The sequence below is a fragment of the Heterodontus francisci genome, chromosome 29 (assembly GCF_036365525.1).
Source record: "Heterodontus francisci isolate sHetFra1 chromosome 29, sHetFra1.hap1, whole genome shotgun sequence".
In the NCBI taxonomy this organism is placed as follows: domain Eukaryota; kingdom Metazoa; phylum Chordata; class Chondrichthyes; order Heterodontiformes; family Heterodontidae; genus Heterodontus; species Heterodontus francisci.
In genome coordinates, this window is record NC_090399.1 from 10,356,668 (window position 1) to 10,428,756 (window position 72,089).

General features: G+C 43.8%; 1 protein-coding gene across 4 annotated transcripts; it reads right to left on the minus strand.

The window, feature by feature from the left end:
* Nucleotides 1–638: 638 nt before the first annotated feature.
* LOC137346111 (V-type proton ATPase subunit G 2-like) lies at nt 639–31,309 on the minus strand. Of its 4 annotated transcripts, XM_068009417.1 has the most exons (7): nt 31,004–31,309; nt 22,184–22,373; nt 18,229–18,491; nt 15,335–15,517; nt 13,634–13,853; nt 4,558–4,658; nt 639–3,235 (listed from the first exon to the last, which is right to left on the minus strand). In XM_068009417.1, exons 1-7 carry the CDS (start codon nt 31,154–31,156, stop codon nt 3,062–3,064), a joined length of 1,284 nt encoding a protein of 427 aa, XP_067865518.1. In that variant the 5' UTR covers nt 31,157–31,309; the 3' UTR covers nt 639–3,061. The 4 variants fall into 4 exon arrangements, with proteins under 4 accessions (XP_067865518.1, XP_067865520.1, XP_067865521.1 ...); XM_068009419.1 differs by lacking the exon at nt 31,004–31,309 and having other exon boundaries at nt 22,164–22,250; XM_068009418.1 differs by lacking the exons at nt 639–3,235; nt 4,558–4,658 and adding an exon at nt 10,669–12,573 and having other exon boundaries at nt 31,004–31,307.
* Nucleotides 31,310–72,089: the final 40,780 nt, after the last annotated feature.

Here is a 72,089-nt window from a genome sequence, read left to right on the forward strand (position 1 = left end):
ACTTTCCAACTGAATTGCCCATTGAGCGCAGGACCCCAGTTTGCATGTTTAAGGAGCCCAACACCTGTTTCATGTGGGGACCTTAGACTACCAAAAGTCAGCCAAGTCAATACTGTCTCTGGCACATATCAGATCCAGATTGGGCAGAACACGAAATGTGGAGGCTTTTTGCTCAATTTACTGGCCAAAACAGGCAAAGCCAATTCATTGAATTTCTCCCCCGAGGCCTCATTTTATGAAAAGACCTGTTGAATGTTTAGTTGAATAATGGAGATGCTATGCAATAAGTGCAGAGCTATAATTGGTGTAGTTTCAGGTATTAATATAAGAACATGAGAAACTCCCTTTCTGCTCACTATACCTGCTCTGCCTCAGACATCAGTATGACTATTCATGAACATACCTTCAGCTGTACTTGTTGATCCTCCAGTTTAGAGAACCTTTTGAAATAATCAACTGCTTACCTGGTACCCAGCTGTGGTATGGAGGTGTGTGATAGCTCTCAGCAAATGCCACCGTGGGGCAGAACAGTGCAGGGAGGTTGCTTCCTAAATTAAAAGGCAAGTAGAAACATAAACTAAAATCACTTTACGTAATGCATTCCAAAGCAGCTATGCATTCAGGAACCACTCGAATAATTGGCATCCACTTATGTTTATTCACAGTAATTGTCATATCAACACTCACAGATTGGTTGAAGAATTACTAAATACAATATTCTCCATATTTAAACACTGTACACCAAAATGACCGCAACAGCATCTACACTATGTGGTAACCAGTGAAAGAAATGTTAAAAGAACATCTCATATGTAAAATTGTTGTAACATTGTAAGTTTCACAAAGTAACACTGTAACTCCAAAACATGTGCCCTTTCAAGAAACACAGTGAAAGAGAACTTTATTATTTTCATTGGGCTAGCAAAACTAATCTGTACTTTCGTTTTTAAACGATTGTTCTTCCTGCCACAGTGTCTTAAGCCACACCACAAAAATCAAGATCTAAAACTGCAGCAGTTGATAGTGGCAAAGGAGATTAATAATGGCATCGATGATGTCGCCAAAAGTGAATGTTTATTGGTGGAAAGCAATGGAAAACTAAATCATATCGGAATAAAACATGGCCCACATGCTCCCTTGGGAATTTAAACAAGATCTAGTTTGTACTTGTAGTTTGTGATATTGTCAACCTTGTTACCACCTTGAATATGTGACAATCATTTGCCATTCTCTGTGTCACTAATGGAAGTACTGACTAAATATGTAATCATCAAGTTTTACTGTTCATTTATCATTCCTTTCAAACACTTTATGCACAAAGTATTTTGTTCTCTAGTATTTTTCCAAAAGTGTAATACTTGTTCTTGCATAAGCCATATGCTGATAATCTTTCTTTTAATATTGTGTTTCTCTGCAGCAACCTCTGCATATGGCCCGTTGACTGTTGCTCATTACTGACATCCTCGGCAGCCAACTCAAACTAAATATCAAGGCCCAAGCTAATGGGAAAAAGTATCTTGTAAGTATATTAAATATGAATGTAAGGAATGGATTATAACAAGTGTGGGGATTCCTTGTTCGGTTGGGCCTGTAGGTGTATATAATAAGTTTTTGAAATTCAATCTTGGGATGTAAGTGTCGCTGGCAAAGGCAGTATTTATTGCCCATCCTAATTGCCCTTGAGAAAGTGGTGGTGAGCCGCCTTCTTGAACCGCTGCAGTCCATAGAACATAGAACAGTACAGCACAGTACAGGCCCTTCGGCCCACGATGTTGTGCCGAACCTTTAACCTACTCCATCTGGTATAGGTGCACCCAAAGTGCTTTTAGAGAGAAAGTTTCGGGATTTTGACCCAGTGATAGTGAAGGGACGGCAATATAGTTCCAAGTCAGCATGGTGAGTGACTTTGAGGGGAACTTGAAAATGGTGGTGGTGTTTCCATGAACCTGCTGCCCGTCCTTCTAGGTAGTAGAGGTTGCGGGTTTGGAAGGTGCTGTCGAAGGGGTCTTGGTGAGTTGCTGCAGTGCATCTTGTATATAGTACACACTGCGGCCACTGTGCGGTCGTGGTGGAGGGAGTGAATGCTTAAAGTGGTGGATGGGGTGTCGATGGATTAGATTTTGTGCTAAGGCAGAAATGAATGACCCTGACCACCTGCAGTTACATTGTTATTTAAGGAGTTCAATGTGAAATAGTATTCATGATTTAAAACCGTCAAATACCTTTCATTTTAATAAACCAGGTTACTAGAACAGGTTTGTACTGCAGATGATAGGGTGGCTGGCTTGAACTCCAGCGTATTGCACGACAGAATGCGACTGCATCTACGATCACTTCAAATGCTATCTTCAGCTGTGCCACGGGGGAGAAGGGAAAGTCAGAAGGGAGACTTTTGGCCATCTATCAAAGAGGAAAGTTACAATGTAAACCAGGAGATGGGGAGGAAGGAAATGTGCCACTGTGAACTGGGACAGGGCAGAATGGTACCAGCAGGAAATGGGTATGGATTCGATGGGCCGAATGGCCACCTTCTGTGTGTAATGACTCATGACTAAGAGTGACAAGTGAAAGAATGAAGAATGGTTCTGTGAATTGAGAAGCAGATGATTCATAAGCAATTTTAAAATAACGCAACAATGTGATTTCGCCCTGGAGAATCTGTATCTGCAATTTCTTTGCAAGAAATGAAGGAAAAATTCTGCAATTTAGCCACAATCTTTCATAATTCTTGAGAGTTCTTCGACATAAGGAACTGAATGAACTCCCACTTTTGAATGTTGATCTAAAAGTCGTGACATATGTGGTTTTGCTATCAATGCTGACTCTCTACATGCAGCACATTTTACACAACTTCCTGCATTCTGAATTGTTACCATGGACCAACTGAAATGGACACAATAATTTATAACGTACAATAGGTACAGGACAAATGGCGGAAGTAATGCTCCAGTTGATCACAACTTAGTCCATAAGGAGTCTGATTTCTCTGATGAGCGGAAAGCCTGTTAATGTTGAGGACCCTGTGATGGTGCAGTTGTGGATCATCGCATTTGATGCAGGCCTACATATTAATGCGATAATTGTGGTGAATTTCAGGCTTGATGTCGCACACCAGCATCAGCAGTTGGCGAAGGACCTTCTCCTTGTTGCGGTGGTGATTGGCCTGCATTGCCTGGATCTTCTGACGCGTCTGTTGCTCGACCTCAGCTGCCAGGTTACCCTGGGACCCCATAACCTTTGTCAAAAAGAGAAAAGGCAAAGGGACAATTAGGAGCAGACCAGGATTTGTAAAAGAGAGTTGAAGCTGAAATCATCCAAAGTTAATTCTGCTGTTATTTTCCTTGATGCTTTTCAAACACTCAAACTTCAAACTTGCCTTCTCACAAAAATAATTCATGCCAATTTTCTCCCTTTCTTACTTGAGTGGCCTTCCTGCCTTGTACACTTCCAAGGGTACCATTTGCCCTCAGATACATCATTCAAGAGACCATTACTCGTGCATGAGTCTTGTGACTGAATAGGGCTGGCTATTTGACTGGAGAGGCATCACAATCAAACTCAGTTCTCTCCTCGGAGCAATCAGCATATGAGGAAAGAAGAAGCAAGTTAACGATTCAGTACGACCCTTTGTCAGAACTGAGAAAAATGTTGTTTCCTTTCAGAGTTACATCTGGTGTGTTAACTTGTCTATTCTCTCCACAGATGCAAAATGGCCTGGTGTTTGTTTCCAGCATTTGTGTTTTTTTCTTGCTTTTTATCAAACCTTTTTGTCACTTGACATTTACGAGTGCAGTTCCAGCAGCAAGTTCTGGACTATGATCAATGAGGAGGAACACTCAAGTACCTTGTAGTATCTTTGTTGCAGTCCTAGCTCAGAGCTGCTAACTTAGCACAAGCTGGGGATGAAGTCAGTGCGTAAGACACTTACTCAATGAACTCATTGAGCTCCTGGGCTGCTTGAAACATTTCTCTTATAGAAACCACTAAAAATTAGTGGTCAAAATGGAGTGCATTCATGCTTCAATATGCTATGTGGTAGTGGAAGGTGTGTCTTTCTTTTGAACATTCTGGAGATGTAGGCATCACAAGCAAGCTTGCATTTATTACCCATCTCTATTTGCCCTGAGAAGGTGGTGGGCCTCCTTCTTGAACCACTGTGTATAGCTGTTTGATACAGCTGAGTGGCTTACTTAAGCACTTCAGAGGGCAGTTAGGCAGTGAACCATGTCAGTGTGGGACTGGACTCACAGATAGGCCAGACCTTCCAGGAACAACATGCTTCCTTCCCTAAAGGATATTCATGGACTGGATGGGTTTTTGCAATAATCCAAAAGCATCGTGTTCGCTTTTACCAATACCGGCATTTTAGTTTCAAACTTTCTTAAAACTGAAGTCAAATTTTCATTCTGCCAGGGTGGGTTTTGCGTACACATTCTCTGGATTCTGAGTTTAGGCCTCTTTTCGGCTCATTATTCTCCACAAGCAGGTGCTTCCCCATAAAGAAAGAGGGAAAATTCACTAAAGAGTCAACCCAAGCCATTCTCGCACAACGCTCACCGCTTCTTGCTTATGTCGGAAGTCCTTCTCCCTCTCCAGACGGTACTGTTCAATCTCACCCTGTGCTTCCTCCTTCGCTTGCCTCAGCCGCCGAGCCTTCCCTAAAACAAGAACAGTGGCTGCTCACTGGTTTAAATCTCACTAACCTTTCATTTACATAAATCTGAAGTCCAGTGACCTTTCATTCACATACATTTAAAGTGTGCAAGCTATCATTTAACTGATATTCAGTGGCAGTAACCTCTCATTTACAATGGGTTGAGTATAGTAAACTTGCATTTACTTTATTCTCCATACAGTAACTTAGGAAATTATCTAATTCTTAGAAATAGTAATTTCTCATTTATTGGATTCTGGACAACAGTAAATCCCATGGGGTCCTTTTTCTGGAATGCAGTTAAACTTCTCACTTGCCTAATTCTAATTCCACTTCTCTGCTCTTTCCCTGTATCCTATAATACTTTCCTTCTTATATATCATGATTAACTTAATGATAGGAGCCATTTACAATTCACAGAATTACATAATATATTCGTTATTTGAATAACCCATTGCTTAAAAAACCTCCCCCTTTATGCCTCTAGTACAAAAACTTAGTTCTTATACTTCTTTTACTAATACATTGACCAGTGGAAACTGTTCACCCTCAAAAATTAGAAAAAATCTTTGAGTTTCCCCACTGCGACTGTACTCCAGTGAATACAGTCTCAGTTTTTTAAAATTTCTCAGCCTTTCCACAAAGGTTTGTCAGAACTGTTTTTTTACAAGGTCTGCCGGCTGTACAGAGCATCATTGGTGGTAAGCCTGTAAATATCAGACTGAACACACCCATTTTTGGGGGGAGGGGTGTGCAAAAGAACAGTGCTTTAGCAATGTTGACAAACACATTAGGCACGAACCATGTGTGGTGAATTGGGAATCCTAATGGGGTGAACTGGGAATCTAGAGGTGCAGAATAGCCTTTCTGATTACTTCATATCAAAAATGAGTAATAGAAACCTTGCCACGAATAACAGATGCCCCTCTACATTGCTTTCATAGATCTCACCAAAGCCTTTGACCTCATCAGCAGATGTGGTCTCTTCAGACTACTAGAAAGATCGGATATCCACCAAAGCTACTAAGTATCATCACCTTATTCCATGACAATATGCAAGGCACAACTCAGCATAACGGTGCCTCATCAGACCTCTTTCCTATCCTGAGTGGCGTGAAACAGGGCTGTGTTCTCGCACCTACACTGTTTGGGATCTTCTTCTCACTGCTGCTCTCACATGCGTTCAAGTCTTCAGAAGAAGGAATTTTCCTTCACACAAGATCTGATGGCAGGTTGTTCAACTTTGTCCGTCTTAGAGCGAAGACCAAAGTACAGAAGGTCCTCATCAGGGAACTCCTCTTTGCTGATGATGCTGCATTAACATCCCACACAGAAGAGTGTCTGTCGAGACTCATCGACAGGATTGCGGCTGCCTGCAACAAATTTGGCCTAACCGTCAGCCTCAAGAAAATGAACGTCATGGGACAGGACGTCAGAAATGCTCCATCCATCAATATCAGCGACCCCACTCTGGAAGTGGTTCAAGAGTTCAACCTAGGCTCAACTATCACCAGTAACCTGTCTCTCGATGCAGAAATCAACAAGTGCACGGGAAAGGCGTCCGCTGCTATGTCCAGACTGGCCAAGAGGGTGTGGGAAAATGGCGCACTGACACGGAACACAAAGGTCCGAGTGGTTCAAGCATGTGTCCTCAGTACCTTGCTCTACTGCAGCGAGGCCTGGACCACGTATGTCAGCCATGAGCGACGTTTCAACTCATTCCATCTTCGCTGCCTCCGGAGAATCCTTGGCATTAGGTGGCAGGACCATATCTCAAATGCAGAAGTCCTCGAGGCGGCCAACATCCCCAGCATATACACCCTACTGAGCCAGTGGCGCTTGAGATGGCTTGGCCATGTGAGCCACATGGAAGATGGCAGGATCCCCAAGGACGCATTTTACAGTGAGCTCGTCACTGGTATCAGACCCACCGGCTGTCCATGTCTCTGCTTTAAAGACTTCTGCAAACGTGACATGAAGTCCTGTGACATTGACTACAAATCGTGGGAGTCAGTTGCCAGTGATCGCCAGAGCTGGCGGACAGCCATAAAGGCGGGGCTAAAGAGTGGCGAGTCGAAGAGACATAGCAGTTGGCAGGAAAAAAGACAGAAGCGCAAGAAGAGAGCCAACTGTGTAACAGCCCCGACAACCAATTTTATCAGCAGTGTCTGCCACTCTAGAATTGGCTTTTATAGCTTCTCCAGGCGCTGCTTCACAAACCACTGACCACCTCTAGGTGCTTACCCATTGTCTCTCAAGACAAGGAGGCCAAAGAAGAATGAAAAGGAAGACTTGCATTTATATAGCACTTTTCATGACCACTGGACATCTCAAAGCGCTTTACAGCTAATGAAGTACTTTTGAAGTGCCGTCGCAGTTGTAATGTAGAAAACGTGGCAGCCAGTTTGCGTACTGCAAGTACCCACGAACAACAATGTGATAATGGCCAGATAATCTATTTTTATGATGTTGATTCATGGATAAATATTGCCCAGGACACCGGGGATAACTCCCCTGCTCTTCTTTGAATAATAGCGTTAAAAGAAATAGAGGCTTGCATTTATATAGCACCTTTCATGGCTTCAAGACATCCCACAGTGCTTTACAGTAAATGAAATACTTTTGAAGTGTAGTCACTGTTGTAATGTGGGAATGTTGTGATGACAGACCGAAGGTCACAAATTCAAGAATGATGACAAGGACTGAGACAGTTTTTTCTCAGAAGGGACTCAGAATGATGCTCTTGCATACTCTCTGCTGGCTAATTACAGAGCAATACAGGCCGAGAGGTTTGCCTGAATGCCACTTAGGTCTTCAAATAGTATACATGTAGGGTTGAGGGAATCTTAAAAACAATGGGGAAGAAAATAACAAATTAAACATATATATGGGTAAATAGATAATTTATTTAAAAAAGAAAACAAGGTAAGTTCCATATCTTAACCCTGATGTTATCTGGACAGTATGTCAGTTCACAGTTCTGGCAGATCTCCAGAACAGCACAAATCTTTTAATCCTTGTATTTCCTGGACGGAAGGTTGACACTGAAAGATATCATTAAGGGAACAGATTGCACAATTTTATAGCATTCATCCTTAAAAGATACTTAATAAACCCAAGCGTATATGCTAATGTTTCAATCAGAGGATGCTGTATCTGAGAAATCTAAGCCAGTCAGCTTTAATACAATATTATTTTATATATAAAATGGTTATTTTTAAATTCAGTTTAATTTTTAATCTTGTTCAAATTATTAATCTGCCCTATTCCAAATGCAAAAAACCCTCCAGATATTAGTCTTTCAGGTTGTGATAACGTAGGAGCAGACATTCATAGATAAGACATAAAGAAGCCATTAGGAAAACACAGAAAACAGGTGCCATTTTAAAACTGTATTATACCTCAAAGACTAGACAGAATAATTACAAAGATCTTACGTTTCCTGGCCTCAGCAACCTTCTCTGCAGCTCGTTTCTCAGCATGGAGAAGCTGCTGTATTCCCTGTGACTGGCTGGCCATTTTATTTTCTCTCTGTGTTTCTGCCTCTCCTCCTCGATCAGGTACCAGATGAGGTTGAAAGATTCCTCTGGGTCCTAGTGCTTGCTCAATTCAGACTGGCTGCCGCAGATTGCAAAGGCAGACCATATGTTTTTTCCCCCAGGGAAATGCTTGTTGGACACTAAAGGCTTTTGTACTGTAGTACACAAATAAATGCCAACATTGTCACCAATATGATCAAGCTGACAATGTAGTTGCATATTCCTTTGAATCTAGACTGTCAAGAACTCATTTAGTTGTTGAAGATGATTAAAGGATTTAATAAGGTAACTACAGAGAAACTATTTCTTCTGGTAGGAAGGTTGGGGTCGGGGAGGGTTGTGGGAGAGTCCCGAGCAAGGCGAGAAATCTTATAAAGCAAGGCAGTTCATGCGTGATGTCAGGAAGCACTTCTTCGCACAAAGGGTAGTGGAAATCAGGAACCACCCCCCCAAAACCTGTTGATGTTGGGCATCAAATGAAAATTTCAACACTGAGTTTGATAGGCGAGGATGTTAAGGATTATGGAACCAAGGTGGGTAAATGGGGTTAAGGTACAGATTGGCCATGATCTAATTGGATGGTGGACCAAGCTTAAGGATCTGAAAAGCCTACTGCTGTGTTGTTTTGGAAGACATTTCTGACCTGTGTAGTGTTCTGACTCTCTCCACGTCTTCAAAAGGGAGGAAGAGGAAGAGATCGCATCTTAATGATTTAACAGTTAACGCAGGCATGATCAATACAATTTCCTGGACTGCTTTCTATTGCTTGAGGTGGTGGAGAGGAATTTTCCAGATTTTGTTTTCCCTTCCTGGCCCTGGGTTTCTTTTTCCTGTTTTTTGCTTGCCTGTCGTAGCATTGTCCAGGAGACACCAAGACCCCATGATTGGCTGGGTCTCCCAGTGACAGGCCCTATAGGCCCATATGTTAATCCATCATTCCCTAAATATCCATATATATGTCTATTGCATTCCCTTCATCTTTTTTTAATCCTTTCATGGGACCTGAGCATCACTGGTAAGGACAGCATTTATTTCCCATTCCTAATTGCCACCTTCTTGAATAGCTGCAGTCCATGTGGTGTAGGTACACCCACTGTGCTGATAGGAGGGGGCGTTCTAGGATTTTACCCAGCGACAGTGAAGAAACGGCATTTTACGTCTTACTCAGGATGGTGTGGGGCTTGGAGGGGAACTTGCAGGTGTTCCCATGCATCTATTGCCCTTGACCTTCTAGGTGGTAGAGGTTTGGAAGGTGCTGTCGAAGGAGGCTTGTTGAGTTGCTGCAGTGCATCTTGTACATGGTGCACACTGCTGCCACTGTGTGCCCTCATTTTCTTAAGACTTTAGTCAGGCACACCCAGCCCTTTAGAAATATATGCTGAAGGTTCCTAGCTAGTCTATGTGTTTTAAGTATTCATTAATTTCATTCCTTATTGTAGAAGTTCTGGACGTTTAACCACAATGAAGAATAGGCCTGTAAATTTACTGCCTTGTCCTTTTACCCTTTCTCAAACAGGGATGTTATATTAGATCCCAGTTCTTTGTTATAATTATATAAAATACTCTAGAAAGAAATAAACTACACATTATACTGTGGCAATTTACTGTTCATTCATGTATTTCATTTTGTGGTGGCAGACAATTAGATGAGTTTCAATGTTTCAGTAAGCATGGGTGGTTTACTGAGGTACAGACTGGATCATAGCTGCAATATGGCAGTGTACACTATAACTTCCGCAGCCTTGTGCAACTCTCACTTTGTGGCTGTAGTTATCTCTTACTTATCACGTGGGCTCAGTTTTATCTTAACATTTTAGTAACTCATTGTGCAGAGTTGGGGGTCTCCAGCAAGGCCAGTATTTACTGCCCATCCCCAGTTGTGCTTGGTCCAAAAGGTAGGTTTTAACAACAACTTGGCACTTGTGTAACTCCTTCAATGTAGTAAATATCTCAAGGCACTTCAACAGAAATGGGAAATGGTGCCACATAAAGAGATATTAGAAGAGATTATAATAATGTCACTAGACTAGTAATCCAGAGGTCCAGACTAATGACCGGGGAACATGAGTTCACATCCCACCATGGCAGCTGGTGGAATTTAAATTCAGTTCATTAATAAACTCATGAATTAATTAAATCTGGAATTGAAGGGTCGTCTCAGTAATGGTGCCATGAAACTATTGTCGACTGTTCACGAATGTCCTGCTCTGGCCTACATGTGACTCCAGACCCACAACAATGTGGTCAACTCTTAAACTGCCCTTTGAAATGGTCTAGCAAGCCACTCCCTTGGCAAGGGCAATTAGGGACAGGCAACAAATGCTGTCCTTACCAGCAATGGCCACATCCCATGAAAAATTAAAAAACATGGCTCGGTCAAAGAGGTACAGCTGGACCCTTTGTTGTGCTTAGCAACATTAGTAAAATGAAAAACTGCTAGAGAGAGAGAGCATGCTACAAGCAAGAAAGGACACGTTTTAGGAAAGTTATGAAAATTTATTTTACAAATAATTGGATTGCTTGGAAAACAGTAAAAATCCAAAAGCACTCATTTGCATTTGCTGTAGTCAGTCTTGAGCTTCAGCTCTTTATTCAAAAGGTTTCAACATAGTGCAATATTCTTCAGAGATAATCTAGAGCACTTGCTGGCTACAGTAAATAGAATGTAGTAAAATGTGTACTAAAACTCATTTATACTTGTATCATTGAACAGAGGGGATCTGAGCCTAGATATTGGGCAGGGTCCTCAATCTTTTAAGTAGACCCATTCTCTGTTCCCACTATCAATATTAATTTAAGGATGCTATTCCTATGCTGGAGAGAAAAACATCTTATGCTCTGGAACAATAATATAAATCTTTTCAGTGGACATACTAAAAAATATTGTCCTCTGATTAAATATAAAAATCAACTACCTAGTCAAGTAAAACTCGTCATTTTTCTCTTGTAGGTTACAGTTTTATTTTTCCCCCTCTTGCTCTCAGTTAAAGAACTGACTTTTCCTGAATGCACTGATAACTGGAGGTACAGTTCCATGGGCACTGGCAACATCCTGGTACCAAAATGGGCACTCATCACATGCAGGCCTAGACAGCAACATTAGCAGGCTATTTAAAATGGCATATGTTGCATCCAAGACTCACCCTACTATCATTCGACATCCAGACCTGTACACATTTGGGCAAGAACTATTGACTGATGAGAACTACTGGCTTGCAGTCAGGAGCAGAAACCATGGCTGATTGTTTGTATCTCTCACAGCAGCCAATTTTAGAGCATTTCCTCCATCACCCTTTGCCAAATGCCCCTAACCCCTCATGGAGCTGAGAGGACAATCACAAGTCAGTGTGTCTCAGATTTAAAATATACACAACTTTATTCCGAAGATTCAGTCTGCTCAGCAGATGTCACTCGAGGAGCCCAGCCTCACGTCCATAGACCACAGGGAAATGAGAAAGGCCACCTGACCCATCTAACTCAACTGGCAATGCAGCAGCTTCGAGCACTTTGATCTTTCTCCTACAGGAATTGAAAGGCCATGTGGTCCAAATGGGGTATTCTTGTCGTCTTTCTAAAAGGTTTCTCCTACTGGGCCACATCTTTCGCTGATGCTTGACTTGGGCCCAACGTCAATAGTAAGGACCTAGGACCAAGTAGGGAACCTCATTCTCATCAAGCCAGAAACCCAATGCTGCAGTCACATTTTTTGACATACTGACAAATTCACCCAACTAACCACAATTTTATTAATAAAGTATTTAAAAAGTGCAGATTTAGCAGCAGTTTCAATACAGCCCTGATGATCAAGTAGAAAAAAAAAAGGAAGGTTCTCAAATCAGTTAAAGGATGGGGTTGGCCACAGGTACAAACATTTCATGTTGCACATCCATTGCAGTCAGGTGACAAGTCCAGATCTGTTGCTCATCATTAAGTTAAGGAGGAATAAATATGTTCTGCACAGAGAGAGAATAATAAAGAAGTTTGGAGTTTTACTACATTGATTTCCACTGAAAGTATAGAAAACCCATTTTAACCAAAGTAATGGAAAGCTAGAAATTTGTGTGTTGGTGTTGCAAGAGATTCTCCTTCCCAATGTGGTTCATTAAGACTCAGTCAGATCACAAATCCATTGCTCATGGAGGTTCCCAGGTGAAAAGACGAGGCACCAAAGCTCTTAATCAATACGAATCTTCACGAATGAAATAGATTCTGTTATGTCTATGAGGCCCTTCTCATAAACCAAGTAGATGTATTGCTCATTGCTTGCGTTGTTGGAGGTAGTCATAGCAGAATAGCCGCTTGGGCCATGCCAGATTATCATTTTTTCCTTTACCCATGACTTTCCATTATCATAACTCCATCTAAGGGTCAGATTTACACCTAGGAATTAAAAGAGCAGGAAAAATATAAAATGAATTGAAAAGTGCGCATACTGTAATTAAAACAGATGGACAATATTGGAGCTATGTCCCAGATCTTGCTTGAGCAGCATGCTTCAGTTAATCATTACCCCCTCACCCTTCACTCGAAATATATTTTCCCTCTAAGTTGCTGAAGTGTGAGCAGATAAAGGTGCAGTGACGGCAATGTGCATCTTAGTGAACAATGGGACCAAGATATTATCTCCTTAAAAATCAGATTTAAGGATTGAAGAAACAGAGAAGGAAATTTGTTGAATTAGAATCAAATTAGGTGCAGGAAGAAATGCAAGGAAAGAATAATTGTTCTGAGAGAGTGAGAGACAGAAAAGGTGAAGAAAAAAATAAAATACTTTAAATTTAAAAAATCTCTTAATTTACTACTTATGGGAATGATATTCCACCATTTAAATTGTTCCCCCTCAACCAGCATCACTAAAAATAGATTAAATGGTCCTTTTCTCACTGTTTGAGGGAGCTTGCTGTTCACAAATTGGCTGCCGTGTGTCCTACATTACAGCAATGACTCCACCTCAAAAGTGCTTCGTTGGCTGTAAAGTGCTTTGGGATGTCCTGAGATCATGACAAGCACTAAGAAATGTGAGTTCTTTCTTTTGCACTGATGTAGGGAAGCACAGAGTGCTCATTATTTCATATTGTTGCATGATGACAAGTTGTACTGATTGAATTAAGTAAATCTGATTACTATTGTGGCTCTATACATTCACTTGCTGTGAAATGGAGCAGCTCAATGATTTGCATGTGGCTTCACTTTGACAAATCTTTCCTCGATCCACTTTCAAAAGATTGGGGAGGTGCAAAGGGCACAAGCAAGAAACATGTAGATCACAAGAGGGAAGATCATTTGATTTAACTTCACAGTCATCAGACACAGGATCCTTTGCCCGGACTGTATTCTGTATGCTTTGCATGGATGCTAGGCTGTACCCAACCCCAGAGAAGATACAAATGGGATGGCATTCACAACGTCAACAACTGCCTACCAGAAGTATGGAACTCACGTTTGGATGGGTTTGCAGGATTACTGAAGAAAACAATGTTGTTGTTGACTAAAGCTCCAGCGGCTACAGCTGGGTCTATCAGAGTTTCGTCAAAGGTCACGCTTTCTATTGGCAAGGACTCGCACGCATCATAGCTCGTCACTATTATCCGGCAGTGACAGTGGTAAAAATTCTGATTCCTTGCGTTAATCACCACAGAACCATCCGGTAATTCATAGGGCTTTAAAAAGAACACAAACATGATATTTGATGGAAGTAAAAAAAAAAAAATCAACCTAATGATCACTGCTGAAAGAGGAACTGTGCCCAATTAACCCTGCATTGAGGAACTGAGCAATTGTTGATCATAAGAGCATAAGAAATAGGAGCAGGAGTAGACCATATGGCCCCTCGGGCCTGCTCCGCCATTCAATAAGATCATAGCTGCTCTGACCTTGGTCTCAATTCCACTTTCCTGCCTGTTCATAACCCTGGACTCCCCGATAGTTCAAAAGAATTTCTCCATCTCATCCTTGAATCTATTCAATGACCCAACCCCCACTGCTCTCTGGGGTAGAGAATTCCAAAGATTCATGACCCTCAGAAGAAATTCCTCCTCATCTCCATCTTAAATGGGCAACCCTTATTCTGAAACTGTGTCCCCTAGTTCTAGATTCCCCCAAGAGGGGCAACATCCTCTCAGTATCTACCCTGTCAAATCCCCTCAGAATCTTATATGTTTCAATAAGATCACCTCTCATCCTTCAAAACTCCAATGGGTATAGGCCCAACCTGCTCAACCTTTCCTTATAAGACAACCCCTTCATTCCAGGAATCAGCCTAGTGTGAACCTTCTCTGAACTGCTTCCAATGCAAGCATATCCCTCCTTAAATAAGGAGACCAAAATTGTACACAGTCTCACCAATGCCCTGTTTTAGAAAGACTTCCCTACTCACATCTGTTAGATTCACATAAAGAATAATTTCTCTATACCAATATCAGCACTCTTACCTTGGAGTTAGAAAGGCATGCATTTAAGACCCACTCCAGAGAGACTTGAGCAAATAATCCAGGCTGACATCCCAGTATTGCACCGTCAGAGATACTGTCTTTCAGATGAGATATTAAACTGAGGCTCCCCCCACCATTTGGGTGTAAAAGGTCACACCGCACTACTTTGAAGAGCATGGGAGTTCTCCCCGGTATTCTGGCCAACATTTATCTCTCAACCATCACTGTAAAACAGATTTTCTGGACACTATTGCATTGCTGTTTGGAGACTTTACTGTGTGCAAATTGGCTGCACATTTCCTACAACTACAACACTGACAACACTTCAAATGTATTTCTTTGGCTGTAAGGCACTTTGGAAAATTCAAGATTTTGAAAGGTGCTATACAAATGCAAATCTTTCTTTCTTCTAGCACTGGGAGGGGGTGTATTCAGACTTTGCTGAGATCATCCTATAGTGCAGCACCTTTGGCCACATAAGACTGCATTGCTGACTGCTGTACTTGTCAATGTAGGCTGGACTGCCCTCCTTGGGTTCCCCGATCATCTCGCTGAGCCTGCCAAAGATTCTGAGCCTCAACATTTTAAAGTTGAATTTTCCAGCACATGCATAGACTTCTTCCCTCACCCCCAAAGTATTGGCCACTTCACCTGTTCTTTTATCAGAAATTCTTACATGACACATAGGTCAACTGAAAGGAGGTCGTTACCTGGTTCTCATCTGGGTTGAAGTCACTGAATTTCTTTGGCTGATTATATGGAATTCCCTTCAGACTCCCTCCATTCCTCCAGGTTTTGCCATGATCATCGCTGAAAAGACAGAATATTCCATCTTCCTCAATCGTTCCATGCCCACAGGCGATCAAACGGCCTTTCTTTGGATTGTACTTTTTCTAGGGAAAGGAATTTCTGTATTGTGAGAAAATGACCGGAACTCTAGGGATGTGCAAGCACGGCTTACTGGGATTGAAATGAGTTTTGTGTTAATGCCAGAAAGGGCGGCGTGGCATGGCATTAGCCACTTGTTATACGTCCCGCACAATGTTAAATTCCATTATCTGCAATGGGACCAACTATTGGGTCAGTTGTATAACCGGCAGTCAATGCCATACTGCCTGACTACCCCCCTCAAGATTATTTCCTACCCTACAAATTTTAAGAACACAGCCAAGCAATTACTGCTGGCAATATTAGTAAACGAACATGACGCTTTTATACATATCTTTGTCCACTATTGTAACTAAGGCATTTTATTATTCTTACATTATAGTTGCATCTGAACTTGTCTTCCAGTTGAACACTCAATCAGGCCCATATACTGTCCACAAGGAGCATTGCAGCAGTTTTGAGAATTTATTTTAATGATTGATTTTTTTGTGCCCTTTAGTTGAGGGATGTCAGTTGTGTGCAAAGGAGCACTTTTTAAAATCTGCCACACATTAGGAGCTGAAACAACTCTTTCTGCTCATCCCCAATCTTTCTTACCCATTGTTCACACCAATGGGCAGCTAAATGAAAGTTTCCATTCCCAGTACTATACCTCTTACTAATGTTGGAGCGCAAGTTGCACAAAAGTGTGCCTAATAAGAGTTAGGTTCACATTGCCTCGAAATTATTTTAGGATCTTTACAGTTAGCATTCAGCGTCAGATTCGAATACAGTTAAGGTTAAAGGACAGTCAGGTCAAGTTTCCACTCATCTCTGCTAGTTATAGCAGACCAATCAGGACAGGATCGACCGAACCAGCGCAAAAGCTCAGGGAATTTTTTTTTTTTTTAAAACTTTTAAGCGAGTTACACCCAAAACCACTTGCACTCATGTTTTCCACAATCTTTTACATTGTTCAAGATTCAATTTCCCTGGATCAGGCCATGCCAACAAAACTGGCCACCAAGTCGAAATGGTACAATTCTGCCGACTGGTTCAAGAAAATAAGAACACAAGAAATAGGAGCAGAAGTAGGCCGTTCAGCCCGCTCTACAATTCAATACAATCATGGCTGATATTCTACTTCAACTCTCCCTTCCTGCACTAGCTCTATATTCCTCATTTCTCAGTGTCCAAAAATCTATCGATCTCGGTCTTGAATATAACTCGACAGAGCATTCAGACATCTGGGGTAGAGAATTCCAAAGATCCACAATGCTCTGAGTGAAGAAATTTCTCATCTCAGCCCTAAATGGCCAACCCCTTATTCTGAGACTGTGACCCTTAGTTCTTGACTCCCCAGCCAGAGGAATCATCCTCCCAGCATTTATCCCATCAAGCCATTCAAGAATTGTATTTTTCAATGAAATCACTTCTTACTCTTCTAAATTCCAGAGAACAGAGTCTGTTTAGTCTCTCCTCATAAGACAAACACCTCATCCTAGGAATCAGTCTATTGAACCTTTGTTGCACTCCCTCCAAGGCAAGCATATCCTTCCTTGGGTAAGGAAACCAAAATTGTGCAGAGTACTCCAGATGTGGTCTCACCAAGGCCCTAAAAAAAAACTGCAGTAGGACTTTGTTACTTCTTTATTACAAAGGGATTGGAGTATCACATACCATTTGCTTTCCTAATTGCTTGCTGTACCTGGAATGTTAACTTTGTGATTCATGTTCAAGGATGCCCAGATCCCTCTGAATACCAAATTTCCCAGCCTCTCACTAGTTGAAAAAAAAATTGCTTGATTTTTCCTTCTAAAGTGAGTAACTTAACTTCATTTTATTCTGCATTGTTCCTATCCATTTACTTAATCTGTCTATATCTCTTTGCAGCCTCTTTGTGTCCACCTCATAGCTTACTTTCCCCCTAACTTTGTATTGTCAGCAAACTTGAATACATTACACTCAGTCCTTTTATCTAAATCACTGATATAGATTGTAAATAGTTGAGGCCCAAGCACTTATCTTTGCAGTACCCTACTAGTTACAACCAGCCAGCCTGAAAGTGACCCATCATATCTACTCCGTTTTCTGTCTGTTAACCAATCCTCAATCCATGCTAATATATTACCCCCAATCCTGTGAACCCTAACTTTGTGTAATAACCTCGTGTGGCACCTCTTCAAATTGCGCTCATTTCCTTAGGCGCACGGGAACCAGTAGGCACATTTAAAAAGTTTATTCATAATCAAAAAAAATCATTTCCTAACAAACTGACCAGTGTACACGGAGCGCATACATGGTTCAGGATGGTTTTTTAATGTCATTTTCAGTGATTTTAAAATCAGGTTACTCACAGGTGGAAGGCTGGACACCCTTATTAAAAATGCTCATTTTTGCTGCTAAACCCATTTTCAGCCACATCAATAAAACTACATCACTTACCATTCTTAAATACAATCAAGGAATACTTTTTAATGGAAAGAAAATAAAAAAAACATGTTTTATTATGCTGCCAGATTGCACTGGTTTGTGAAGATTTCACATTTGGGATTATGCAAATAAATTTTAGCAGAAGTCTGAAGTGTAACCTAACTAGTGCACTAACTAGTGCATTGTTGGTGTGAATTTCCTGATTGAGCCCAAAGTTAAAACTCTACTACAGTGCGCTTTTCCACGGTGTCTGCCAGTTATGTATTTGAAATCTCTACATTTCTTCCCTTCCCATTTTGCTCACCTGGATTCCAGATCCAGGGCCTGGTGCAAACATCTTAGTGCCAATCATATTGGACAGGTTTCTGGGTTGGCTCCAAGTCCTTCCATCATCCTGGCTCTCAATAAGCAGCGTGCTGGAAACGTTACAGTGATAATGGTGGGCACATGTTGTGTACATGATAAAAATTAGGTCCTTCTCTTCATCGACCAATATTACCCCCAAGTTCAGGCCATCGATCTTTGAACCATCATTGTCAAGGAAGGTGGTGGGACTCCAGGTATCACCTGAAGGAAAACAATTATGAAGCCAGTTGGTAAATGTCAGTATTGGGGATTGAGACACTTTACTATTTCAAGCATACTGCATGTTTTCTATTCCCAAACCATGGAGTCAACCTTTATACCATACCATAACCTCAGACCATTTTCTGTACCAACGTGACATTTTCACTGCCCACATTAGTAACTGTTACAGGTACTTCAGTAAAATGGTGATCTGTGGCGTGTGATAAGCCTGTACCCACTAAGGTCTTGAGACGGTCACTTAGGACCCAATAGCTGAATATAGGAAACTTTCATCAGTCAGTATCAGCTGAATTCAACTCCAGGTCCTTGACCATGTTTACTTACTGTGCCACTTGAGTCCTTTATTTTTCAATTGTCTAGTCACTGCCTATAACTACATACTGTATCTCACCTTTTCTTTTATTCTTTCATGGGATGTGGACGTCACTGGTAAGGCCAGCATTTTTTGCTCATCTCTAATTACCCTTGAACGGAGTGGCTTGCTAGGCCATTTCAGAGGGCAGTTAGGGAGTCAACCACATTGCTGTGGGTCTGAAGGCACATGTCGGCCAGACCAGATAAGGACGGCAGATTTCCTTCCCTAAAGAGCATTCGTGAACCAGATGGGTTTTTTCTGACAATAGATAATCGTTTTATAGCACCATTACTGACAGTAGCTTTCAATTCCAGATTTTTATTAATTAATTTAATTTAAATGCTGTCAGCTGCCATGGTGGGCTTTGAATATATGTCCCCAGGGCATTAGCCTAGGCCTCTGCATTACCACAACAACACGATCTCCCCGTCTCCTGCTGAACTAACCCAGTAGAATGAGTAAGCAAACTCACTAGCTAGTCTTGCATCAAAACACCACTGGACCAAGATGACTTTCAAAAGAATTATGGAATGTTCTCTCATCAATTTCTCATTATCCATTGTATACTACTTTATATTTATTTACAAACGTGGGAGATTAGAATGGATTGAGGGACTGAATCTGAATAGATGACTGTGATTTAGCTTGTCCAATTGGGCACCCGATAACTTAAAGCAAAGCTTCCCATCTATTAGCCACATCGGGAATCCACTATTTGAAAGGGCGAGTGCAAGCAGACTCAATAATAACGTGGAAAGAAAATTGGATAAATACTTAAAGGGGAAATTTGTAGGGCTGTGGGGAAAGGGCAGGGGGGAATGCGACTAATTAGATAGTCCTTTGCAAGAGCTGACACTGTGATGATGGACTGAATGGCCTCCTTCTCTGATGTAAGATTCTATGAACGCCCAGCTATGTCTTGGCTCCCATCCTCACCTGTTCTGTGGTATTTGATTTCTGCTGGGGTTGCTGGAATTGGTCCCAGCTCCCCTTAGAGAAGGAAAGATCATCGGAGGCGTAGGATGAATGCTCTCGGCTGTAGTGATTATGGTTAAATCAGTAAATTACACAGATATATAATTAGGATAACACAGACTACAACAAGTCAACAAAGCAACTGAGGGGGGGTGGTGGTGGTGGGGAGGGGGTGGCGGGAGGGTGGTGGTGGTGGGGGGGGGGGGCGGGAGGGTGGTGGTGGTGGTGGCTGTGGTGCTAACCACTGCGCCGCCCTACTGCCATTCCGACATAATCCGGGGATTCTGAACCAGGGATCGTCCTAGTTCCACACTCGGCCATTTAGCAACTGAGCCTTTGGAAGCCCCTGCCATTTTACTTACTGATTCTTAAATTATATTAAATTTATTAAATTCATAAATTAATTTATGAGCATCTGACTTTATCAAAGTCAACTGGTTACCCAACAAGAGATCTGAACTGTGGCAATAGCCAGATTATAGACACGGATGGTGATGATTATAGAATCGTACAATGGTTAAAGCACAGAAGGAGGCCATTCGGCCTGTCGTGCCCATGCCGGCGCTCTGCAATAGCAACTCACCTAGTCCCACTCCCTTCCTTTTCCCCATCGCCCTGCAAAATTTTTTCCTTCAAATAATTATCTAGTTCTCTTTTGAAGGCCTTGATTGAATCTGCCTCAAACACACGCTCAGGCGGTGCATTCCAGATCCTAACCACTCTGTGTAAAAACGTTTTTCCCTCATGTCACCGTTGCTTCTTTTGCTAATCACCTTAAATCAGTGTCCTCTGGTTCTGGATCCTTTGACCAGTAAGAACAGTTTCGCCCTATCTACTCTGTCCATAACCCTCAATGTTGAACAACTCTATCAAACCCCCTCTTAAATGTTCTTCTCCAAAGAGGACAGACGCAGTTTCTCCAACCTGACATATCCAGAGGAAGTAGCACATAGCAAAGACAGGAAGAACATTCCGTTGCATGCAAGCAATGAGAAAGCAATTAGAAAGCAATGAAGCGCATATGCAACTGTTCTGTGCCGATTCCGTAGCTTTTTTGACATTTCCCCCTGTCTGCCCCCTCAGGTGGATTTAAAATATTTTTATGTTCTATTTTGAAGAGGAGATAGGGATTTGTTCCTGGTGTCCTAGCCCATGTTTACCCCTAAACGATCACTAAGATGATTATCTGGCCATGTGTCTGTCTCATTGCTGTTTGTGGGAGCTTGCTGTGCACAAATTTGCTGCTGTGTTTCCTCCATTACAACAGTGACTACACTTCAAAAATACTTCATTGGCTGTAAAGCACTTTGAGACATCCTAAGTTCTTGAAAGATGTCATATAAATTCAGGGTTGTTCCCTCTTTAAATGTAGGCACCAGAAATTGCCAAAATTATCATTGAAAATTGGGGAAACTCGATATCTGAAACTGGAAGGCACTAGCTATTAGTCTTGCCTCAAGTTTTTTTAAAAATTGACATTGCATATCCCCTATATTAACCCATTGAGCAGCAACAGGTTTTTTCACACTAGGTGTACATGAACTATATCCAAAACATCTTTACCTGAACACAGTGAATGCACAAAATGTAACTTTATGATTAGCTTGTAGGGGAGGAGAAGAAAGATTAATCTGGTCATTTTTAACTTTACAACTGGAATCCTGTCTCACAGAAGGTTAACTGAAAATATCTTTTCAGGCTCAATCTACACTATTGTTTTCATGGCTGTTAACCTGCTGTTTAAACTGCTTACTAAGTACATCAGAGATAAAGGTTTTGCCTCCCCCCCCCACCCAAGACAGGAGAGCTTACAGCAACTAGTATGACCCTTGGTCAGCGCAGTAAATGGCAGATTTTCACCTTTCACGGTTTATTCACCTTTTACTGCCTGTGTCACGCTTTGCTTCAAAACAAAGTGCTTTTGATCAGCAACTTGTTTCAGTAACACACCATTTAAAACAAAAAAGATTCAGTGGACAGTTTGTGATCCAGAGTTTTAAATCCCTTCTATTTTCCTTGAGCACATGTTCAATGGTTTGACTGTAAACCAGGATCAGGTCAGACAACAGTTTCTACACCAGTGGCCTGTTCTCAAAGGCAAGAGCATTTTATTGTGTTACTGTGGGAATTAATTCTGAATGGTGCAGAACTGGAAATTTCACGCAGTTTGTTCAGTCAACCACATTTCCGACTTTAAATATGATTATGTTCCAATTCTCTTCAGCATTTGAATAGTTCAACTGTCAGAGCTAAAAAGTGGCCATCTGACTGTGGAGCTCCTTCGCTGTCAGAAATAGTTAAGCAGCCCTTTCATTTCTTACCGAAATATAACGTTAATCACCTTTATCGCTAGACGTGCGGACAGCGATGAACTTGGCACCAATATCTGACGACGAATGCTTTCTGGCCTCTGCCACGGCAATGAGGTTGTTATGGGGGGTGAGTGAGATCAGGGGAATTCTGTAGGTATCAACATGACCAACAATGCCACTTATCCACAGCAACTGTTCGCTTTCAATGAAAGGCTTGATCTGGAAGGAGAAAAACAGGGTGGAATGCATTATACAACACACCAGCTGCATTCATCCACATGACCTCTTTCAATGGGCAAAGCAGAATGGTTAAATTATGAGCACATATTGCACAGACTAGGTTTGTATTCCCTCGAGCATAGAAGATTAAGGGGTGATCTAATTGAGGTGTTGAAGGATTTGATGGGTAGATTGAGACACTATTTCCTCTTGTGGGAGAGTCCAGAATAGGAGAACATAATGTTAGCTTGTTCAGGGATGATGTCAGGAAGCATTTATTCTCAAAAAAAGGTAGTGGAAATCTGGAACTCTTTCTCCCAAAAAGTTGTTGACACTAGGGCTCAATTCTAATTTTCAAAACTCAGATTAATAGATTTTTGCTAGATAAGGATATCAAAAGTTAAGGAACCAAGGCAGTGAAATAAGGTTCAGTTACAGATCAGCCATGATTTAACTGAATGGCAGAACAGGCTCGAGCAGCTGAATGATCAATTCCTGTTTGGAATTTTAAAAAAACTTTGCATTGAAGAAGAAATATTTCCCAGTGAAGTAATTTCAAATGGTATCGTGGACAGATTTGGCCAAAAACTCTATTTTGATTGTGACTCTGTTTTGATCTTATTATGGAGCTGGATATGGGACCTGGAAACATCATTCTGGGACAGTACTTTGTCAGAGTGCGCGGATAGAGCATTCAGAGGCCGAGTTCAGGGACCATTATTCTTCACTTAATTATTCTTCACTAGCTCTGATCTGGGTATACTCATTGCCAATTCTAGCAACATGTGGGAAAGGTTTTCTATGCTGCTGGTATCTTTCAACTCAATAAGCACAACATTGGCTCTAAACGAAACTAACACCATTTATATTATTGGTCATGATCCATGGCAATGTTTTGAATTTTACCAATATTTGGTGTGGACATGAAGCCAGAAAATCTACTACCTTAAATATGCCACAGGTTTCATCAGTTAACCAAAGGTATATTAGTGTACTGGTTATCCAACTAGACTAGCAACATAGAGATTGTGAGTTCACGACAGGTTGTAGAATTCAATTTCTGGAATCTGATAACTTACAGGTTGCCATCAGAAGAATCTAAACTAGTTTACTAATATTAAAAGATTAGTTTACAAACTTGGGAGATTAGAATGTTTTGGGGGATTGCATCTGAACAGACAATTGAGATTTAGCTTGTCCAATTGGGCACCCTATGACTTAGAAGCAAAGGTTCCCATCTATGAACCACATCTGGCATGTGTTGCCCGAAAGGGCAGTCCAAACAGATTCAATAATAACTTGCAAAAGGGAATTGGATACATACTTGAAGGGGAAGATTTGCAGGGCTATGGGGAATGAGACTAATTCGATAATTCTTTCAAAAAGCTGACAGAGGCAGGATGGGCAGAATGGCCCGCTTCTGTACTAAATGATTCTAAAAGAATGAAAAAGTTGTATTTATACAGCATTACGCAGCAAAATGTTTTACAGCAAATGAAGTTTTAGTTTTTTTAGTTTTAGAGATACAGCACTGAAACAGGCCCTTCGGCCCACCGAGTCTGTGCCAACCATCAACCACCCATTTTATACTAATCCTACACTAATCCCCATATTCCTACCACATCCCCACCTGTCCCTATATTTCCCTACCACCTACCTATACTAGGGGCAATTTATAATGGCCAATTTACCTACCAACCTGCAAGTCTTTTGGCTGTGGGAGGAAACCGGACTACCCGGAGAAAACCCACGCAGACACAGGTAGAACTTGCAAACTCCACACAGGCAGTCCCCAGAATTGAACCCGGGTCGCTGGAGCTGTGAGGCTGCGGTGCTAACCACTGCACCACCCATGTATTATTGAAGTAGTTTTGAATTTTAGTCACTGTTATTATGCAGGAAAAGTGGCCGCTAATTTTCAATCAGCAAGCTCTCACAAACAGCAACGTAGGAATGACAAGATAATCCGTTTTAGTAATGTTGGTTGAGAGATAAATATTGGCCAAGGGGAGACGCCTCAACTGAAAGATGCCACCTCCGACATACGCTCATAGGAACCTTCACCTGCCCACACCTCCCCATACCCAATCTAAATTAGAGGTAGGCCACACACAATGTAGTTGAACCTTAAAACCCACTCAGAGTCCAGCAGGCCACCCAGTTGAAGAACAATCACATTAAAACAGTGACCCACCAATACCTTTTCAAAGCAGCCAGGACCGATCAATAATCACTGCCTGCACTGTGTTGATGCACTATAGAAAACAATTACAGCTAACTTCTAGAATTGGTCAACAGAGTGGAAAGCAGCCTTTCTGCCTACAACTTAAATTGGATCAAGGCCTATTTGTACAAAATTTCCTAATCTTGATTAAAAATCAAACCACTCTCATATTTAAATCCATTGAGATTAAAATAAACCAGAAACTAATTAATTCAATTACTTCACACAAACTTCACTACTGTAGAAGTTGCTGCATGAATGAAATGCACAGAATCAGACCTAGAATAAAACAACTCAGTAACTACATATGAAAGCATCATACTGCGGATGCTGTAAATCTGAAATAAAAAAAAAGAGAAAATGCTGGAAAAACTCAGCAAGTCAGATAGTCAGACAGAGAGGGTGGGGGGGGGGGGGTGTTAATGTTTCAGCTCAATGACCATTCATCAGAATTTTGAAACCTTAACACTGTTTCTCTCTCCGCGGATGCTGTCTGACCTGTTGAATATTTCTATCATTTTCTCATTAACTGCGCACATGGAAACAGCCAGCATTTCAGTCCAATGGGTGGGTAATTTAATCAAACTTGCCCGGGGGAAATCCCATGGGATCAGGTGGAACGTCAGTTTTACAATCCCGTCCGATAATACTCTCTATGGACTTCAATGAAGAATAAAATTGGGCGGAGTGTCAAACCATTGTCGCACTCGATCCCACGAGTTTCCCGACAGGCAAGTTAGGCTAAAATTTCCTCCATAATTTTAACATTCCTTTCACGCGCAGCCAGATAGATAGCATTTTACAAAACTGACAAAAGTAGTTTACCATTATATTGACCAACTCTGCTCAAATTCATGTGATCTAGAGCCTAGTGTCATCAATACAGAAAAAAGGTTCACGTGGAGGTTTATGCTCTCGATTTCTCAATAGACTCACGTTTTGAAATTACTTCAAGTCATGTGTTGGGTCAATTGCCATAGGTCGGATATGACACAATTACTTGCACAGATCCTTATCTATAATGAGCTATCTATTGCATGGATTCACTGGCAGACGTTCTGTGATTGAATTTAACATCTGTCAATCATCTACATGACTACAATTATTTCTCAATGCTTCAATTGTTAACCCCAAGAGACTAGAACTAAATTGTTCTATGAAATTGAGACCAACATCAGAGCAGAGCTGAACTCTCATAGTTCTTGTAGAGCTGCTCACAGAGATTGGAGGAATTTGAAAACAAGAATGAGAGTTTTTTTTAAATCATGTCAATTCCTGATTGGGAGCAAACTGGATGAGTAAGGTTTTGAAAGGACAGCTGGTATTTATAAACTGTATCCTGGGGGATTTGCTGCATGCAGGATATTAGGAAAGAAATAAAAACAGAAAGTGCTGGAAATACTCAGCAGGTCTGGCAGCAACTGTGGAAAGAGAAGCAGAGTTAACGTTTCAGGTCTGTATCCTGAGTATTTCCAGCACTTTCTTTTCATTTGAGATGTCCAGCATCCGCAGTATTTTGTTTTTATTATAGTAGGAAAGAAATTTGCTTTAAGATTAAAACAGGGCACAGACATTTAAAAATATTATATAGTAATGATCAAAACTTCCAAGTGGATTTTTCAGTGCTCAGAACTTAGCTAATTTCCTGCTAGGATGTGGTGGATGAAGAACTAGAGAGAAGTTCCTACTGCCGCAGTACTCTGAAACATAGCTAGGTGTTCGAAACAGAAATTGATCCCTGCCAAAAATACATTACTAAACGACACAACAATAGCTTGCATTTATATAGTGCCTTTGATCTCCCAAGACACTCACAGGAACGTAATTGGACAAAGAAATTGGCATCAGCCAAAGAAGCAGACCTTAGGACTGGTAACCAAATGCTTCAAAAGAGAGGTACAGAGGCTTCGGGAGGAAATTCCGGAGCTTAGGGACTAGACAGCAGAACCACAGCCGCCAATGGTGGGATGAAGGAAGTGCAGGATGCACAAGAGGTCAAAGTTGGAGGAAAGCAGAGATCTCGGAGGGTTTTCGGGCTGGAGGAAATTGCAGAGATACAGACGGTTGAGACCATTCATGAGTTTAAACACAAACATAAGAATTTTAAAATTGAGGCCTTTTTAGGAGGGGAAGCCAATGTAGGGTCAGTAAGAGCAGGGGTGATGGGTGAACAGGAATTGGTGCGAGTTAGGTTATGGGCAGCAGAATTTTGGGTGAGTTCAAGTTTATCGAGGGTTGAATGTGAGAGGCTGGCCAGGACAGCATTGGAAAAAAAAAACAATTTTCCACAATGTGCTTAGCCAGCTAGATGTTACATAGCTATTCTAGGGTACTTCATCAGCAGAATTACCCTCATTTTATGGAGTTTGGATTTTAAAATACATAAAAGCAAATGTTGTGACTCGTTATAAATGCTTTAAGGTGTAGTATTGCAAAACCACCAGAGTTCTCCCAGTACTGTGCACTATTTCCTGTTTATACTGCAGGATAGATTCTATAATAGAGGATCATAACTATTGCACAGGTACAGCGATTGTAGATTTTATGACAATTTTACAGACCCTAGATTCTCTTTTGTGTTAGCAAAGGTACACACAAACCAGCAATAAAAAGCAGACAATACTGGAAACAGACAAGCATTCAGTGAGTCAGTGAATGTGGTAATAACAGAGGAGTTAATGTTTCAGGGGTGTGGATCCTTCATTGAAACAAACATAGAGATAATTCCAAGAGATTTTATGAAATTTAAAAAGGTCCCATCTCCACCTGCTCCCCTAAGTATGCTGTGCCTAACAAGTGACAAGCTAGACTTTGGCTTTGACACCGTTGTCTCTGACTCAGAGGTTGTAGGCTCAAGATGCACAGGGGCTTGAGGACAGAACCTCAGCTGAGACTCCCAGCACAGTACTGAGGGAGTACTGCACTGTCAGTGCTGCATCCTTCAGTTGAGACATTAAATCTAGGTCCCTTCTGTCCTCTCAAGTGGATGTAAAAGATCCTACAGCACTATTCAAAGAGGAGCAGGGGAGTTCTTATAAGTACCGTGGCCAACATTTATCCTTCAAGCAACAATGTCACAAAAAAATCATCTTGTCATTATCTTATGGCTGTTTGTGAGACCTTGCTGTGTGTGAAACTGGCTGAGTTTCCTACATTAGGATACTTCATTGGCTAGAAAGGCACTATGTTCGTTCTTTCCTACACCTGCTCAATTGAACCCACAGGCCTGCCCATCACAGGTACTTTAATCAGCATTATTAATAATAGAATTTTTAATCTATTAAAATAACATCAGGTTTATATAATGAAACAACAGGTTGCTCAACAGGAAGATGGTTAGGGATGGTTCGACTGAAAAGTTTGTATTGAAGCCATCGTACTTCTCTGGAAAATCCATTTTCTCCCATTTGTAACATTTCAACATTTCCAAGCTCTTCCATTAGTATAAATATATAACTCAGCATTAAGAAGGGACCCACGTGCATAGGGGCTCTCTCCCAAACTGTATGCGATCTCTAGCCATATTTCGTAACTCGTTGCAATGCACGCTTATGGCACAAGCTCAAAATACATTGTCTGGAACTAGCAAGGTTTTTGATGGCAAACTGTCAGCGATAGTCATCATTACCCCTCTGAATCTGACTGCAACTTCAGGATTTATCGCAACCACAGATTAGAGTGGAATTCCTGAAGTTGCAGTCTGTTATTCACTGCTCTGCCACAGGTTGCAGTCTGAACCCCACAACCCCACTCCCACCCCAGACAAAAGCTGGGAATCGGTAAAATCAACTGATCTGGTTTTCAGCACCGTCAAGGTTTATCAGCCGTCATTTTCGCAATACACACCAGAATCCAGAAGAGAAAACATCCCTTTTTCCACTCCCATTTCAAAACCCCAGAAATGTGAAGGCTTGATCAATGAGGTATAACTACTGCAGAACAGATCCTGCCCTGAAAAAGATTATGCTTGTTGAATGTTGTTAAACATTATGATTAATTACCAGATTTTAAAAATATTTAAAAAAAGTTTTACATGATATTTTAGCTTCTACCTTAACCCCATGTGTATGTCCCAATCTTTATTTTGCTCTCTGTAAAATTCTTCCAAAGTGATTTCATTACTGGTGCTTTTTATTCCCTGGTTGGTGGTCTGAGAGAATTCTTTTGTGCGTTTGGCTGCTTGGGCAGTCAGGTAATATCATTGTAGTCTGATACTGAAAATCCCCATTAAACAAACACTATAATCAATTGCATCGAGAGATAAAGTTATAACCCCAAAGATCACTAAATCTCTCAGCGAGGCCTTCTTTAAGGTCAGCAACGAGCACTCTTGCTTTGTCACTGATCACAAAATCCGATATTAATGGCCCAGAGTTTGCTGGAGTAGGGCATCTCACGGCATGGCTCATTAGTTAGGTTTTTGTCCTGCACTTTTATTTGCAAATGTGTGTGTGTGCTGGAACTTGCTGGAACTGTGAGCTGCTCATGGTACGGCAAGGGCAACAGGACATCTGGGACCTCAGTGAACAGTGGGATAACAGTGTTCCTTCTTAAAAAAAATAAATCCAAGGATAAGGAAAGCAGCAAAATGAATGACAGAGAAGGAAGTCAGCTGAATTAGAGTCAAATTAGGTACAGAGAGAGAAATAAAGAGAAAGAGAAAAGAGACAAAGAAAAAAAGAGAAAGAATTTATACATTTTAAATTTAATAATCCCAAGGGACGTTTACTACCCGGAGGAATTTGAATCCACAGTTTCAATTGTTCCTTTTTCTGGGCCTCCAACATGGAGTGATAATGCAAGGACAGAAATCTAGTCATTAAAAAGAGTCCTTTCGTCAACAAATACCAGTCATATCTTTCTGTGGCACATTTAATTCATATTTACAGTACAAATCTAACAATATCTCCAAAATTCACAGGGAGGTCAACAGTGAGCATGAAGCTAACGTCCCAGTCCTCCCGGGCAATCTCTCCTTCGAGTCTCAGTCCCCACAAACAACCCCTGCTCGAGTCTTAACCCCCCGGACGACACACCTCCTCCCTCAGTCCCAACGGACGACTCTTCCCCTGCCCCCACCTTGCTCCCTGTTCCACCATGCCCCCCATGGATGATCTCCCCCCACCAGTTACAGTCCCCCCCAGACAACGCCCACCCTCCCCACCCCGCCCCCATCCCCCCTGGGCGATCTCTCCTCCCTCCGTCCCAGTCCCCTCGAGGCCCCACTCCCCCAGTCCCCTCAGACGATCTTTCCACCCTCAATTCCAGTCCCCCCTGACGACCACACCCTACCCCAGTCCCAGTCCCCCCAAAACGATCTCTCCTCCCTCAGTCCCAGTAGCCCCGGACGACCTCCCTCAGTCCCCCAGATGTCCCGCCCCTCAGTACCAGCTCGCTGGACGACCCCCTCCCCCCTCAGTCCCAGACCCCCACCTCAGTCCCAGCCCCCGGACGAGCGCTTCTCCCTCAGTCCCAGTAGCCCCAGACAATCTTTCCTCCCTTAGTCCCCCAGACGACCCCCCTCCCCCCACCCAGCTGACCCGCCCTTCCAGTCCCAGTCCACCGGACGACCCCCCCGCCCCCTCCTCCTCAGTCTCAGCCCCCGGACGACACCCCCCCCCTCAGTCTCAGCCCCCGGACACCCCCCCCCCCTCCCCTCCCCTCAGTCCCAGCCCCCGGACGACCCCCCCCTCAGTCCCAGCCCCCGGACGACCCCCCCCCTCAGTCCCAGCCCCCGGACGACCCCCCCCCCTCCCCCTCAGTCCCAGCCCCCAGACGACCCCCCCCCGTTCCCCTCACTTCCTCTCCCAACCCCCCCCCCCTCTCCTCAGTCCCAGCCCCCGGACGACCCCCCTCCGTCCCAGCCCCAGATGACCCCCCTCTCCCCCCCTCAGTCCCAGCCCCCGGACGACCGCCCCCCCCTCCCCCTCCGTCCCAGCCCCCGGACGACCGCCACCCCCCTCCCTCTCCGTCCCAGCCCCCAGACGACCCCCCTCCTCCTCCGTCCCAGCCCCCGGATGACCGCCCCCCCCTCCCTCTCCCTCTCCGTCCCCCCTCTCCCCCTCAGTCCCAGCCCCCTGACGACCGCACCCCCCTCCCTCTCCCCCTCAGTCCCAGCCCCCTGACGACCACCCCCTCCCCCTCCCCCTCAGTCCCAGCCCCCTGACGACCCCTCTCCCCCTCAGTCCCAGCCCCCGAACGACTCCCTCCCCCTCCGTCCCTCGGATGACCCCCACCCCCCTCAGCCCCAGTCGCCCCGGACAATCCTCCCCAAGTCCCGCTAGATGTCTCCCCCACCAATCAGTCCCAGTCCCCCAGACGACACCCCACCCCAATATCCCATTCCCCAGTTCTCTGCCTCACTCCCCCACACCCCCTCCCCTGTCCGGGCTGTCTTTGAGTTTACCTGAGCCGGGAGTGTGATGCCGGGGAGCTGGAGCAGGAGAAGTAGGAAGAGGCCGATGAACAGTGGCTGCAGGACGCCGCCGGCTTTCTGCGCTGAGCCGTCCCTATGGAAGCAGCGGAGCGGGTGCGGCGCCGGGGCCACGGCCACGGCCATCCTCCCCCTCCTCCTCCTCCTCCTCCTCCTCCTACTCGGCTACTCTGTCACTGCTCCTCCGAGCCCATGAGCGGAGCAGCTGGCCGGACACTCAGAGGCGACCGTCTCCAGGTTGCTACAGTCCCGTCACTGCGCTCGGGGCTGGATTATTACGTCGTATGACCGCCCATTGAGGGCGGAGAATCGTTCACCACATTCAGTAGCTGTTCTGAAAAGAAAACTCGACCCCTTCCTAATTCCTGTGTCCAAAGAGGAAGATTCACCAAACCCCAATCAAACGAAAGTTCCCCCCTTTTAAACAGGCAAAACTCAAAAAGAAACTGAATCACAAAACCAAATGAAACATGAAGTTAAATAATAGTTATTATTATCCCCTATACACTTCAACCCAGCTGTGCCATCTAATACAACCAGCTCCCCCCCGCCCAGCTTCTCAGAGGGGACAGCTAATAAGGAACTAAGCCATGAAACAAAAGAAAATGATTACCTTAGTAATTTTTTTTTGTTGCTTTGTTCACTACACCCTCCAGTCCCTGTGTTGCCCACCGGTCTCAGAAGGTCTCAAGCGTACCAGTGGGACCACATGTTCCTTCTCCAGGGCCACCTGGGTGCAGATAGGATCACGGAAGAGAGGAAGGCAGCCGGAGTGGCACTCCTTATCCCAGTCTGTGTCCAACCTGGACCTGTGCCCGCTCGTGATGCCAGTACTTCAGTGGGATGGATGTTTATGTTGTTGTTGTTATCGGCCTTTACTTTTTTATAGGGTAAGTGAGGAGAATCTGTCTCCACTGGCCAGAGGATCAGTAATTAGAGGAGAAGAGATTTAAGGAAGTTGGCAGAAGAGCCAGTGGGGAGATCAGAAGGATTTTTAAAAACATTTTATGTGGCAAGTTGTTATGATTTGCCATGCATTGCCTGAAATGGTGGAGAAAACAGATTCAGTAGTAACTTACAGTGGAATTTACTGAGCTATGGAGAAAAAGCAAGGGAATGGGAATAATTGGAGAGCTCTTTCAAAGAGTCCGCACAGGCACGATGGGCCGATTGGTCTCCTATTGTGTTGTAACATTCTATAATTATCAGCACCAAACAGCAAGGTAAGGAATGAAAGCCAACCAACTATAATTAAAGTTGCTTTCACACTAACAGTTGCTACAGAGTTACTTTGGTGTGTCTAAGAGATGTAATTGAACCCTCAGAGTTTACTAATCAGGACCATTGCAAAGCACTGAGATGAAACAAATAAGAAAACAGCAGAGCATGCAGCAAAGGCACAGATCTTCAGGTGACCAGGGAAGGATCTTTTAAATTTAGGATCTAAAGTCTGACGGGAAAGGTTAGGAGATTTGCTATTTTTGGAAGGAAGGATCCACAGTTATATAGTGCCTCTCACAATCTCCAAAAACTTTATAGACACTGAGGTAATACTGAAATGTTGTAAGTCACTGTTGTAATGTGACCCAATAACCTGTTTTTAGTGATGTTGGTTCAGGAATAGATATTGTCCACAAAACTGAAGAGAACTCCCCTTCTCTTCAACACAATGCCGTGTCTCATCCAAAAGATAGTACCTCAGACTGTGCAGCACTGCCTCGGTACTGCTGTGCAGTGACAGCCTGGAATTGGTACTCAATGAGAGCGTAAGATAATAAATAGTGTCACAGAACTAATTATTTTCTCTTCTGTTTAAAACAGTGTGCCTTTAAGACTCTGTCTAAAAACAGTGTACTTTTAAGACAGAGTGAGAAGCTTTAAGACTGAAAACAGTGTGTGTAGCAGCTGTAACTGTTAATAGGCCACAGCAGGAGAGCGGTGAGGTCACATGGTGTACTGTAACTTTTAACTGTGTGTAAAAAACAGCCAAAACCAGTTTGAACTAGAGACACCAGCAAAGCGTGCTTGCCTTGAACGAAGAGAATTGTCTCTGCAGAAATTCTACAATGAGCTACAGGCTGTGTTAATTGCCTTTGGAGGGAAAAAAACCCTCCGAAGAGAACATTTGCATTGCTGGAGTTCGCAAAATTCCTTTTCTTTACTTCCAATCTAAGAAGGCTTTGCTTCAAGATTGACTCTCTCTTGACTGATTGTGTTTTCTGGAATTCGCAGTAAAGTTTCGACTGAAAGACTACCAATTTTAAAATCCAAATATAGACCTGTCGTTATACTCCATGTTGAAAGAACTGTGTGATGCCTGCTGCAGCTGAAGTGCTTTGAATATCTATCAAGTAAAGACTGTTCATCAAAGTCGCGTGGAAACTTCAAGTGGCATCTGATCATTTTTAACACCAGGATACCTCACCCGTCAGGAACGTAACCCACAAAGACTTACAACCTAGTTATTTATTTATTCTTAAGAAACAACTAATTTTTAAAAAACAAAATATTTTTAAAGAACAGTGAACCATTAGTTTTTGAATGTATGCGTGTGAGCATGGGGTAGGTTAAATAAGAACTTATAAGGTCTTTAGACATAAATTTATCTTAATAGTGTTAAGATTTAGTTTATTAATAGATAGTTAATTAGTTGTTGTCTTATAATACCTGGTTTGGTACTTTTTTTATTCTGGGGGTTAATAAAATTTTTTAATTTGGCTGTTGTCCAGTTAGGTGGGAAAACTTTAATGATATGTTGTGACCTGTGGAGTGACGGGACTGAATTGACAGTGCATTGCTCCCGCCTCGGTCGTAACAATAGGAGCAGGACTGGGCCGTATGACCCCTTGAGCCTGCTCCACCATTCAATAAGATCATGGATGACCTTTGACCTCAATTCCACTTTCCCGTTTGACCCCTGTATTCCATGATTCCCTTAGAGCCTAAAAATCTATTGATCAGCCTTGAATATACTCAATGACTGAGTATCCACAGCACTCTGCTGTCGAGAATTCCAAAGATACACAACCGTCTGAATGAAGAAATTCCTCCTCATCTCAGTTCTAAATGGCTGACTCCTTATCCTGAGACTATTCTCTGAGTTCTGGACTCGCCATCTGGGGAAACAGCTTCTCAGAATTTACCCCGTCAAGCCCTCCCAGAAGAGAATCCTACAGCACAAAAGGAATGGAAACAGAATCCAGAATATCTTTAAAAAGGAAGGTGGATAAATGTTTGCAAAGGAGAAAAAAATGTAAAAGTCTAGGGGAAAAGGTATGGGGATTTGTCTGAATATGGAGAGCTCTTTTAGGGAACTGGCAAGATGCATTGGGCCTGAATAGCTTCCTTCTGCACTGTAAAATTCTACGCGGTGAAATGGGTTTTTGGTGAATCAACAAAATGGGCGACAACAAATGTCAGCCCATTTTGTATCGTACATGATTTTTCTTCTCCGTTGTCTTCAGGAGGAAATAAAATCAGGCACGGCGTAAGTCAGGCTCCTGATTCACTATCAGCCATTTTGTGTTTTGCTGAAGACCCATTTCACCCCCAGCAATTGCATTGAGTGTTTCTTTAATGTGGATTCCAGGAAGCTGATGCCTGTAATAAAAACAGAAAGTGCTGGAAATAATCAGCAGATCTGGCAAAGGTAAGAAAGTATTAGGTTTTAAGCAAGTGAAGCGGTGGTGGTGAGGAAGAGAACAAAAAGGAAGGTGTGTGATAGGGCAGAGGGCAGGAGAAATTAAATAACAAAGATGTCGTGGGACAAAGGCGAAGAGTGTGTTAATGGTTGTGGTGAAAGGCAGGGCATCAGTCCAGAGAGAGTGTTAATGGCGGAATAATGAGCAGCTCTGTCCAAAAGCTCAACAAGAAAAACAGACGCATGGTTAAAATATAAAATAAAATAATTTTGAAAAGAAATAAAAAAATAAAAAAGGCCAGTCATGCTTTGAAATTATTGAACTCAATGTTGAATTCTCAAAGCCTAATCGAAAGATGAGATGCTGCTCCTCGAGCTTGCGTTGATGTTCACTGGAACACTGCAGCAATCCCAGGACAGAGATGTGGGCATGAGAACGGGGTGATGTGTTGAAATGGCAAGCGACAGGAAGCTGGGGATCATCCTTTCGGATTGAGCAGATGTGTTCAGCAAAGCGGTCATCCAATCTACGTTTGGTCTCCCCGATGTAGAGGCGATCGCATTGTGAGCAGCGAATACATGTAGTAAATTGAATGAAGTACAAGTAAATCGCTGCTTCACCTGAAATGAGTGTTAGGGCTTTGGATGGTGAGGAGAGAGGAGGTAAAAGGGCAGGTACTACACCTGCGATTGCATGGGCAGGTGCCGTGGGAAGGGGACGAGGTGTTGGGGGAGATGGAGGAGTGGACCAGGGTGTTGCGGTGGGAACGATCCCTTCGGAATGCTGACAGGGGAGGGGAAGGGAGGATATGTTTGGTGGTGGCAGTAAGCTGGAGGTGGCAGAAATGGCGGAAGATGCTGCTTTGAATGTGGAGGCTGGTGGGGTCGAAAGTGAGGACAAGGGAAACCCTGTCATGGTTCTGGGAGGGAGGGAATGGGATGAGGGCAGAAGTGCAGGAAATGGGTTGGAAACGGTTGAGGGCCCTGTCAACCACAGTTGGGGGGAATCTGCCCTTGAGGAAAAAGAAACGCTGTTGTGGAAGGTTGCATCATCAGAACAGATGCGTCAGCGACAGAGAAACAGGAAGAATGGGATGGAGTCCTTACAGGAAACAGGGTGTGAGGAAGTGTAGTCAAGGTAGCCATGGGAGTTAGGAGGTTTATAATAAATATTAGTGAACAGTCTATCCCCAGGGATGGAAACAGAGAAGTCGCTGAACATAAGAAATAGGAGCAGGAGTAGGCCATTCAGCCCCTCAAGCCTGCCCTGTCATTCAATAAAATCATGACTGATCTGCCCCAGACCTCAACTCCTCTTTTATACCAGCTCCTCATAACCCTCAACTCCCCAATATTTCAAAAATCTGTCTACCTCCTCTTTAAGTACTCGCAGTGATCTAGCCTCCACAACTCTCTGGGGTAGAGAATTCCAGACATTCAGTACCCTCTGAGAGAAGAAATTCCTTCGCATCTCAGTTTTAAATGAGTGTCCCCTTATTCAGTAACTATGTCCCTTAGTTTGAGATTCCCCCACTCGTGGAAACATCTTCTCAACATCGACCATGTCGAGCCTCCTCAGAATCTTGCACGTTTCAATAAGATCACCCCTCATTCTTCTAAATTCTAATGAATAAAGGCCTAACCTGTTTAGCCGTTCTTGATAAGTCAACCCCTTCATCCCAGGAATCAGCCTAGTGAATCTCTTTTGAACTGCCTCCAATGCCAGTATATCCTTTCTTAAATATGGGGACCAAAACTGTTCACAGTACTCCAGGAGCAGCCTCACCAACACCCTGTACAGTTGTAACGAGACTTCCCTATTTTTAAACTCTAACCCCCTAGCAATAAAGGCCAAAATCCCATTTGCTTCTTAATTACTTGCTGCACCGGCACGCTACCTTTTTGTGTTTCATGGACAAGAACACCCAGATCCCTCTGTGCTGCACTTTTTTGGAGTCTCTCTCCATTTAAATAATAGTCTGCCTACCAAATTGCACGACCTCACACTTTCCTACATTAAAATCCATCTGCCAAGTTTTTGCCCACTCAATCAACCTATCTATATCCCCTTGTAGATTCCTTATGTCCTCATCGCAACATGCCTTTCCACCTAGAGGCCTGCTACCCGACCCGAACCCAATGGGACCCGACGACATGTGTCGGGTCCGGGTCGGGTCAGGTTGGGCCCTTCTTCTGGGGCCAGCTTTCGGGCTTGGGTCAGGTCGGGCCAAGTCCAGGTCGAGTTGGGTAGGGTCGGGCAGGATACACACGGTAAGTGCTCTGCTAGTAAGTATTAAAAATAAAAAATTTCCCTGAGCTGGCAGTCCGGGATGAAACTGAGTCAACGCAGTGAGTGAGTGACGTCACTATGATGTAATCGCACCTGTGCTGCAACTTCTTGCAGATTTGCTGTTAGGAAGGTAAGTAAAGGATGGTCATGTCGGGCTCGGGTCGGGTCGATGAGTGGCGGGTTTGGGTCGGGTCGGGCTCGGGGCAAAATCATAGAGTCATAGAGTTATACAGCACAGAAACAGGCCCTTCGGCCCATCTTGTCTGTGCTGGCCATCCAGCACCCAACAATTTAATCCCATATTCCAGCACTTGTCCCGTAGCCTTTTATGCTATGGCGTTTCAAGTGCTCATCTAGATACTTACTAAATGTTGTGAGACTTCATGCCTCCACCATCTCTTCAGGCAGTGTGTTCCAGATTCCAACCACCTGCTCGGTGAAAAATTTTTTCCTCAAATCCCCTCTAAACCTCCTGCCCCTTACTCTAAATCTATGCCCCCTGGTTCTTGACTCTTCCATTAAGGGAAATCAGAGGGACTCGGGCCGGTTTGGGCTCGGGTCTGCTGTGGTTCAGTCGGGTTCTTTTTCCCGACCTAAAGCAGGCCTCTACTTTCACTTATTTTTGTATCATCAGTAAATTTGGATGTATTACACTCTGCCCCGTCCTCAAAGTCATTAATATAGATAGTAAATTGTTGAGATCCTAGGACTGATCCTTGTGGCACTCCACTAGTTATGTCTTTCCAACCTGGAAAAGACCCATTAATTCCGACTCTCTGTTTTCTGTGAGTTAACCAATCCTCAATCCATGCTAATACATTACCCCCAATATTGTGAACTCCTACCTTTTATGTGGCACCTTATCGAATGCCTTCTGGAAATCTAAATACACTGCATCTACCGGTTCCCTTTATCACCTCTGCTTGTTATATCCTCAAAGAATTGGAGCAAATTTGTCAAACATGATTTCCCTTTCACAAAACCATGTTGACTCTGTTTGATTGCGTTAAGCTTTTCTAAATGTCCTGCTATTTCTTCCTTAATAATGGACTCTAATGATTTTCCCAAAGACCTATGTTAGGCAGTTTCCTGCTTTTTGTCTCCACACCCACCCCCCATCTTGAACAGGAGCATCACATTAATGGTTTTCCAATCCGCTGGGACCCTCCAGGAATCCGGTAGTTCTGGAATATTTCGACCAATTCCTTCACTACCTCTGCAGCCACTTTCTTTAAAATCCTTGGATGTAGGCCATCAGGTCCTGGCAACTTGTCTGCCTTTAGTCCCTTAGTTTGTCAAATACTTTGTCCCTCGGAAAGGGAAGTGTTGGAGATAGACCATGTAAAGGTGAAAGAAGGGTGGAATCATAGAATTTTTACAGCAGAGAAGGAGGCCATTTGCCCATCTCTGGAACAGCAACTCAGCTAGTCGCACTCCTTCGCCTTTTCCCTGTAGCCCTGCAAATTTTTTTATCTTCAGATAATAATCCGATACTCTTTTGAAGGACTCGATTGAGTCTGCCTCCACCACACTCTCAGGCAGCACAATCCAGATCCAAGCCACTTACTGCTTTAAAAAGTTTTTCTTCATGTCACCGTTGTGTTTTTTTCTGATCATCTTAAATTTCTATCCTCTGCTTCTGGATCCTTCCACCAACATGAACAGTGTCTCCCTATCTATTCTGGCCAGACCCATCAAGATTTTGAGCTCCTCTATCAAATCTCCTTTTAATCTGCTCTTCTTCAAGGAGAACAGCTCCAACTTCTCTAATCTATCCATGTAACTGAAGTTCCACATTCCTGGAACCATTCTTGTAAATCTATTCTGCACCCTCTCTAATGCCTTCACAAAATTCCTAAAAGTGCGGTGCCCAAAACTGGACACAATACTCCAGTTGAGGCTGAACCAGTGTTCCTTGCTTTTGTACTCTTTGCCCTATTTTATAAAGCCCAGGATCCCTGTTGGATCTCAGTTTTTTATGATCTCATGGGTTACACGAAAAGAGACGAAGTCCGACTGTAGCTTTAAGAAACTTTATTGCAGTACTTAATTGTTACATCTTCAGAAAACTTAACAATAAACTGAACTAAAAATAAAAGCAACACATACACTAAACTAACCCTGAACTAACCTAAAACTAAAAGTGACACACACACTAAACTAACCCCACCCCCCCTTGAACTGAACTAACTCTTCGTGCCAAATCAAGCCTTATTATAGTTATTCATACAAATCATTAACAGCTACTCTTTGTTCCCAATTGGTCAGCAAACATCTGCAGTTTCTTGGTGTCGGTGCCTGATTGGGGTACTGCCTTGTCAATGTGCTTTAACTTCTTACTCCAGTTTCCCAACCCCTTATCACCTTGTGAACCGTTTGGCTGACAAAGGGTTATTATTAAGCTTGCAGCTGTCCTGTTAGTTTCTGCTGATAAGTTGCCCCTGCAACCCTGAAGTTATGAAGTCATTTCTGATAAGCTGTCTCTGTAGCTCTGAGGTTATTTTGTTAGTAGACTATACTTAATTGATTAGTTCACTTTAAATGTCCCCATATTATTTTGTTCTCGAAAATTCTGTTCTCACAATCCCTTATGCTTTAGTAACTGCATTTTCAACCTGCCTGTTATCTTCAATGATTTGATTTCAATGATTTCATCTTCAATGATTTCAATATACGCTCAGGTCCCTCTGCTCCTGCACCCCCTTTAGAATTATAGGCATTATTTTATATTGCCTCACCTCGATCTTCCTACCAAAAGGAATCACCTCACACTTTTCATCTGCAACTTGTCTGCCCATTCCACCAACCTGTCTATTCCTCTTGAAGCTTATCACTATCCTCTTCACATTTAACAATACATCCAAGGGGTGGCACAGTGGTGCAGTGGTTAGCACTGCAGCCTTACAGCTCCAGTGACCCTAGTTCAGTTCTGGGTACTGCCTGCGTGGAGTTTGCAAGTTCCCCCTGTGCCTGTGTGGGTTTTTGCTGGGTGCTCCGGTTTCCTCGCACAGCCAAAGACTTGCAGGTTGATAGATAAATTGGCCATTGTAAATTGCCCCTAGTGTAGGTAGGAGAATTGAGGGAAGATGGAGATGTGGTAGGGAATATGGGATTAGTGTAGGATTAGTATAAATAGGTGGTTGATAGTCAGCACTGACTTGGTGGGCCAAAGGGCCTGTTTCAGTGCTGTATCTCTCTATGTATTTAAGTTTGTGTTATCCACAAATAGATGTTTTCCTTTTTCCTCAACCGAGGATTTCTGCCCCCATCGCAGTTGACAGGGCCCTCGACCTGATGCATTCCATTTCATGTACTTTTGCTCTCACCCATTCCCAGAACCAAGATGGGGGTTCCCCTTCTACTCACTTTCCACCCCACTAGTCTCCATATTCAATGTATCATCCTCTGCCATTTCCACCATCTCCAGCATGCTGGAACCACCACATCTTCCCCTCCCTCCCCTTTCAGCATTCCAAAGGGACCATTCGCTTCATGACACCCTGGTCCACTCCTCAGTCACCCCAACAACACCTCCCCTTCCCATGGCACCTATCCATACAAGAGCAGGAGATGCAACACTTTCCCTTTTCCCTCCTTACTTCTCACCGTCCAAGGCTCCAGACACTCCTTCCAGATGAAATAGAGATTTACTTGTACTTCCTTCAATTTAGTATACTGTTTTCACCGCTCACAATGTGGTCTCCTCTGCACTGGGTGACCGCTTTGTGGAAAACCTCTGCTCAGTCCACAAGTGCGACCCTGAGCGTCCAGTCACTTGTCATTTGAATTCTACACCTTGCTCTGACCCTAACCTTTCTGACCTCGGCCTCCTGAAGTGTTCCAATGAAAGACAACTCAAGCTCGAGGAACAGCACTTCATTTTTCGACTGGGCACTTTACAGCCTTTCAGACTCAACTTTGAATTCAACAATTTTAGATCCTAACCCCTTACCCCATTTTGTTTCCTTTTCTTTGTGGGTTTTGGTATTAACTCGTTTTTCTCTTGTTTTTGTTTTCAGATAGCAGCTGCTCATCATTCACCCATTCACACCTCCTCTAGACTCATCTTTTGTTTCCTTTACCATTCCCTTTGGCCCTGCGCCAACTCTTTTGTTATTTAATCTTTCCTTCCCTCCACCCTATCACAGACCCCTTTTGATCTTTTTTCCACCCTCCCTCCTTTGACTTGCTTAAAACATTTCTAACTTTTCCCAGTTCTGATGAAGGGCCATCAACTTGAAACATTAACACTGTTACTCTCTCCATAGATACTGCCTGACCTGCTGAGTATTTCCAGCATTTTTTGTTTTTATTTCAGATTTCCAGTATTCGCAGTATTTTGCTTTTTTTAATTGAATGGTTGTTTGAATTTGGATGCCATTTAAAAACCATTGGACTACTAGTAAATCTGAAGTGGCCCATGGAATAACAAGTGGGAAGTGGGACTAGACACTGGTGTTAGTGGTGACATCTCTGACATCTGACTCAGAAGGTTGCGGGTTCAAATCCCAGACCAGAGACTTGAGCACATGATTTCAGCTGACATGCTAGTCAAATGTGGTGTCTTTCAGAAAAGACATTAAACCAAGACAGCTGATTCCTCCTGTGGACATAAATTAATCCCATCTGCTGTTTGACAAAGAGCAAGGGAGCTATCCTGAGGGTTCTGGCCAAAATTTACCGCTCAAGATTATGAAAACAGATTCCCTGGTCATTATCTTACTGCTGTTTATGGGATCTTGCTCTGCACTGTGTGCAAATTGGCTGTTGTGTCCCTAGTTGTGTCAGTGCCAGAACTTCATTGTTGTAAAGTCCTTTCGGACAACCTGAGTCATGAAATATCCTTTATAAATTCCCTGGTGTTCTAGTGGTTAGGATTCGGTGCTTTCACTGCCGCGGCCTGGGTTCGATTCCCGGTCAGTGAAATGTGTTTTATGGAATGGAGGAATTGAACTCAGTGAATTGCTCTTTTGGGTCTCAAGGCTTCAAAGAGTATTGGGCGAAAGCAGGAGCAGGCTACTGAGTTGGATGATCAGCGGTGATCATAGTGAGTGGCGAAGCAGGCCCGAAGGGCCGAATGGCCTACTCCTGCTCCTATTTTTTATATTTCCATGTAAGTCTTTATTTCTAACAGTGCCTCTTGACATTCAGCACCATTACCATCACTGAATTGAGGCCAAAACATTGTATGTTTTCAAGAAGGAGTTAGATTTAGCTCTTGGGGCGAAAGGGATCAAAGGATATGGGGGAAAAGCGGGAACAGGTTATTGAGTGGGATGATCAGCCATGATCATAATGAATGGCGGAACAGGCTCAAAGGGCCGAATGGCCTACTCCTGCTCCTATTTTCTCTGTTTCTATGAATCTCCCACCATCAACATCCTGGGGATTACCATTGACCAAAAACTTAACTAGACAAGCCACGTAAGTACTATGGCTACAAGAACAGTCCAGAGACTGGGAATTCTGTGGTGAGTAACCCACCTCCTGACTCCCCAAAGCCTGTCCACCATCTGCAAGGCACAAGTCAGGGGTGTGATGGAATACTCTCCACTTGCCTGGATGGGTGCAGCTGCAACAACACTTAAGAAGCTCAACACCACCCAGGACAAAGCAGCCTACTTGATCGGTACCCCATCCACCACCTTCAGCCTTCACTCCCTCCACCACCGAAGCACAGTGGCAGCAGTGTGTACCATATACATGATGCACTGCAGCAACACGCTAAGCCTCTTTCAACAGCACATTCCAAATCAGTGACCTCTACCACCTAGAAGGACAAGGATAGCAGACGCATGGGAACACCACCAACTGCAAGTTTGCCTCCAAGGCACACACTATCCTAATTTGAAATATATCACTGTCCCTTGAATGCTGGGTCAAAAACTGAGAACTCCCTCTCTAACAGCACTATGGGTGTACCTACACCACGTGGACTGCAGCGATTCAAGAAGGCAGATCACCACCATCTTCTCAAGGGCAGTTAGGGATGGGAAATAAATGCTGGCTTCGCCAGTGACCCCCACATCCCAAAAACAAATAAAAAAGGTGCCTCCAAAAGGAGCGACATTTGTCGGTAAAAATAGATTTTTCACAAAATCAACCTAGTTGGTTTAAAGTGTTCATCCATGCACAATGAAACAACTAAAATATTCAGCAGCTAAATATTTCTGGTTATGAAAGTACATCATCAAATCTGTTTAGGCTTGAGGCCAGTACTTCCTCTGGAAGGAACTGAAACATTAAAGGCAGCATTGCCACCATCTGTTCACATCATTTTATGACATGAGAAATCCTTAAGCCAATCTCAGAATGTAAACATGCAGAAAGTTGTTACAAAATGTTCAGTGATTGCTGCTACTCAGAAAAGTAAGTACATTTCCATGATTTGAATCAATTAATTACTTGTGAAATACTGCATGTCTTCCTCCCTGTTTACTTTCTGCTAAGAGAGAACTGGCTTTGACAGAGGAGGTCATTGCTCGGGAAGGTCTAAGGACCAAATGGAATATACGCTGGGTAGCTTTACAAAAAAGGTTCTGTTTCTCTTCCCTAATACTGTACATGCCAAAGCAGAAAACTAGCAAATCCCGGCCAACAGCAGAATAAAGCCCCATAAATGCAAACATGTTCAAAGTAAGCATTTAACATAGAATTACAAAGGTGACAACTCAGAAAGAGACCATTTTTCCTATTGTCCCTGAACCATTTCAATCTTTTAAACTGGAACTATCCATCCTTAATCCCTTTTCCCATATCCTATTATATTCTTCCTTTTCAAGTGCTTGTCTGTTTTCCTTTTCAGATAACAATCGAGAGGCTGAATATCTGGGTGAGACCTTTTGGAGTGAATCTAGCCAGGGGTATAACTTAAATAAAAGTAAAGTACTGCAGATGCTGGAAATCTGAAATAAAACCAAAAAAATGCTGGAAATACTCAGCAGGTCTGGCAACATCTGTGGAGAGAGAAGCAAAGTTAACGTTTCAGGTCAGTGACCTTTCATCAGAACTACGAAGGTTAGAAATTTAACAGGTTTTAGGCAAATGAAGTGGAGTTGAGGCAAAAGAAAACAAATGGGAAGGTGTTAATAGGACAGAGGGTCACAGAGAATAACTGAGAAGGAGCACATGGGGCAAAGGCAAAGACAAAGAGTATGTTAATGGTGTGGTGAAATACAAAGTGTTAGTGCAGAGAGGGTGTTAAATGCCAGAATAATGAAAGCAAGAACATGAAAAAAAAAGATTAAAAAACAGCGGCAGGCACATGGTAAAAAAAAAGTGTAATGACGAAACAAACTAAAATAAAATTTGGTTTCCTGGATAATTGGGGCTCTTTCTGGGGTAGGTGGGACCTCGACAAACAGGATGGTCTTCACCTCAACCAGAGGGGTACCAATATCCTGGGGGGAGATTTGCTAGTGCTCTTCGGGGGGGTTTAAACTAATTCAGCAGGGGAATGGGAACCTAAAATGTAGTGCCAGTGCACAGGATGTTGAGAGTAGTGAGGTCAGGGATAAGGTTACAAGGACGCAAGAGGGCACTGGCAAGCAAGAACCTGGTTTAAAGTGTGTCTACTTCAACGCCAGGAGCATCCGGAATAAGGTGGGTGAGCTTGCAGCATGGGTTGGTACCTGGGATCTCGATGTAGTGACCATTTCGGAGACATGGGTAGAGCAGGGGCAGGAATGGATGTTGCAGGTTCCGGGATTTAGATGTTTCAGTAAGAACAGAGAAGATGGTAAAAGAGGGGGGGGGTGTGGCATTGTTAATCAAGGAGAGTATTACAGCGACAGAAAGGACGTTTGAGGACTCGTCTACTGAGGTAGTATGGGCCGAAGTTAGAAACAGGAGAGGTGAGGTCACCCTGTTGGGAGTCTTTTATAGACCTCCAAATAGTTCCAGAGATGTAGAGGAAAGGATAGCGAAGATGATTCTCGACAGGGGCGAGAGTAACAGGGTAGTTGTTATGGGGGACTTTAACTTTCCAAATATCGACTGGAAATACTATAGTTCGAGTACTTTAGATGGGTCAGTTTTTGTCCAGTGTGTGCAGGAGGGTTTTCTGACACAGTATGTAGACAGGCCAACCAGGGGCGATGCCACATTGGATTTGGTACTGGGTAATGAACCCGGCCAGGTGTTAGATTTAGATGTAGGTGAGCACTTTGGTGATAGTGATCACAATTCGGTTAGGTTTACCTTAGCGATGGGCAGGGACAGGTATATACCGCAGGGCAAGATTATAGCTGGGGGAAAGGAAATTATGATGCGATTAGGCAAGATTTAGGATGTGTAGGATGGGGAAGGAAACTGCAGGGGATGGGCACAATCGAAATGTGGAGCTTATTCAAGGAGCAGCTACTGCGTGTCCTTGATAAGTATGTACCTGTGAGGCAGGGAGGAAGTTGTCGAGCGAGGGAGCCGTGGTTTACTAAAGAAGTTGAAGCGCTTGTCAAGAGGAAGAAGAAGGCTTATGTTAGGATGAGACGTGAAGGCTCAGTTAGGGTGCTTGAGAGTTACAAGCTAGCCAGGAAGGATCTAAAGGGAGAGCTAAGAAGAGCAAAGAGAGGACATGAGAAGTCATTGGCGGATAGGATCAAGGAAAACCCTAAGGCTTTCTATAGGTATATCAGGAATAAAAGAATGACTAGAGTTAGATTAGGGCCAATCAAGGATAGTAGTGGGAAGTTGTGTGTGGAATCAGAGGAGATAGGGGAAGCGTTAAATGAATATTTTTCGTCAGTATTTACAGTAGAGAAAGAAAATGTTGTCGAGGAGAATACTGAGATTCAGGCTACTAGGCTAGATGGGATTGAGGTTCACAAGGAGGAGGTGTTAGCAATTTTGGAAAGTGTGAAAATAGATAAGTCCCCTGGGCCAGATGGGATTTATCCTAGGATTCTCTGGGAAGCTAGGGAGGAGATTGCAGAGCCTTTGTCCTTGATCTTTATGTCGTCATTGTCGACAGGAATAGTGCCGGAAGACTGGAGGATAGCAAATGTTGTCCCCTTGTTCAAGAAGGGGAGTAGAGACAGCCCTGGTAATTATAGACCTGTGAGCCTTACTTCGGTTGTGGGTAAAATGTTGGAAAAGGTTATAAGAGACAGAATTTATAATCATCTTGAAAAGAATAAGTTCATTAGCGATAGTCAGCACGGTTTTGTGACGGGTAGGTCGTGCCTCACAAACCTTATTGAGTTTTTCGAGAAGGTGACCAAACAGGTGGATGAGGGTAAAGCCGTGGATGTGGTGTATATGGATTTCAGTAAGGCGTTTGATAAGGTTCCCCATGGTAGGCTATTGCAGAAAATACGGAAGTATGGGGTTGAAGGTGATTTAGAGCTTTGGATCAGAAATTGGCTAGCTGAAAGAAGACAGAGGGTGGTGGTTGATGGCAAATGTTCATCCTGGAGTTTAGTTACTAGTGGTGTACCGCAAGGATCTGTTTTTGGGCCACTGCTGTTTGTCATTTTTATAAATGACCTGGAAGAGGGTGTAGAAGGGTGGGTTAGTAAATTTGTGGATGACACTAAGGTCGGTGGAGTTGTGGATAGTGCCGAAGGATGTTGTAGGGTACAGAGGGACATAGATAGGCTGCAGAGCTGGGCTGAGAGATGGCAAATGGAGTTTAATGCGGAAAAGTGCGAGGTGATTCACTTTGGAAGGAGTAACAGGAATGCAGAGTACTGGGCTAATGGGAAGATTCTTGGTAGTGTAGATGAACAGAGAGATCTTGGTGTCCAGGTGCATAAATCCCTGAAGGTTGCTACCCAGGTTAATAGGGCTGTTAAGAAGGCATATGGTGTGTTAACTTTTATTAGTAGGGGGATCGAGTTTCGGAGCCACGAGGTCATGCTGCAGCTGTACAAAACTCTGGTGAGACCGCACCTGGAGTATTGCGTGATGTTCTGGTCACCGCATTATAGGAAGGATGTGGAAGCTATGGAAAGGGTGCAGAGGAGATTTACTAGGATGTTGCCTGGTATGGAGGGAAGGTCTTACGAGGAAAGGCTGAGGGACTTGAGGTTGTTTTCGTTGGAGAGAAGGAGGAGGAGAGGTGACTTAATAGAGACATATAAGATAATCAGAGGGTTAGATAGGGTGGATAGTGAGAGTCTTTTTCCTCGGATGGTGATGGCAAACACGAGGGGACATAGCTTTAAGTTGAGGGGTGATAGATATAGGACAGATGTCAGAGGTAGTTTCTTTACTCAGAGAGTAGTAGGGGCGTGGAACGCCCTGCCTGCAACAATAGTAGACTCGCCAACTTTAAGGGCATTTAAGTGGTCATTGGATAGACATATGGATGAAAATGGAATAGTGTAGGTCAGATGGTTTCACAGGTCGGCGCAATATCGAGGGCCGAAGGGCCTGTACTGCGCTGTAATGTTCTAAAAAAAAATGAAATGCAAATAAAAAATACAAAGTAAAACTAAAAAAAGGGGAGGCTCTGAAATTATTGAACTCAGTGTTCAGTCCAGTAGGCTGTCGTGTGCCTAATCGATAAATGAGGTGCTGTTCCCTGAGCTTGTGTTGATGTTCACTGGAACACTACAGCAATCCCAGGACAGAGATGTGGGCATGAGAGCATGAGGGGTGTGTTAAAATGGCGAGCGACAGGAAGCTCAGGGTCATGTTTTCGTACTGAGCGGAAGGTGTTCTGTAAAGCGGTCACCGAATCTGCATTTGGTCTCCCCAGTGTAGAAGAGACTGCATTGTGAGTAGTGAATACAGAATACTACATTGAAAGAAGTACAAGTAAATCGCTGCTTCACCTGAAAGGAGTGTTTGGGGCCTTGGATAGTGAGGAGAGAGGAGGTAAAAAGGCAGGTATTACACCTCTTGCGATTGCAAGGGAAGGTGACGTGGGAAGGGGACGAGGTGTCGGGGTAATGGAGGAGTGGACCAGGGTGTCGCGGAGGGAACAATCCCTTCGGAATGCTGACAGGGGAGGGGAAGATGCGTTTGGTAGTGGCATCGTGCTGGACATGGTGGAAATAGCGGAGGATGATCCTTTGGATGTGGAGGCTGGTGGGGTGGAAAGTGAGGACAAGGGGAACCCTGTCGCAGTTCTGGGAGGGAGGGGAAGGGGTGAGAGCAGAGGTGCGAGAAATGGGCCGGACACGGTTGAGGGCCCTGTCAACCACAGTGGCGGGGGGGGTGGTGGGGGTGGTGGGGGGCGAGTCCTCGGTTAAGGAAAAAGGAAGACATATCAGAAACGCTGTTGTGGAAGGTTGCATCATCAGAGCAGATACGTCGGAGATGGAGAAACTGGGAGAGTGGAATGGCGTCCATGTAGGAGGCAGGGTGTGAGGAAGTGTAGTCAAGGTTGCCGTGGGAGTCCGTGCGCTTATGATGAATATTAGTAGAATTAGGGTTATAACTTACGCCCACTACAAAGATGTGTCCTTGACTGCCTCCCTCCTCACAAAACAATCCCAGGAAAAAGGATATTTTTATACTGCTGGAGGGTCACCTGAGCCATTTGTGGTGACTTTGGGAGCCAAGGATCAAATCATTCACTAATTGTAAATCATAATAATTACTTACTGCTGGAGTTACCAAAGCAGCAAATCTTCAGCAGGTCTCCTTGAAGAGGTTAAGTCAGATACTAAACATGAACATACCATCTAGCAAGAATGTTACACTTTCCATGATTCCATAATGGATTTCAATTTGAGTACTAGCAACAAGTCCTATAGTGCAGATCTTCATTGAATTGTGCAATAAAAGAGGTCTTTCTGCCAGTTTATGTACTTTGCAGAAATAATACCCTTGACTGCACAAGTACTTGCAAAGAGAAGTTTAAAAGGTTATTCAGTTGTGTAAACTGGGATGTGTATTCGGAGTATTATTACGATCTCAGTGAGGCCGTTAATGTTAAAATTACAAGATATGAACCACCAGACCAATTAAAAAAAATTACACAAGCTTTCACGTTTTAAGACATTTATTATAACAAGTAAACTAAAAGAATTCCCCATTTACTGAATAGTAGTTTGTAAGTAGCTGATACTGCAATTTACAAAGAAAGGTATTTTCTTTACTTATTAAAATACTTGAAAACCTCATGCCACAGTTATATGCTGCACAGTCCTTTTTGATGGTGGAATTGTTGCAGTTAAAAGTCCCAAACCCCTCCCAGTTGCAAAGGGTTGGAACTCGTGTCTATTCAGAGTATAGATTGCAATGTGTGTTCATAGTTTGGACTGAAATGTATATTGAGAGTATGGACTGGAATGTCTATTCAGAGTATAGATTGTAATGTGTGTTCATAGTTTGGACTGAAATGTATATTGAGAGTATGGATTGGAATGTCTATTCAGAGTATAGATTGTAATGTGTGTTCATAGTTTGGACTGAAATGTATATTGAGAGTGTGGATTGGAATTTTTTTTCAGAGTATGGATTAGAATGTGTATTCAGACTATGGACTGGAAAATATGTTCAGATTATCAACTGGAATGTGTGTTCAGAGTTTGGTTTTTTATTCATGGGATGCAGGAATCGCTGGCTAGGCCAGCATTTATTGCCTGTCCCTAATTGGCTTTGAGAAGGTGGTGGTGAGCTGCCTTCTTGAACCGCTGTAGTCCATGTGGGGTAGATACACCCACAGTGCTGTTAGGAAGGGAATTCCAGGATTTTGACCCAGCAACAGTGAAGGAACGGCGATATAGTTCCAAGTCAGGATGGTGTGTGGCCTGGAGGGGAACTTGCAAGTGGTGATGTTCCCATGCATCTGCTGTCTTTGTCCTTCGAGTTGGTAGAGGTTGCGGATTTGGAAGGTGCTGCCTAAGGAGTCTTGGTGTGTTGCCGCAGTGCATTTTGTAGATGGTACACAGAGCTGCCACTGTGTTCAGATTATGGACTGGAATGTGTATTCAGAGTACGGATTGGAATGTGCGTTCAGAGTATACATACTGAGCATTTTCTTTTCTTAATAGATGGTTAGGCTAGTGGTAAGGTTTTTTATCTTTCATATGTGGGCATCACTGGCAAGACCAGCGTTTGTTGCCCATCCCTAATTGTCCTTGAGTGGCTTGCTAGGCCATTTCAGAGGACAGTTAAGAATCAACCATATTGCAGTGGGTCTGGAGTCACATGTAGGCCAGACCAGGTAAGGATGGCAGATCTCCTTCCCTAAAGGGCATTAGTGAACCAGATGTGTTTTTACAACAATTGACGATAAATTCATGGCACCATTAGTGAAGCTAGCTTTCAATTCCAGATTTTTAATTATTTGAATTTAAATTCCACCAGCTGCCGTAGTGGGATTTAAACCCAGGTCATTAGCCTGGGCCTCTGGATTAATAGTCCAGTGACATTACCACTGCACTACTGTCTCCATCAATTATCAAAGTCAAAGCCTCCTACACTGTTCTAATAAAGCTCACCGTTCACTCCAAGAACAGCACCTCATCTTTCAACTAGGCATATTACAGCCTCCAGACTCAACAATGAGTTCAACAATTTCAGATCATAACTCCTTCCCTTATTTTTTGGACGACAGCTGTTAGTGTTAACTTTTGCTCCCCATTTACACCTCCTCTAGACTCATCTTTGTTTCTTTACTTTATTTATTTAGAGATACAGCACTGAAACAGGCCCTTCAGCCCACCAAGTCTGTGCTGACCATCAACCACCCATTTATACTAATCCTACATTAATCCCATATTCCTATCACATCCCCTCAATTCCCCTACCACCTATCTACACTAGGGGCAATTTACAATGGCCAATTTACCTATCAACCTGCAAGTCTTTGGCTGTGGGAGGAAACTGGAGCACCCGGCGGAAACCCACACGGTCACAGGGAGAACTTGCAAACTCCGCACAGGCAGTACCCAGAATCGAACCCGGGTCGCTGGAGCTGTGAGGCTGCAGTGCTAACCACTGCGCCACTGTGCCGCCCCTTGTTCCGTTACTATCTCTTTTTACCTTTCTCTATTGTCCCTTTTGTTATTTAATCTCTCCTGCCCTCCGCACTATTACTGATCATTCCTTTTGTTTGTTCCTCCCCTCCCCCCTTCCCCTGTCTGCCTTAAAAACTATTAAATCTCGAAGCAAAAAAGCAAAATACTGTGGATGCTGGAAATCTGCAACAAAAATAGAAAATGCTGGTAATACTCAGCAGGTCAGACAGCATCTGTGGAGAGAAAAGCAGAGTTAACGTTTCAGGTTGATGACCTTTCAACAGAAAGTTCTGTTTCTTGCTCCAGAGATGTTGCTGAACCTGATGAGTATACCCAGCATCTTCCGTTATTATTGCCAAATCTGTGCTCCTCTGGTTGTCTACTCCAGACAGCGGGTAGTTCAACATCTCAAGAGGTTGCCGATTGCTGCTTTGTATTGTTTGTTGATAATGAGATTTGTGTTTATTCTTCTAGGTGTCTCTGTATCTTCAGCTACTTCAGCCCCATTCACAGATTGTGCCTTGCCCCACTGACAGCCTTCACTCAGTGGGAGCTCTCGTCCTCTCTTCCACTCTATAGACTTGAGCACATAATCCAGGCTGACACTTCAGTAGAGTACTGAGGGAGCACTGTCCTTCAATTCTCCTCTGTCTCTGAACCCCAATAATTATCGATGTTCGTGAATATTTTTTATTTAATTTCATAGGAGACTCTGGAGCAGTGCAATAACCAGGCAGCAGCCGTAGTCCAGAAGACATTTGACGTGGTACCACTTAATAGACTATTAACAAGAGTGAGAGCACATAGAGTTGGAGGGACCCTATTGGCTTGGTTAGAGAATAGGTTAGGAGATAGGAGAGTAGTTAGATTGAATGTGTACTCAAATAGAAAGAATGTGACCAGAAGGGTCCATTGTCATCTGTATTAGGGCCTAAACTTGCTATTATATTTGTAAATGACTTGGATGAGCTCAGAGAGAGAGCCATATATCCAAGTTTTCTGGCGTCTTTATAGTAAGTGGCACAGTAAATAATGTAGATGGGAGCAAAAGGTTACAAGAACATTGACAGATTAAGGTTTTTTATTCTTTCATGGGATGTGAGCTTCGCTGACAAGGCCAGCACTTATTGTTCATTCCTAATTGCCCTTGAGAAGGTGGTGGTGAGCTGCCTTCTTGAACCGCTGCAGGTCATCTGGTGTAGGTACACCCAAAGTGCTGGTAGGAAGGGAGTTCCAGGATTTTGACCGATCGACAGTGAAGGAACGGCGATATAGTTCCAAGTCAGGATGGTGTGTGACATGGAGGGGAACTTGCAGATGATGGTGTTCCCATGAGAATTCTGCCGTTGTCCTTCTTGGTGGTAGAGGTCGCAGGTTTAGAAGCTGTTGAAGGTGGTTTGCCGAGTTGCTGCAGTGCATCTTGTAGATGGTACACACTGCTGCCACTGTGTGCCAGTGATGGAGGGAGTGAATGTTTAACTGGGTGGACTGGGTGCCAATCAGGCAGGATGCTTTGACCTGGATGATGTCGAGCTTCTTGATTGTTGTTGGAGCTGCACTCACTCAGGCAAGTGGAGAGTATTCCATCACACTCCTGACTTGTGCCTTGTAGATGGTGGACAGACTTTGGGCAGTCAGGAGGCGAGTTACTTGCCGCAGAATTCCCAGTCTCTGACCTGCTGTTGTAGCCACAGTATTTATATGGCTGGTTTGGTCAAGTTTCTTGTCAATGGTACCCCCAGGATGTTGATGGTAGGGAATTCAGTGATGGTAATGCTATTGAATGTCAAGGGGAGATGGTTATATTCTTTCTTGCTGGAGATGGTCATTTCCTGGCACTTATGTGGTGTGAATGTTACTTGCCATTTATCGGCCCAAGCCTGAACGTTGCTGAGGTCTTGCTGCATTTGGCAATGGACTGCTTTAGTAACAGAGGAGTCATGAATGGTACTGAACATAGTTCAATCTTTAAAGAACATCCCCACTTCTGACTGTATGTTGGTGGAAAGGTCATTAATGAAGCAGCTAAAGATGGTTGGGTCTAGGACACTACCCTGAGGAACTCCAGTAGTGATGTCTTGGGGCTGAGATGTTTGGCCTCCAACAAGCACAACCATCTTCCTTTGTGCTAGGTATGACTCCAACCAGCAGAGCGTTTTTCCCCTGATTCCCATTGACTCCAGTTTTGCTAGGGCTCCTTGACGCCATACTCAGTCAAATGCTGCCTTGATGTCAAGGGCAGTCACTCTCACCTCACCTCTGGAATTCAGATTTTTTGTCCATGTTTGGACCAAGACTGTAATGAGGTCAGGAGCTGAATGGCCCTGGCAGAACCCAAACTGAGATACTTGATAGAAGGTGTCGTCAACAGTTCTATCACTTTGCTGATGATCGAGAGTAGACTGATGGGGCTGTTAGCGGGAATGAATCTAGAAGAATCACTTGACACTCAGGTCTGCTCCAATGTCAAACAGTTTATTTAGTTACGCCAGCGGGGAGCAGGTCACTGGGCTGTCCAGATGCCTCTCCACTGAACAAAGGAAAATCCACAACAGATATACAGTTACTCAGCCCATCCCGGCTGGAAATAATCCAATCATAATGGTTATTGATTACATATATTACATTCATTACCAATAACATTATTAATTATGCATCATGTGGTTGTGGGGATAGCTCATGGTTCGCCCCTGACCATCTCAGCTTGTTTACCAAACCCCCCCTTATCAACTATCCTTGAGTCTTCACAATGAATCCTTCTACCTCTATCAGGCCTGCATTCCTAGTTGCTTTGTGTAGTCCGCAATTAGACAGAGCAGCTGTCTTATGCACTGATATGGGGGGCCCTCCTTGGTCAGGTTAATTGCCTATGCTAAGCAGTACCATTCTCAAGGCTACAAGCTAACTAACTTGTCCCACAATGCCTTGGGTAAATACCCCATTTTGTAACAATATGTGGCTACACTTTCATCTTATATATATATATATATGTGTATTTATTTAGCTGCATCGGCCACAATTTTTCCCTCTACAGGGCGGTAATTGGCCAGGTTGGATTTGTCCTGATTTTTGTGGACAGTACATATCTGGGGAGGTTTCCACATTGCCGGATAGATGCCAGTGTTGTAGCTGTACTGGAACAGCTTGGCTAGGAGTGCAGCTAGTTCTGGAGCACAAGTCTTCATTACTACTGCTGGGATGTTGTCAGGGCCCATAGCCTTTGCTGCAGCCAGTGCCTGCAGGCTGCAGCTGTTTCTTGATATCACGCAGAGTGAATCGATTGGCTGAAGTCTGGCATCTGTGATACTGGGGACCTCAAGAGGACGCCAAGCTGGATCATCCACTCGGCACTTCTGGCTTAAGATTGTTGCATATACTTCAGCCTTGTCTTTTGCACTGACATGCTGGGCTACCCTATCATTGAGGATGGGGATATTTGTGAAGCCTTCTCCTCCGGTTAGTTGTTTAATTGTCCACAACCATTCACGGCTGGATGTTGCATGACTGCAGAACTTTGATCTCATCCATTGGTCGTGGGATCGCTTAGCTCTGTCTATCGCATGCAGCTTCTGCTGTTTAGCATGCATGCAGTCCTGTGTTGTAGCTTCACCAAGTTGGCATCTCATTTTGAGGAATGCCTTGTGCTGTTCCTGGCACGTTCTCCTGCACTCCTCATTGAATCACAGTTGATCTCTTGACTTGATAGTAATGGTAGAGTGAGGGATATGCCTGGCCATAAAGTTATGGATTGTGGTTGAATATAATTCTGCTGCTGCTGGTGGCCCAAAGCATCTCATGGATGCCCAGTTTTGAGCTGCTAGATCTTTTCTGAATCTATCCCATTTAGCACAGTGGTAGTGTCACACAACACGATGGTGGTATCCTCAGTGTGAAGTCGGGACTTCGTCTTCACAAGGACTGTGCGGTGGTCACTCCTACCAATACGTCATGAACATATACATATTGCTGAGGGCGAGGTCAAGCAGGTTTTTCCGTCTTGTTGGTTCCCTCACCACCTGCCACAGGCCCAATCTGGCAGCCATGTCCTTCAGGACTCAGCCAGCTCAGTCAGTAGTGGTGCTACCAAGTCACTCTTGTGATGGACATTGAAATCCCTCACCCAGAGTACGTTCGGTGCCCCTGCTACCCTCCATGCTTCTTCCAAATGATGTGCAACATGGAAAAATAATGATTCATCAGCTGAGAGAGAATGGTAGTCAGCAGGAGGTTTCCTTGCCCATGTTTGACCTAATGCCATGAGACGTCATGGGGTCTGGAGTTAGTGTTGAGGGCTCCCAGGGAAACTCTCTCCCAACTGTTTACCACAGCTGGTGGGACAGGACATACCCAGGGATAGTTAAGGAGGAGTCTGGGATATTGACAGTAAGGTATCATACAGTGAGTATGACTATGTCAGACAATTTTTGCATAAGCCCTCAGATGTTAGTAAGGAGGACTTTGCTGGGTCATCTGGGTAGGATGTGCCTTTGTCGTTTCCGGTGCTGGGTGGTCCATCCAGTTTTATTATTTTTTGTAAAACTGACAGATGGAGCTCAGCATGGGGATGTGAATGGTTACCTACTTTGGACCTAAGAAAGGTAGCACAGAATAATTCCCAAATGGTGAGAAGCCAGGAACTGTGGATGAGCAGAGAAATGTAGGGGTCCAGGTGTAGTAATCACTAAAAGCTTCAGACACAACAAAAATTAAAAATGCTAATAGAGTGTTGACCTTATCTCAAGAGGAATACAAAAGGGTGAAAGTTATATTACACATATACACAGCTCTAGTTAGGCCCCATCTGGAGTTACGCCCCACTCTGGGCACCGCAACTCAGTGTTATGACCAGGTAAGATATGCATCTAGGGGTCTTTTGCTGTCTTTACCTGGTCTTATTGTAACAGGGTTTAATTTTAAACACAATGTGTTTTGAGCTCCCCCTTTGTGAATCCTTGTTCACAGCTTTCCAATTATAAGGCAAAGAAATTAGCATAAACAGGCTTTCTTTGGTTTAAAGGAGAAAAGTTAAATTTATTAAACTTAAACTCTAATACGGTTCACACCTATCGATATACGACATGCCCACACTAGCATGCACACACGATACACACATGCAAATAGGGACAGAAAAGAGGAGAGGAAAATATAGTAGAGAGGGATTTGAGGCAATATCTGAAGAGTTCACTTGGTTGTAGGTAGTCTTGCTGTTCGTCTGGGCCCAGTGTTCTTCTTAAACCTTGTTCACGTAGGAGACTTTTCTCTCTTTGAAGTTCACATGTTTTCAGAAGATTTCAGATGCTGATGTGAGCGAGATGAGAGCAGACAGGAGAGGGGTCTTCTCAAACCAGGAGCTTTCCGAGTTCAAATCCCTTGTTGGAAGTTCAAATCTCAGCTGCAAACTATTTATGTGATTAAAACTGGTCTGACCACTTCTTCTGTATTTGTGGATCCTACTATCTTAGCAGTCAACCTGAATGCTAGCTCCCCCCACCTTCAATGTCTGGTAATCAAAAGTCCATTGATGATTGAATGGGTCAAGGCATGGTCCTTTGCCCCTTGTTCCAACACTATCTGTTACGATGCAAATGTCTTTCCAGTCAGGGGCTTGCAATTTTAAATTTTAATGTTCATGTGGTGAAATAATGTGCCTCAGTCTTGGCAGGTGGCAGGGGTGGGGGGGTGGGTGGTGGCTTACCTAACATCAGGAAGAAAATATTAGGTTTGGAGTGGGTGCAGCACAGGTTCATCAGAATGATGCCGGGTGTAAAAGGGTTAGCTCATGAGCAAACGTTGCACAGACTAGGCTAGACTAGGATCATTGAAGAATTTGACAGGTTAGATACAAAGAAACTGTTTCCTCTGGCGGTGGGAGTCCAGAACAAGTGGGCATAGCCTTAAAATTAGAGCTGAACTGTTCAGGATAATGTCAGAAAGGACTTCTTCATTCATAGGGTTGTAGAAACCAGGATCCCTCCTCCACAAGAAACTGTCAAGGCTGGGTCAATTGTAAGTGTCAAAACTTAGATGGACAGATTATTGTAGGCTAAGGTTATGAAGGTTTGAAGAACCAAGGAGGCTAAATGGAGTTGAGATACAAATCACCCATGGTCTAATTGAATGCCGGTACTTTCACATGGTTTTGGAATGGCCTCCTCCTGTTCCCACGAGTTTGTTCCACTGGACCAATTAAACAAACACAAATCACCAATAAGACAATGTCTCTGGGCTGAATGTCACCAGACCTCAGGTGACATTTGCACCACCTGTGACTGAGACCGACACTCAGCAGTTTGCAACTGGCAGGAGGGAGAAGGGCAGTGTGAAATTATGGGATGGACCCTTTCGTGATGTTTAACCCCACAGATTGTCAGTGGTGTGGAGTTTGTCCTGCTGTCATTCAGTCCCGGATTAAAGATGGGAAAGATTCTTTCAGTGAAAGTGTGGGTGAAAGTGTAGAGATGGGACATATTGTCCGCATTGTAAAATGATACCTGTCCTCCCTCCTGGTCCAGGTACACCAACGACCTTCCAGGGATACCCAATTGGGTTGAGGGGGGGTCCTTTAGGGGGAGGTGAGGGCAACATAGCTACTCCATGGACTTAGCCACACAATCCAGTATCCGGTCTTAGGTCGATTCTCCCTTTCCTCTCGGCAGCCTCTTGGGACACTCCCACACTCCACCCAGTCTTGTTTCCCACCTCCACCTCCAGTAATGTCTCCCTGATGTGAATCCCTCCGATCCTAGGACACAGGTGCTGCGATCAAACCTTTCCGGGGTGTCAGGGAGCAACTGCTGTTTGTCTCAGAGTCTCACACTGCTCCGGTCCTCGGACAGAATGAACAAGGAATCGGCTGTGTTTGGATCCAGAGGCAGAGAGGCTGAAGCTGGGGGAAAGTTAAAATAACACAGTGATTTAGTTTCTTATTCAAACTCTTTTGAAGTTCCCATTCAGAGGATTCCCAGTGTCCCGAGACACTACAAGAAATCCTGTGGTGCCCAATCCCTTGCGGTACTCAGCACAGAAGAGTGACCCACGGACCTTTAGAAACACACAAGGAACTGGCACCAAGAAGCTCCGATTTGGCTTTGCAATCTGCTTTGTTAGACTTCCACTTTAAATTGTTCACATCCTGTCAAGCTAGAACATTGCAATTTGGCTCGAACAATGGTGGGCAAGAAGTCTAATGAATAATTAGCCAGGGCATCTCCTGCCCCTTTGAATTGCCAGACAGGAGACATCGGGTTAAACTGATCAACAAGCAAACTATCAAGATGGCATTATGTCAATGTCTGGAGGTTTGGTGAGAAAGAACCTCACTTCAATACACCTTGCTGAGCATCAGGTGACATGACTTAACATCAAAGGAGAAAGTTCTGGACTTCAGTTGGGGGGAGAGGGATAAGTAAGGGTTTCCCTTGAACAGTGAGGGCCCTGCTAAGAAAAGCTGTCAGGAAGATCGGAAGAAAATTGTGTACGGAAGCCAAGCCTGACCGCCTTGGTTCTGCAGTAAACCTGGTTGTATGAGTTTATTGTTTAACTGTAACAAGTACTGTATTTTATGTCTAAGTAATAAATTTACATGTGACAACACACTAGAGCCTGAACCGTGAGTTTACGAAAATTCCTTGAATATTGGCGTCCCTGGGTGGGCCTCGAGTTAAAGTGTTGAAAGAAACGCAAGCTGTATTACTAGGCATGGTTCTTACCGGAGTGGTACGGTTTGCGACTAAATAAAATAAATTTGTGGATCGTCCCTCAGGTTATTTGAAGGAGTTTACTTTGCGACTAAGTAAAATGGATTGGTGGACTATCCTCACTTTATTAAAAAGGGGACGTCTGCGACTACGTGAAAGAAAGTAGTGGACGGTCTCTTGGTGACAAGTTGAGTACTGGAGTTAGGTGCTATAGTGTAAGTTATGGCCAGTACTGTTCAGAAATATGTAGACAAGAAGCTGAGAGTGTGCAGATTATCGGTGACTGAGGTAGACAGTCTGGGACAGGTATCAGAATTACATAAAAGGTTACAGAAGGAAAAAAAAATAAACAGCATAATTGGAAAATCTTAATTATTCGGTGGCAAAACAGAAAATAGTCAAATTAAGAGATGAACTAGAAGGAGAGAAGCTTGTGGCAGAGATGAATAAGAGTAGGTTGTGCAAGGTTGAGAAGAAGTTAGAGAACAAAAAGCAACAGTGTGAGTCTTTGTCTGGATCACCATCTTATTTACCAGCTAAGATTAGTGAAACAATCAGAAAGCTGATGCAGTGTGAGGCAGAGCTTGGAGAGAAGATGGGGACTGGTAGAACAATACCAAATTAAAACCATGGTGCTGCCCTAAAATGTGTTCTTAAGCAGCAAGTGGGAGACCAGAAAACTGCTGGGAAGGGAGGCAATGATGAGGTGTGTCAAAAACAGCTTCCAGATTGTTTGAAGCAGCAGCGAGGTCTTATGTTTGCTGTGTCAGGTTGACAGGTTGGAGACCAGAAAAGGTCAGGGGGAGAAATGGAATATCACAGGCTGCAGGGCAATGTGGGTACAAAAGGGAAGAACAGGGCAGCCTGAATGCAAGCTGTGATAACAATGGCTGAGAGGAGAAAGGGGTGATGATGCTCCTTAAGGTAATAAAGAAAGATGCAACGAGGGGGAGTATGGTACCACTTGATACTCTGCAATTTAAAGAGATAGCTCAGAACAGCACACAGATTAAACTTAGAGAGGATCTCAGTCCCAGTATAACAGCTAGAACAAATAGCTGACCTACAAAATTGCAATGAGGGAAACAGGGTGAAATTGGTATGCCATATATAACATCCAGACAAGTATAAATCTCTTCCTACCTTGATTAATAAAGGCATTGAAATCTGGAAAAGGATGAAAGAGGCAATGGGGAAAGCCATGGGTCATGGGCCAGCATCTGATCACAGCGCCCTAAAAGGCCTTCTGCAATACAAGCAGGAGGCTAGCGAGCCCCTGAATCTGTTTACAGACTGATTATGGAATCACTATCAGGCAGCCTTTCCCCAGCGCGATCGTAGATTGGGGCCATGTATACAGATGTAATGCAATTAATGATTTTTGTGACCCCTCTAATAATAACCACAATGGGGAGTCGATAAGGGGGTGGATGACAAGGAAGTGGAACAAGTAAAATCTCAAAAGGCAAAGATCCATGTGATACAGGTCCTGGGTGAACATCCCACTGCCTCCCCGCAGAGGAACGAGGGGCCCTCATACATCATTCCGCTAAAATCCAGGCTGAGTCATCTCCAGGTTGTTGGAGCTGTGGGCGAATTTTTAAAAATTCGTTTATGGGATGATGGCGTCGCTGGCTAGGCCAGTATTTATTGGCCGTCCCTAATTGCCCTTGAGAAGGTGGTGGTGAGCTGCCTTCTTGAATCACTGCAGTCCATGTCGGGTAAGTACACGCACAGTGCTGCTAGGAAGGGAGTTCCAGGATTTTGAACCAGCAACAGTGAGGGAATGGCGATATAGTTCCAAGTCAGGATGGTGTGTGACTTGGAGGGGAAGTTGCAGGTGGTGGTGTTCCCATGCACTTGCTGCCTTTGTCCTTCTAGGTAGTAGAGGTTGCGGGTTTGGAAGGCGCTGTCTAAGAAGCTTTGGTGCGTTGCTGCAGTGCATTTTGTAGATGGTACACACTGCTGCCACTGTGCATCAGTGGTGGAGGGAGTGAATATTTGTGAATGGTGCATCAATCAAGCAGGCTGCTTTGTCCTGGATGGTGTCGAGCTTCTTGAGTGTTGTTGGAGCTGCACCCATCCAGCCAAGTGGAGAGTATTCCATCACACTCCTGACTTGTGCCGTGTAGATGGTCGACAGGCTTTGGGGAGTCAGGAGTTGAGTTACTCGCCACAGGATTCCTAGCCTCTGACCTGCTCTTGTAGCCATGATATTTATATGGCTACTCCAGTTCAGTTTCTGGTCAATGGTAACCCCCAGGATGTTGATAGATTCAGCGATGGTAGTGCCATTGAATGTCAAGGGGAGATGGTTAGATTCTCTCTTGTTGGAGATGATCATTGCCTGGCACATGTGTGGAGTGAATGTTACTTGCCACTTATCAGCCCAAGCCTGGATATTGTCCAGGTCTTGCTGCATTTGGGCATGGACTGCTTCAGTATCTGAGGAGTCGTGAATGGTGCTAAATATTGCACCATGAACATCCCCACTTCTGACTTTATGATGGGGGGTGGGAAGGTCATTGATGAAGTAACTGAAGATGGTTGGGCCTAGGACACTATCTTGAGGAACTCCTGCAGTGATGTCCTGGGGCTGATTTGAATGACCTCCAACAACCACAATCATCTTCCTTTGTCCTAGGTATGACTCCAACCAATGGATATATTTTCCCCCTGATTCCCATGACTCCAGTTTTGCTAGGGCTCCTTGATGCCATACTCAAATGCTGCCTTGGTGTCAAGGGCAGTCACTCTCACCTCAGGGCATCTTTACAGGGATTGTCCAAAATAACTCAGATGAAAGGCCAAGTGGGAAGAGGAAATAATGAGGTGGAATGTTTGTGGAAGGAGATTTTTTTTTCACTTACCAGGTGAGGCGGGGAGGGGAGCCCCAGAGGGCTCTTGCTTCTGGTCGGAAGTGCACAGGTGGGTGCTGTAACCTGCAAGGCTACGGTCCAGGTGCTGGAAGGTGGGATTAGAATCGGTGGCTAGTTTTTTCAGCCGGCGCAGACATGATGGGCTGAATGGCCAATTTCTGTGCCGTAACATTTTTATGGTTCTAAAGATATTGAGGAATTAAACCAATATATGTGGGAGTCTAGGCAATCAGGCTGGTTGTACACATCAGGGCCCAAGCTGAGTAATGCCCCAAGCATGCTGTGATGGTCAGCGGCCATGCAAGTATGGGGATCTGCCAGTGAGTCCGGATTCCTACGGCAGGCCTCATGTAACTGCAAGTATGGGGTGGGGTGGGGGTGTTATGTCCCAAATGTTGTTGGGTGATATCAGGGTGACTCACATGTGTTTGGAGAGGGATTCCCGAGACATTTACCTATAAAGGGGTGAGGAAGATGGCCAGCTGGAGACAGACTCTGCAGTGGAGTTTCCATCAGCCCACCTGAGCCAGAGGTGCAGCTGGATGAGGAGCTTAAACCACAGCCTCATTTTGATACCTTGTAATGCACTCCATTTACCAGGAGTATGCCCAAGAAAGTGGAAGAGACTCCCAACCAACCGCCTAGGCTCAGTAATGGAGCTCCAATGACGCCATCAGCATGGAAATTTGAGAGAGGCCCAGAAGACAGCTTGTTAACATTCCACTCTATGAAAACAGCAACGTTTTGATAGAAAAATCTCCCAGGAGATCACCAGGTGCCAGTCCTACACTGATATCGCCACAGAATAGAGACAGCATTGGTTGCCGGTTGCCTAAAGTTAACTTTGGTGAAAAACTGCCCTGGAAAGGGAATCTGGATATAAAGTCGAAGGGCAATCAAGATGCGGATATAAAATGCAATGCCAGTGAAGAAAACTTGCTGATAAAGCATATTAAAGCATCAGGCGTAGAATTGGAAAGAGTGAAGGAGCTCCAAAAGTCTGTTCAAAGGAAATCACTGCATATTGCCAGCCAGCAATCCAGTCTAAAAACATCAGGCTCAACAGTCAGCATTGAACACAATTGTCTTGGACACAATGGCAGAAAACCAGAGTAACACATAGAGACGATCTGCGAGTCAGGTGTAGCTAAGAAAAGTGAAATGTAAACTCCAAGCGGTAGAAGAGGAGTTGAAACCAGGAAAGTTAAAGAAGAAAATGTAGAAATGGACAAGAGGTCGAATGGATAATTAGCCAGGGCATCTCCTGTCCCTTTGTATTGCCAGACAGGAGACATTGGGTTAAACTGATCAACAATCACCTTGCGTCACTGCTGTCAGCCCTGTGCTTGGGCAGGAGGTCTTTGTGAGTAAAAAAACGTGTAGAAGTTGGCCGCAAAGTGGCAGTAACTCTGAGGATCCTGTAGGTATAGGGCTTAAGGCCAAACTCGCAGATAACAAAGTGCAGAGGAGATGTGTTAAAGAAACCCCTCCATTCAAACAAACAAACAAACAGGAATCTCAAGAGCGGAACCAGCAAATTGGGAGCTGTGCAATCAGAAGCGGACATTGAAGAGGAAGTCAATGCGGAAACTCTGAGAAGTGGATGAAGAAAGGACAAGTGAAGTGATGAAAAAGCAGGAAATGGAGAAGGTAGTAGTTCTATAAGCTGATGAGAAAGTTGAAGAAATGAACGATCAGGCCTGAAGTGATTGCAGCAAAACTGAGTCTGGAAGCAGAAGAGCAGAATATGGAGAAAAGTGAAGAGATGCCCAAGTCAGCACTTCAACTGATTGTGAGTAACCTGGATTTTTCAAAGAACTTTGGTCAGCTGCAGATTGTTGATTACAATGTGGGAGAATCCATCTGGGCTCATCAGCTCTCTTATATTTTCTTAATTGGTCAGTTTGATTTGACGATTGTTCTGATTATTACTTTGACATATTTACGTGGAGTGTGCCGCCGGTTCGAGAATCAACTGCAGGTTTGGCGATTTATGTGAGTCTTTTGGGAGATCCCCAAGAGCAGGCAGGAATTTCACGAAATAAGCAATACCTGTAACGTTATTGGTAAATATTGCTACATTGGAGTTTTTAAAATTGTGGACTCAAGGTGATCCAGCTAGCAGGTTAAAACAATTAAAAATAAATGAACCAGAATTTAAAATCTAAGGTTCACTAGGGGGGAATGTTAGAATCTTTGTTATACTTCCGAATTGCATTATTCTCAGTTTGAATCAAGTCAGTGATGAAGCAGGTCGGGTTTGCAGGTCCTGAAGCAGTGCAGGAGCAATGTGAAGCAGGCCAGGAGCAGTTCAGCACCATTCGCGACTCCTCAGATACTGAAGCAGTCCGTGTAGAAATGCAACAAGACCTGGACAATATCCAGGCTTGGACTGATAAGTGGCAAGTAACATTTGTGCCACACAAGTGCCAGGCAATGACCATCTCCAACAAGAGAGAAGCTAACCGTCTCCCCTTGACATTCAATGGCATTGCCATCGCTGAATCCCTCACTATCAACATCCTGGGGGTTACCATTGACCAGAAACTGAACTGGAGTAGCCAAATAAATACCGTGGCTACAAGAGCAGGTCAGAGGCTAGGAGTCTTGAGGCGAGTAACTCATCTCCTGACTCCCCTAAGCCTGTCCACCATCTACAAGTGTTACAACTAATGTGGGATTAATGCACTGTTAATTCAATCCCACCACTCCATAGGTTATAGCATATCAAATAAAGTTTCCCAACGACTGAAGACTAGCCAAATTAAACACTGTACTTTTCCCCCAGAATAAAGCACACCAAACCAGATTTCTTTAAACAGCAACAACATTAACTATTTATTAAAAAAGAAATAATAGTCTTAACTACTAATGAGATAAATCTATATATATGAGAAAACTCCTTAATCCCTTAACTCTCATGCACACAAACATACATTCATAAAGAAATGGTTAACAGGTTTCAAAAGGGTGTTTAGGATTATAAATGTTTCTTAGGAATAGAAGGAACAATAAAAAATAATTGAGGTTCACGTTCTGGTAGGATGTTTTTGGTACGGTGAGGTGTCCTAGAGTTGAATAGCCAGATGCCATCAAAGTCTGTCCAGGCGAGGTTGATGAACAGTCTGTGATGGGTAAGTGTTCATGCCAATTTAACTGCAGCAGGCGTCACATACGTCGTCCATCAGGGGTGTAGCAACAGGTCTGCTTGGGTTTTGAAGCAACAGTCTAACAGTAGAAGAATTTTTCAGATTTCGGGATTTTCTTAGAACACAGGAGGCAGCAGGAACACACTGGATGCATAAATTCTTCAGAGACCGGAGGCAACAGGACTCTGCTACCCTTCAAGTGCAGGATTTCGTTTCAAGAGATGCAAGTCTCCTTTACAGAGAGAGGTAGCACTTTTCTGGTCTTTCTCTCTTGCTACAGGCAGGTCAAGCAAAGATTTCAAATGCCTGTTCTTTGTCCAATTCACAGGCTTTTAAAGAGCCCAAAGTGAAAAAAGCCCCTTCCTGAACATGGCCACATATCCAGACGCAGTGTCTCCTTTTGTCACTCAAGCTGCTCTGAAGAAAGGTAAAACTGCTGTGATTTCCTTGAAACTGCTGACCTTTCTGTCCTTTTACAAGTTTAACTTCCTTTCAAAACACCCATAAAGTTCAACTCTGAGCTTCCTTTCAAAACATCGCTGGAATTCCAATTATATTTACAGGTGCCTTCACTGAGCAAAATCCTTGCTCATTTTTTTTGAACCACATAGAAGTTTTAATACAAAAATAAAACCATTGTGACACAAGGCATAAGTCAGGAGTGTGATGGAATACTCTCCACTTGCCTGGATGGGTGCAGTTCCAACACCACTCAAGAAGTTCGACACCATCCAGGACAAAGCAGCCCACTTGATTGGCGCCCCATCCACAAACATTCACTCCCTCCACCACTGATGCACAGTGGCAGCAGTGTGTACCATCCACAAGATGCATTGCAGCAATGCACCAAGGCCCCTCAGACAGCATCTTCTAAACCCGCGACCTGTACCACCTAGAAGGACAAGGGCAGTTGATGCATGGGAACACCACCTGCATGTTCTCCTCCAAGCCACACACTATCCTGACTTGGAACGGGATCGTCGTTCCTTCACTGTCACTGGGTCAAAATCCTGGAATTCCTCTCCTAACAGCACTGCTGGTGTACCTACTTCACATGGACTGCAGCGATTCAAGAAGGCAGCTCACTACCACCTTCTCGAGGGCAATTAGGGACAGCCTAGTCAGCAATACCCACAGCCCATGATCGATTAAAAAAAAAGCGTGAAGCAGGCCGGGAGCGAATGAGGCTGTGATCTAACTGGCATTTGGACAGCACACTTGAGTCTGAGCTGCGAGGAATCACTTATTTGCATTTAAGAATATTCTTTTAAAGGCATCACCCCTCTTATGTCACATCATCAATCAATGTGATCACTGGGAGGAGAGGGGGAAAGGTAAATAAAAGGGTTTGTAAAGGAGGAATTGATGAAGAAAAGAGAAACAAGGGAGGACAGAAAGAAACTAAACAATCAGCAGAGGGAATGGGAACAAAAACAAGTGCTGATTGATTGCGCAGTGTGTCAAGAAGGGAGTTTGATCAGTGACAGGATTTTAAGGGTTAATCTCTAAGTCTAGATTTTGTTAACATTTAAAAAACTGTTTGTTAAGAGGCAAATTAAGTTTCTTACAGCCTTAAACAGGGATATACAAGCTCAGAGTAGCTGTAGCTAGTTGATTAAGTAGCTAGCTTAAACTGGTTTCTGAGCTCTAGCAAAGCTGACTCATTGTTTTTCAGTGAGTATAAATTCAGGGGCCTCAGTGCTGCTTGTCTGCACTGATTGCTACTTGATTGCACAGAGTGTCAAGAAGGGAGTTTAATGAGTGAGGGAGCTCGGTGAAAAGGAGAACTATAAATTAGTTATGAACAATAAATTCAATTTAATTAACACAATAAAGATGGCAGGACAATGATGTGTCATGGCTGTAGTATGTGTAATCCATGGCAACCACGTCTGTAGTGTCTGCGGCTTGAGTAACTTCAGCTCTGAGTAGGTAAGCTGAAGGCTGAGCTACAGACATTGCAATGCATCAGAGAGGGGAAAAGTTGCCTGGACATTTTGTTCCAGAAGGCAGTCACAGCCCTTAGGATAGGGTCGTCTGATTTGGTCAGTGATCAGGGACAGGATGGTGTGACTGCGAGTCAGGCAGGTAAGGGGATCAAGAAAGTGGGAGTGGAGCAGCCTCAGCTCTCGCAATTGAGAATCAAGTTTGTGGTTCTTGCAGCTTGTATGGACAAGAGCGAGGGCTGTAGTATGGATGAGCAGACTGGCCATGGCACTATGGTACAGGAAGCAAAGAGCGAGAATCCAGAAGGCTCTGTTGCCTGCCCGGAGCCAGGGTTTGGGACATCTGCTCAGGGCTGGAGAGGAACTTGTGGTGGGAGGGGGAGGATCCAGTTGTCGTGGTCCATTTCGGGGGTACCAATGACATAGGCAGGACAAGGAAAGAGGTCCTGCATAGTCAGTATGAAGAGCAAGGCACCAAATTAAGAAGCAGAACCTCAAAGACAATAATCTCTGGATTATTACCTGAGGCATGTGAAAATTGGAGTAGGGCAAATAAGATTAGAGAAATTAATGCATGGCTCAAAGATTGGTGTGGTAGAAGTGGGTTCCAGTTTGTGGGGCACTGGCACCAATACTGGGGAAAGTGGGGCGGTAACATTGAGATGGTCTACACCTGAACCATACTGGTACCAGTGTTCTAGTGAGCCACATAACTAGGGAAGTAGAGAGGGTTTAAAACTTAATAATGGGGGCAAGGAATCAAATTTGGGATGATGTGGTAAATCAAAGAGTAGAGACAAGGCAAGAGGGAATGGTATTAATATGGGAAAAGATACAAGACTGTGACAGAAGGGGTAGTGAGTATAAATCTAGGAGTAAATCAGCAGATAAGACTAGAGGTTACAAAAATAATAAAAAGGACAAAATTCAAGGTTTTGTATCTGAATGCATGTAGCATCCGAAACAAAACAAATGAACTGATAACGCAAATAGAAATAAATAAGTACAATCTGATAGGTTATGCTTCAGCTGCACAGGGCATTGGTGAGACCACATCTGGGGTACTGTGTGCAGTATTGGTCTTATTTAAGAAAGGATGTAAATGCATTGGAGTTCAGAGAAGGTTTACTAAACTAATACCTGGAATGGGCAGGTTGTCGTATGAGGAAAGGTTGGACAGGCTAGGATTGTATTGGCTGGAGTTTGGAAGAGTAAGAGGAAACTTGATTGAAACATATACGATTCTGAGGGGTCTTAACAGGTTGGTTGTGGGAAGGATGTTTCCTCTTGTGGGAGAATCTAGAACTATGGGTCACTGTTTAAAAATAAGATGTTTCCTATTTAAGACAGAGATGAGGAGAAACATTTTCTCTCAGAGGGTCGTGCGTCTTCAGAACTCTTCCTCAAAAGGCGGTGGAAGCAGAGTCTTTAAATCTTTTTAAGGCAGAGGTAGATAGATTCTTGATAAGCAAGGGAATAAAAGGTTATTGGCACTTGGCGGGAATTAAAGCCTGGTTCGGGTATAAAATTGAAACCCAACCCGGGCCCGATCACATCCAACCTGAACCCAACCCGGGCCTGAGTCCTTTAATTTTTTTAAATGAGCGACCTGACCCGAACCTGTAGTTGGGTTTGGTCAGCCAGCCAGGCTTTAGGCCAGTGTCTGGAATAAACAGGGCCAAGTAGATGGAATAAATTAACGGTTCATTTTGAATAAAGATGCCTTCCAACTGTCGTTCATATTAACGATTATGGATTTGCGCCTCTCCGACAATGGCACCTATCACTGCCTAATGCTGTCCTCTTAAACCATGCTGCTGCGAGATGGAAGTGTGGTGACTGTAGGTAAGGAGATCTCGAATTTTGATACTGTAAACTGTAACATTACAAAAAAACCTTAAAAAAGTAAAATAAGAAAATTCTGGAAACACTCAGTGGCTCAGGCAGTGGAGAGAAATAGAGTCATAGAGTCATAGGGTTTTACAGCACAGAAACAGGCCCTTCGGCCCAACGTGCCTGTGCCGACCATCAAGCACCCGTCCTAACTAATCCCATTTCCCCGCACTTAGCCCATAGCCTTGTATGTTATGACGTTTCAAGTGCTCATTTAAATATTTCTTGAATGTCGTGAGTGTTCCTGCCTCTACCACCCCTTCAGGCAGTGTGTTCCAGATTCCAACTACCCTCTGGGTGAAAGAATTCCTCCTCAACTCCCCTCTAAACCTGCTGCCCCTTACCTTAAATCAACGCCCCCTAGTTATTGAACTCTCCGCTAAGGGAAAACGTTTCTTCCTATCTATCCTATCAATGCCCCTCATAATTTTGTATACCTCAGTCAGGTCCCCCCTCAGCCTTCTACGCTCCAGTCTATCTAGTCGGTCTTCATAACTGAAATGCTCCAGCCCAGGCAACATCCTGGTGAATCTCCTCTGCACCCTCTCCAGTGCAATCACATCTTTCCTATAGTGTGGTGACCAGAACTGTACACAGTACCCCAGCTGTGGCCTAACCAGCATTTTATACAGTTCCATCATAACCACCATGCTCTTATATTCTATGCCTCGGCTAATAAAGGCAAGTATCCCATATGTCTTTCTAACCACCTTATCTACCTATGCTGCTGCCTTCAGTGATCTATGGCCAAGCACCCCAAGGTCCCTCTGACCCTGTGTACTCCCTAGGGTCCTACCATCCATTGTATATTCCCTTGCCTTGTTAGACCTCCTAAAGTGCATCATCTCACACTTCTCAGGATTAAACTCCATTTGCCACTGCTCTGCCCATCATACCAGCCCATCTAGATCGTCCTGTAGTCTAAGGTTTTCCTCCTCACTATTTACGACACCACCAATTTTCTTGTCATCTGCGAACTTACTGATCATGCCTCTTATATTCATGTCTAAATCATTAATATACACTACAAACAGTAAGGGTCCCAGCACCGATCCCTGCGGTACACCACTGGTCGCAGGCTTCCACTCGCAGAAACAGCCCTCCACCATCACCCTCTGCCTCCTGCCACTAAGCCAATTTTGAATCCAATTTTCCAAATTACCCTGGATCCCATGGGCCTTTACTTTTTTAACTGATCTCCCATGCGGGACCTTATCAAAAGCCTTACTGAAGTCCATGTAGACTACATCAACTGCTTTACCCTCATCTACACATCTAGTCACCGCCTCGAAAAATTCAGTCAAATTTGTTAGACACGATCTCCCCATGACAAAGCCATTCTGGCTATCCCTGATTAATCCCTGCCTCTCCAAGTGGAGATTAATCCTGTCTCTCAGAATTTATTCCAATAATTTCCCTACCACTAATGTTAGACTCACCAGCCTGTAATTAGCTGGTTTACCTGGTTTATCCCTGCTACCCTTCTTGAATAATGGTACCACATTTGCTGTCTTCCAATCCTCTGGCACCTCTCCTATGGCCAGAGAGGATCTGAAAATTTGTGTCAGAGCCCCCGCTATCTCCTCCGTTGCCTCACATAGCAGCCTGGGATACATCTCATCTGGGCCTGGGGACTTATTCACCCGCTAAAACAGCTAATACTTCCTCCTTTTCAATGCTAATTTGATCAAGTATATCACAATACCCTTCCCTGATCACTACATCTACATCGTTCCTCTCCTTAGTGAACACAGATGAAAAGTAATCGTTCAAAACCTCCCCTATGTCCTCCGGCTCCACACACAGATTGCCTCTATGATCCCTAATGGGCCCTGCTCTTTCCCTGGTTATCCTCTTGCCCCTAACATACTTATAAAACACCTTGGGATTTTCCTTTATCTTGTCTGCCAGTGATTTTTCATGCCCCCTCTTCACTCTCCTAATTACTTTTTTAAGTACTCCCCTTCACTTTCTATACTCCTCTAGGGCCTCCGCTGTTTTCAGCACTCTGAATCTGTCATACGCCACCTTTGTTTTTTCCTTATCCAATCCTCTATATCCCTTGACATCCGGGGATCACTTGACCTGTTGATCCTACTCTTCACCTCTACAGGAACATGCTGTACCTTCTAAATGACTCCCACTGGTCTGATGCAGACTTTCCTGTAAAAAGCTGCTCCCAGTTCACTTTGGCCAGATCCTGTTTTATCATATTGAAATCTGCCTTCCCCCAATTCAGTACTCTTATTTCCGGTCCCTCGATGTCCTTTTCCATAACAATCTTAAATCTTACAGAGTTATGGTCACTATCCCCGAAATGCTTCCCCACTGCCACTTCTACCACTTGTCCGGCTTCATTCCCTAGGATTAAGTCCAGTACCGCCCCTCATCTTGTAGGACTCTCTACGTGCTGGCTCAAAAAGCTCTCCTGAATACACTTGAAGAATTCCACCCCCTTTAAGCTTTTTGCACTAGTACTATCCCCTCTAATATAGGGGAAGTTGAAATCCCCTACTATTAATACCCTATTATTTTTGAACCTCTCTGAGATTTGCCTACATATCTGCTCCTCTATCTCTCCCTGACTGTTTGGAGGCCTGTAGTACACACCCAGCCAAGTGACTGCCCTCTTTTTGTTTTTAAGTTCTACCCATATGACCTCATTAGAGGAACCTTCTAAGATATCATCCCTCCTTGCTGCAGTAATTGTCTCTTTAATCAACAGTGCAATGCCACCTCCTCTTTTACCCCCTCCCCATCACGTCTGAAGATTCTATACCCTGGAATATTAAGCTGCCAGTCCTGCCCTTCCCTTAACCATGTCTCAGTAAGAGCAATAATATCATATTCCACATGTTAATCAATGCCCTCAATTCATCTGCCTTACTCGTAAAACTCCTTGCATTAAAATAGATACAATCCAGCCTTGCATTATCTGCCTGAGCCTTAACAGGTCTACATTTACTCTGTCTTCCGGACTGACGCATCTTCACATTAATATTTGATTGTACATCACTCCCTACTGTGCATCCACTCTGTATCCCATTCCCCTGCCAAATTAGTTTAAACCCCCCTCAACAGCACTAGCAAACCTCCCAGCAAGGATGCTGGTCCCATTCTGGTTCAGGTGCAATCCATCCATCTTATACAGATCCCAACTTTGCCAGAAACAGGCCCAGTGATCCAAGAACCTAAAGCCTTCCCTCCTGCACCATCTCTCCAACCATGCATTCATCTGCTCGAACCTCCTGTTCATATACTTAGCCCGTGGCACTGGAAGAAACCCAGAGATTACAACCTTTGAGATTCTACTTTTCAATCTGCTGCCGAGCTCCCTAAATTCTTTTTTCAGGACCTCATCCCTCTTGCTACCTATGTCATTAGTACCAACGTGGACCACGACCTCCGGTTGTACACCTTCACCCTCCAGAATACTTTGTAGCCGCTCAGTGATATCCAAGACCCTTGCACCAGGGAGGCAACTTACCATCCTGGAATCACGTCTACGACCACAGAAACGCCTATCTGTTCTTCTAACCATAGAATCCCCGACCACTATTGCCCTCTTGTCCCTTTTTTCCCAACACAGCCCAGCCAAGTCAGCCATGACATTCTGGTCATGATTCTCGGTGCATTCTCCAGAGGACCCCTC

Excerpts from the sequence above, each read along its gene's own strand:
- LOC137346111 (XM_068009417.1), bottom strand. The coding sequence starts at position 31,156 with ATGGCCGTGGCCGTGGCCCCGGCGCCGCACCCGCTCCGCTGCTTCCAT. Across the intron at positions 22,374-31,003 it reads GCATCACACTCCCGGCTCAG|ATCAAGCCTTTCATTGAAAG; the intron begins GTAAACTCAAAG and ends TTCTCCTTCCAG. Across the intron at positions 15,518-18,228 it reads GCCCTGGATCTGGAATCCAG|AAAAAGTACAATCCAAAGAA; the intron begins GTGAGCAAAATG and ends TCCTTTCCCTAG.